Source organism: Leopardus geoffroyi, chromosome A3, assembly GCF_018350155.1.
Source record: "Leopardus geoffroyi isolate Oge1 chromosome A3, O.geoffroyi_Oge1_pat1.0, whole genome shotgun sequence".
Classification (NCBI taxonomy): domain Eukaryota; kingdom Metazoa; phylum Chordata; class Mammalia; order Carnivora; family Felidae; genus Leopardus; species Leopardus geoffroyi.
In genome coordinates this window covers 5,456,264-5,516,083 of record NC_059336.1, presented here as the reverse complement: position 1 = coordinate 5,516,083, position 59,820 = coordinate 5,456,264, and the positions used below count along the sequence as shown (strand labels likewise).

The 59,820-nt window shown below is 58.1% G+C and overlaps 3 protein-coding genes and 2 long non-coding RNA genes across 10 annotated transcripts; 1 reads left to right on the top strand and 4 right to left on the bottom strand.

Annotated features, from left to right (window-relative positions):
• Positions 1–3,901: 3,901 nt before the first annotated feature.
• PCK1 (phosphoenolpyruvate carboxykinase 1) lies at positions 3,902–9,059 on the top strand. Its single transcript, XM_045444141.1, has 10 exons — positions 3,902–4,036; positions 4,208–4,467; positions 4,952–5,133; positions 5,292–5,495; positions 5,630–5,817; positions 6,401–6,563; positions 7,018–7,242; positions 7,337–7,468; positions 7,834–7,929; positions 8,074–9,059. Exons 2-10 carry the CDS (start codon positions 4,244–4,246, stop codon positions 8,526–8,528), a joined length of 1,869 nt encoding a protein of 622 aa, XP_045300097.1. The 5' UTR covers positions 3,902–4,036; positions 4,208–4,243; the 3' UTR covers positions 8,529–9,059.
• A 7,120-nt stretch (positions 9,060–16,179) lies between these two features.
• Positions 16,180–24,558, bottom strand: LOC123579949. 2 transcript variants are annotated; one of them, XR_006703025.1, is made up of 3 exons: positions 24,454–24,558; positions 20,961–21,080; positions 16,180–16,520 (listed from the first exon to the last, which is right to left on the bottom strand). It is a non-coding gene; the product is annotated as an uncharacterized LOC123579949 (long non-coding RNA). The 2 variants fall into 2 exon arrangements; XR_006703026.1 differs by lacking the exon at positions 24,454–24,558 and adding an exon at positions 23,265–23,729.
• A 10,841-nt stretch (positions 24,559–35,399) lies between these two features.
• LOC123579614 lies at positions 35,400–37,176 on the bottom strand. Its single transcript, XR_006702848.1, has 2 exons — positions 36,579–37,176; positions 35,400–36,280 (listed from the first exon to the last, which is right to left on the bottom strand). It is a non-coding gene; the product is annotated as an uncharacterized LOC123579614 (long non-coding RNA).
• Positions 37,177–42,359: 5,183 nt separating this feature from the next.
• ZBP1 (Z-DNA binding protein 1) lies at positions 42,360–55,916 on the bottom strand. Of its 5 annotated transcripts, none has more exons than XM_045444137.1 (8): positions 55,770–55,916; positions 52,232–52,453; positions 51,635–51,700; positions 51,101–51,274; positions 49,705–49,869; positions 47,900–48,106; positions 46,683–46,913; positions 42,360–42,797 (listed from the first exon to the last, which is right to left on the bottom strand). In XM_045444137.1, the coding sequence occupies exons 1-8, from the start codon at positions 55,801–55,803 to the stop codon at positions 42,556–42,558; spliced, it is 1,341 nt and encodes a 446-aa protein (XP_045300093.1). In that variant the 5' UTR covers positions 55,804–55,916; the 3' UTR covers positions 42,360–42,555. The 5 variants fall into 5 exon arrangements, 4 of the variants coding, with proteins under 4 accessions (XP_045300093.1, XP_045300094.1, XP_045300091.1 ...); XM_045444138.1 differs by lacking the exon at positions 55,770–55,916 and adding an exon at positions 52,595–52,748; XR_006703024.1 differs by lacking the exon at positions 55,770–55,916 and adding an exon at positions 42,928–43,083 and having other exon boundaries at positions 42,681–42,797; positions 52,232–52,748.
• Positions 52,855–55,049, bottom strand: LOC123579947. Its single transcript, XM_045444140.1, has 2 exons — positions 54,547–55,049; positions 52,855–54,308 (listed from the first exon to the last, which is right to left on the bottom strand). Exons 1-2 carry the CDS (start codon positions 54,685–54,687, stop codon positions 53,514–53,516), a joined length of 936 nt encoding a protein of 311 aa, XP_045300096.1. The 5' UTR covers positions 54,688–55,049; the 3' UTR covers positions 52,855–53,513.
• Positions 55,917–59,820: the final 3,904 nt, after the last annotated feature.

Here is a 59,820-nt window from a genome sequence, read left to right as displayed (position 1 = left end):
AGCTTGAGGGAGAGAACTAAGGCGGGGCTTGTGAGATCAGGGCAGACCCTAGTTTTGTCTTATCCCGGTGAGCTGTCACTTTCCACCCAATGTAGTTGTGCACATATGCTACCTGGCCTGTGGCTTCGACTTCCCACGTGGAGACGTCCATGCCTCACGGAAACAAAGACCGCCCCGGCTTCCACCAAGAAGAGAGACTCAGCCGGCACGGTGTGGCCAGTTTTCCAAAGGAGGAGAGAGGGAGAGGTGGCAAAACCAAAGCCACCACGGACCTCAGGCTCCGTGCCAGTGAATGTGGACAGAGATACCCCAGCGGGACTTTATGGTTTGGATCCAGGGCGAGGCGTGGGATTCACACTGCTGGTTTCTCATCACCTTCTGGAAAACGGTTGTCCCTTTTCATCTTTACCGAGGAAGGGTCCTCCGAGTTCAGATTCCTGAACCGAGGGGCATTTTTGCGGTCACCCCTATCAGTGGGGGAGGGGGCGGGGTGGTGAGGGGAGGCCGCGATCGTGCCGTTAAGAGCCTCAGCTTGGGAGGATGTCCTGTTTGCAGCCTCGCAGCCTCCCCTGTTTTGCGTCGCCAAGAAAAGAGTTGCTTGTGATGGGTGGATTTTGAATGTGCTCTGGCTGAGTTTCTGGTTCAAACAAAGATCCAATCTGGACACCCAGTAGGTGCCACCAATGGAGTCAGACGGGCTGCCTGTGAGGAGGGCCTGAGCGTGGCCCACGGGGCCCTCCTCCCCTCCACTGTGAGGAGGCTCAGTGGAATCCTTCCACGTCCCTCAGAGCACAGTGTGGACATCACCCATCTAGACTCGCAGGAAATCCAAGCACCGGTGGGGACGGTCTTTGGACTCTCTGGGTTTTTCTTTTTCTTTTTTTTTATCAGCCCTCAGGTAACCAAGAAACCACCCATGCCTGTCTCCTTCAAACTGTTCCCAGCATCCTTTGTGAGATCCTACCCAAGTTCAGGGCTTCCTCTCCCACTGTTGACCCCGAAGGCGGCCATTCCCCGCCCCCACGCTCACCCGCCCACACCTTTTGAGTTCTGGCAGGCCCTGCCCCTGTCTCCGTGCCATCTTTGCCACTCTGCTCTGCTCGGGCATTCCGGAGGCCTGCGCCCTCCCTCCTCAGACCCTCAGACCCAGCCTGCCGCTTAACCGCCACCACCAAGTGGGTGTGGAACCCCACGAGGAGAAGTGGAGAAGTCACTTTGGGGTCTGAAGCTTTGTTTCCCCCAGTGCCTCCTGTTTCCTCCTCCTTCTTGCAACAAAAACCAGTTCTGTATGGGATCAACGTTTTATATGTTGTTAAAAAGAGGAGCAGTCTTGTATCTCAGGACACAGGGGGCCAAGCCACCCCCGAAAAGTCAGGGGTCCCCATGGCGTTTACTCCAGAGATGACAGATGCAATTCGCATCGTGAGCCCAGCAGAGGGCGCCGTCCACCGTCCCCGGCCACACCGGGAGCATGAAAACTCCTTGCAGGGGGTGGACCAGCCGGTGGGCTTCCTTACAACTTAGCCTACGGGGAAATGGGGGGAAATCCAGATGTCTCTGGCCCAGCCCCTTGAGATTATTGCTTAATGAGTCCCCTACGGGGCAGGCATCCTCCAGGGAGAGAGACAAGGCGGGGCCCCATCAACAGAGGGGTAAATGAAGTTTGTCCTTACTTCTGCTGTGTCCTCAACACCCCAGCTTCTGTCCCCAACACTGTCTGCTAACAAACTCAGTACTTTCAGGTAAATCCGCAACCCAGTTTGCCTTTTCACATCTTGATGACGGACGGTTGCAAAGGGATAATGCCAGCCTTCCCTGAGGCAAATGTGGGTAATTCGACAACGGGCTGGAGGGCGCTGGTGACCGCTGCTCCTACATTTTAATTGAGCTAGCTACTTCTCTCCAGGAAGACTCAGAGCATAAACACCTTGAATTTACGGGGAGCATTTAGAAATGCGGGTAAGTTCTGGTTTCTCAAGTTTGTGTTCAACCTACGTGCTCTTTGAGGGAATCAAACCTGTTAAGGTTTTATCGGCAAAACGGGAATCTCTACCCATTTGGTGAGAGGAACCGCACTGGTATAAATGTGCGTGTTGCGTGTTTATGGTTGTGCATTTGTATGGCTCATCTCACCGGTGTCACATGCTCAGAAAGTGTCCCTTGGGCGCTGAGCACTACTCGTGCTTGAATTTAGATATGACACAAACTTAGACGGCTGACCGCACCTCTAGGAATGAATTCCGGTGACCTAAACAGGAAATAATTTTAAATAAATGAAAACCTTTTTTTCCGAAACGTTTATTTATTATTAAGAGACAGGGAGAGGGGCGCCTGGGTGGCGCAGTCGGTTAAGCGTCCGACTTCAGCCAGGTCACGATCTCGCGGTCCGTGAGTTCGAGCCCCGCGTCGGGCTCTGGGCTGATGGCTCAGAGCCTGGAGCCTGTTTCCGATTCTGTGTCTCCCTCTCTCTCTGCCCCTCCCCCGTTCATGCTCTGTCTCTCTCTGTCCCAAAAATAAATAAACGTTGAAAAAAAAAAAAAATTAAAAAAAAAAAAAAAAAAAAGAGACAGGGAGAGATAGAACACGAGCGGGGGAGGGGCAGAGGGAGGGGGAGACACAGAATCCGAAGCAGGCTCCATCCAGGCTCTGAGCTGTCAGCACAGAGCCCGACGCGGGGCTCGAACCCACGAACCATGAGATCGTGACCTGAGCCGAAGTCGGACTCCCAACTGACTGAGCCACCCCGGCGGCCCATCTCAGGGTCTTGTATTTCTAAGAGTTCCTTACAGACACAGTCACGGAATTATCTCTGTACCCCCCATGGTGGAGGCAGGTAAATCCCTACCCACCCTCATCCGAGGGACAGGGCACCCCCTGACCGTGCCAGTGGGTCCCCTGTGGAGAGTCGGGGCCTGGCTGCGTGCTCCCGACTTCTCACCCAGTGATCTCGAAATGCCAGCAAGCGGCTTCAGAGTTCATTAAATTGGACCGAAGCTCCTACGGCTTGCAAAGCACATTCTTTACAGCTGTTATAAAGGTCTCATTGCTCAAGGGTAATCTAGCGAAACCACCAAGCCCCCTTCACTCCCCAGGCGCTCAGAATTGCATGTAGTCATCTCCACGAGTAACTGCATCCAGCCCGGACCTGCTTGGAGAGTACGCGGAAAGTTCCAGAAAAGGGAATGGCACCTCACAAGGGGCGGTACGGGGTGGTACTCCAGAGCCCCATGTGCTTAGGCTCCAATCTGCCCTCTCTCGCCCTACAGCCAGGAGCTGGGAACAGCCGCTGGGCCTCTCTGGGCCTCGGTCTCCTTGTCAGTTCGTACCTACAAAAATGAGCAAAAGAGGCGGAAATCCCTGCCCTCACAAGTTTATATTTGGGGCGGGGGGCCTACAGGGGACTCTCTGGAAGGTTATTTGCCCCCCGTTAGGTCTGACTTTTCCCAATGAGCCACGCGTTCGCTTATACTTGGGCGCTCTCTTTCCATAGGTTTTGACCGTGGGGTGACACCTCACCGTGGCGGCGTTCCGCCAGCCAGAGGCCATCGGTACACGGAATGTGCCGCCCGGAGCCCTGGGTGTCCGGGAGGAGCTCCCGCCAGGCCTGCAGGATCCCACCTGCCCGTCAGTGGAAGGACGGACTGTTTTACATCACCAGAGTGAACTGGGTCAAAGTTTACTCAATCACAAGTTGTGCAAGGACTTGCCGTGGCCGGTCTGCGATTCTAGGCCGCCCAGCACTCATTAACAGCTATCTGTTCAATGATTATCTCCCTTGGGGGTTGTGGTGGTAAGCCCGTCCAGAAGCACAATGGACTGGGGCCGCGATCCAAAGTCCTGCCCCTGACGTCAGAGATGAGCCTCCCCGGGGGTAGCCGAGGGGCGGGGCCCTCCTCCTCGATGGGATTTAAGGCCGGGAGGTCCGGCCTCCAAACAGCGAGCGCGGCCTTCCCATTGGGAACGTTTGTCCACCGGCCGGAAGCACCTCGTGGGAAGCCCTTGGATCTCTCATCGAGATCATCCGAGAAGGAGAAAGGTAGGTAGAGCTTTTTAGTTTGCGTGTCTAAAGGTTACGGAGCCTTCGCAAACTCGTTTCCTTTTTTCCGCAGCGCTTCGACGGTCTCGTGAGGTGCCACCAAAGAGACGCGTCGAGTTTCCCTGGGGGCGTCCGTTAGGTTGTTCAAGGGGCCTGTGTTTTCTATTTCAGGGAAGCGTCCGTGGCCCTTAGCGCAGCCCTGCAGAAATGCCTCCTCAGCTCCCCAGCAGCCTCAATTTCTCGGCCAAGGTCGTCCAGGGCACCCTAGACAGCCTGCCCCAGGCGGTGAGGGCATTTGTGGAGAGTAGCGCCAAGCTGTGCCAGCCGGACCATATCCACATCTGTGACGGCTCCGACGGCGAGAACCGGAAGCTGCTGGACCAGATGGAGGCCCAGGGGGTGATCAAGAGGCTGCGGAAATACCACAACTGGTAAGCCGGCCCCCAGCCCCGCCGTTCCCGCCGTCCCCGCCAGCAGAGGCGGACCCGAGACCCAGCGGGGGCCGGGGTGGGCCGTCGACTCTTGAAAAACTTAGTGAAATGGCCCGAACCATAGAGACTGCAGTCTCATGACATTCACAGAGCAGCTCAAGTCGGCCGTGAGATAGCAACATAGGGACACTCCCTGCGAACTCCATCCCTGACGAGGACGACAGCCAGACCCGCCCTCTCCTGAGAGACGAGCTCAGTCTAGTAACATCTCCTCGGCTGCGCCCCGGTTGGTGCGGTTGTCCACACGTGTGGGGCACCGTCCGTGCGCCGGGCACCTGTGAGGTGCGGGAAGGGCACGGTGCTGCACGGGACTGGTCCGTTCCCCCCTGACGCCTGGCGGAAGGGAATCCCGTGCGCAGAGGCAGCGGGGGAGGGCGACACTGCCCCCTTTGTTCCTAACCAATTTTTTCAAAATTTTTTGCAGCTGGCTGGCTCTCACTGACCCCAGGGATGTGGCCAGAATTGAAAGCAAGACGGTCATCATTACCCAAGAGCAAAGAGATACCGTGCCCATCCCCAAAACCGGCCCTAGCCAACTAGGTCGCTGGATGTCCGAGGAGGACTTCGAGAAAGCATTCAATGCCCGATTCCCAGGGTGCATGAAAGGTGAAGGAGACAGTTGCTTGACTGGGAAAAATCAAACAGAAGCAGAGGGCCGGTGCCGGTAGGAAGGGCGATGTCGTCGTGTTGTCGTCTGCGATGCCGGGCTCATTTCTCACCCCTTCTTCCCCCCCCCCCCCCCCGCCCCCGACCGGCCCCTCCAGGTCGCACCATGTACATCATCCCATTCAGCATGGGGCCGCTGGGCTCCCCTCTGTCGAAGATCGGGATCGAGCTGACAGACTCCCCCTACGTGGTGGCCAGCATGCGCATCATGACGAGGATGGGCACCCCGGTCCTGGAAGCACTGGGCGACGGGGACTTCGTCAAGTGCCTCCATTCCGTGGGATGCCCTCTGCCTTTAAAAAGTAAGTGTACCCTTTCCGGGCCCAAAGTTGCAACGGCAAATCAGCCTCGTCTCGAGCCCTGGGCCTTTGCCCCGGGGACCCCCCCCCCGGGTGGGGAGGCAGCACGCTCACCCGGGCTGTGTCCTCCTGCGCAGAGCCCCTGGTGAACAACTGGCCTTGCAACCCAGAGATGACCCTCATCGCCCACCTGCCCGACCGCAGGGAAATCGTCTCCTTCGGGAGTGGGTACGGCGGGAACTCGCTCCTCGGGAAGAAGTGTTTCGCCCTCAGGATAGCCAGCCGGCTGGCTAAGGAAGAGGGGTGGCTGGCAGAACACATGCTGGTAAGTTGCAGGAAGTCGTGCACCCGCACGGCGGGGACCTGGGGGCGGGGGCGCGTGCGGAGGTCCAAATGCCCACGCATGTGCAGTTCCCATCAGGCAAGGCCAGTGTGCCCCGAGGACAGGTTTAGAAACCCCACCGAGGATTGTTAATGCCTCTTTTGAATCACTTCAAACCGGAGCTCCCTTAGACTTTCTTATTTATTTATTTATTTATTTATTTTTTAAACGTTTATTTATTTTTGAGACAGAGAGAGACAGAGCATGAACAGGGGAGGGGCAGAGAGAGAGGGAGACACAGAACCTGAAACAGGCTCCAGGCTCTGAGCGGTCAGCACAGAGCCCGACGCAGGGCTCGAACTCACGGACCGTGAGATCGTGACCTGAGCTGAAGTCGGACGCTTAACCAACCGAGCCACCCAGGCGCCCCTAGACTTTCTTATTTAAAGTGTTCGCTTTGACAGCTGAAGACATAGGTCTTGGGAACCTACCCTTTTGGGGCTTCTGGGCACTCTCCCATACTGAACCACTGGCCACCGGGAGGGACCGGAGGAAGCAGATTAAGGAGGAATCTTGTCCCCAACAGATCCTGGGCATCACCAACCCCAAGGGCCAGAAAAAGTATTTTGCAGCAGCCTTTCCCAGCGCCTGTGGGAAGACCAACCTGGCCATGATGAACCCCAGCCTCCCAGGGTGGAAGATAGAGTGTGTGGGAGATGACATTGCCTGGATGAAATTTGACCAAGAAGGTGACTCTCTTAGACCTAACCGTTGACGATGATTGCACTTAGGTGAACTTTTGGCTTTCAAAGCGTGCCAGATTCTCCCAAGTCCACGGTATTGGGCTTTTTGAGTCTGTTCTTTCGGATCTTGCAAAGCCCTAGGAATATGTTTTCTGCGAGCATTCTTTAATTTAACATAGGATCTGGATTGAAATGGGGCCCCATATGCTGCTGCTTGTTTATACAATAAATGTGTTAAAACACTCTTGGTGGAAAACCGACGAGGAAGGAAGGGTTGTAAAAGTGTCAAAGCGGAAAATCATGCTCGGATGAGAAAAGAGGAATCTCTTCTAGGGAGGAAGAAAAAAAAAAAAAAAAAGATTTGAGAATTCGGTGCAAAGATTAGCCTGGTCAGAGCTAAGAATATCCGTTACGTTTTGTTTGGCATTCATGTCTACCTTTCTGGTTGACAACTTTCCAGGTAACCTAAGGGCTATCAACCCAGAAAATGGCTTTTTCGGGGTGGCTCCTGGAACCTCTGTGAAGACCAACCCCAACGCCATCAAGACCATCCAGAAGAACACCATATTCACTAACGTGGGCGAGACCAGCGATGGGGGCTTTTATTGGGAAGGTATCGACCAGCCGCTGGCCCCGGGCATCAGGCTCACATCGTGGAAGAACAGCGAATGGTCCCCCCAGGACGGTGAGCCCCCTCCTGGAGACCCCAGGGCCCCAGCCTCTAAGCACTACTGGTTTGGGCGAGATGCTAAGGGGTGCCTCCTCTCTTGCTGTTGCAGGGGAACCTTGTGCCCATCCCAACTCACGCTTCTGCACCCCTGCCAGCCAGTGTCCCATCATCGACCCTGCCTGGGAGTCTCCGGAGGGGGTGCCCATCGAGGGCATCATCTTCGGAGGCCGCCGACCTGCCGGTGAGTCTCTGCTTCGTTCGGGCTGGGAGCATGGGTGTGTTGGCTTCCAGAAAGCGTCCATGGAATCTCTCCTTTTTCGTGACCTCGCCAGAGGGCACCAAAGATCTCCAGCTTCCAAAAATCCAGGATAATTGGCAAGGCTGGATCCTTGACGGGCTGTGGCTCTATCTAATTAAACTTCCAGCTGCGTGGCCTCGGTGGTGTAACTTTGACAGCGGTTTTGTGCGCGTTGGCTTTGGGAGGACAAAAGCAGCTCACGTAGAAAGATACCGTTCCTCTGTGTCTTTCCATTTCGGGAGATGCCATCGCCAGCCCAGGGGTCTGTGTCAAAGCCTTTACGGGGTGTTCCTTTTCTCCTGCTACAGGGGTCCCTCTGGTCTACGAAGCTCTCACCTGGCAGCATGGAGTGTTTGTGGGGGCGGCGATGCGATCAGAGGCCACAGCAGCTGCGGAACACAAAGGTAAATCTGAGTGAACAACTCAAACCGCAGACCAGAGGGACTGGTGTGCTCCCTGTCTCCGCGTGCTCGTGCCAACGATAAATGGCGCCAGTATTGTCCCATAAGAGCATGATTTACCAGCGGGATCCCCCTCTCTGTTCATAGGCAAGGTCATCATGCACGACCCCTTTGCCATGCGGCCTTTCTTTGGCTACAACTTTGGCAAATACCTGGCCCACTGGCTCAGCATGGCCCAGCGCCCAGCAGCCAAGCTGCCCAAGATCTTCCACGTCAACTGGTTCCGGAAAGACGACGAAGGCAAATTTCTCTGGCCGGGCTTCGGGGAGAACTCCAGGGTGCTGGAATGGATGTTCAACCGGATCAACGGGGAAGCGGGTGCCAAGCTCACACCCATAGGCTACATCCCTGAGGAGGGCGCCCTGAACCTGAAAGGCCTGGGGGACGTCAACGTGAAGGAGCTCTTCGACATCCCCAAGGGGTTCTGGGAGAAGGAGGTGAAGGACATCCAGAAGTACTTGGAGGAGCAAGTTAACACCGACCTGCCCTACGAGATCGAGAGAGAGGTCCTTGCCCTGAAGCAAAGGATCAGCCAGATGTAATCAGACCCGAGAGCTTTCCTTTTAAGAGCAGCCCCCTTTCCAGTGCAACCGGGAGCAAGAGAGAGGGGGATTTTCTCTGTGGACACCACCCATACCACTGCCATGACCACACCGATGGGCCGATTCGAAAGACACGGTGTAATTTTTCAGATAAGACCACAAAGTACGGGCTGGTAACTATGGGATGAGTGCACGTTGGTTCAACCCTAAGGACACCAGGCATTCAGTCTTTCCTGTTTTTATCTCTTTAGCTGTGTCAGTTAGCTGGAATGCACGGAGAAAACTACTTGAACTGTGTGTGTGTGTGTGTGTGTGTGTGTGTATTTCTTGTTATCTGAGATGTATATAATACCTTTGGAAAAATCGTGGGCAAGATTACCTACTAGTTGTGGCTAGAAAGAAACGCTGCTTTATTATTAATATGCACGTTTAAATTATTTTTATATACCCCTGGTTACGTACCTTCACGCGATTTCCATGTTTTCCCCTAACACTTCTTGGAAAAATCACAAAATAAACTTTTATAGAAAATATGGATTCATTCACTTGGTGTTTCTGATCTGAACGGGCAAAAAGCGAGGACTCTCTGATGAAACACGTCGGGGTCCGAATCCCCTCCAAAGGAGGTGGGGACGTCAGGATCATCCCTGGGGAGGGAGGGAGCTGGGGGCGGGGGGAGGGAGGGCACAGAAAGGAACCAGTTAGGAGAGATGAGCAAAGATGTCACGCTTGGGGCTTTCTGAATTAACCCCCAGATAGTGTCTAGAAGCCACTGACCCGTGGGTTTCAACACTGCAAACCTTGAAGTGAATGGTAGGCCTTGTGTAACTGAGTGGGAGAGTTTAAAACGTGCTTCCTGGCAAAACTTTGGTCTGGGGGTTCAGCCTTCCCTGTTACATCGAGGGCAATTTCACGCACTTTTGTCGCTACACTCCTGTCGACCAACACTTTTCTCAACTGACATCCACGAGGGAGGAGAGTAGAGAGAAAGCCGAGGGGAGCTCTGTGGCACAAGCATTAATTGAGCACCTTCTGTATACTGAGCAGCGTGCCCATAGCGGGCCACCCTGAGGAGAGCGGGTGGTGTGGTTTGGCCTTAAGCCCCTCCCTGCCCCCTCTCCTCACCCCCCCCCCCCGCCCCAGACTCGGGGTTGGCGGCATTTACTGGGGGGTCAGGAACGATGCAGACCCAAAGCTGGATTTCCACCTGCACAGCACACGTGCGCTGTGCAGGCAAACACAGCACCCTGCACCTGCCGTCCCCCCCCCAGGGCGCAGCTGGTTAGAGTGACTTCACCCCTCTGAGCGTCCGTCGGAGCTGGGAGATCGCAACCCGAGTTTTCTTTCCCTTTAAAGAGCTGAGAGCTGGCCCGGCCCTCCCGACAAAGTGTCATGTTCCAATACCAAAGCCACTGATGGGGGAAAAAAAAAACCACTTCATGGAATTAAGTGTCATCTGCTGTATTAATTTAAATCGGTGGCTTTCAAACTTGTTTTTTCTTTTCGTTACAGAACCCTTGCTTGACGCGTGCTCTGACTCAGACACCGAACGCCGGAGGGAGACAAAGCAAGGGAGCGTCCACCCCCGGGTTGGGGGTGGGGGGGGGAAGCTGGGACCCAGGTTCCCGGCTTCTGTTTCCCTGCCCGCCTGGTGGCCTCTGAGGCAGTTCCCTGGACCCCCGAGAAGGGCTGACAGGTACAGCGGGGGCGTCTTTGTGAAGATGTGTGTCCTGGGCCCCAGGGTCCTGTCCTAGGCCCCCAGCAGGACTCTGGTTTTGTGGCCAAGCTGGCCCTCCTGGAAGTTTTTACGCTCCTGCACGGCATCACCCACGTGCCCCGGGGACTGGCATGTGAACCTGTTCCCGCCAGGCCCTGGAAGCCTGGGGATCAGCCTAGAGGAAACGCCTTAAAGAGAATAGAGGTTTTCAGGGGACCACAAGAACTCCACAGTTGCCATTGGCCCTTGACTTGTTTTCCCCAAACGGCCAAGCAAGTGCTCCGTCCACCTCCAGGTCCTGGTTTCTATGCCGGGAGCTTTGGCTGTCGTGGTCAGGATGCTGTGACCTTATTTGCCAATGTCATCTTGCGGTGCCCCAGTCCCTGCGGGGCGGAAAGACAGGCAGACCGGGCCAAGTCGGTTTCCAGGTGCTGATTCCTGCTCAGCCCCCCCCCCCCCCCCCCCCCCCCCCCCGCACGCAGTAGCCCAGACCACCGCTGGGGCCGATGTCTTCCACCGGAATCTACCACAGGGGCTGTCTCCCGACTGGCACGCGTCTCGGGCGCTGTGCTGGAGTCTGGGTTAAAGACTAGAACACGGGGGGCGCCTGGGTGGCGCAGTCGGTTGAGCGTCCGACTTCAGCCAGGTCACGATCTCGCGGTCCGTGAGTTCGAGCCCCGCGTCGGGCTCTGGGCTGATGGCTCAGAGCCTGGAGCCTGTTTCCGATTCTGTGTCTCCCTCTCTCTCTGCCCCTCCCCCGTTCATGCTCTGTCTCTCCCTGTCCCAAAAATAAATAAACGTTGAAAAAAAAAACTTTAAAAAAAAAAGACTAGAACACGGTAGGTACACAGCAAACACTGAGGTGGGACAACAGACCTGCCTTTGAGCTCCCTGGAGGCACCCAAGGACCACGTGGCAGGTGGGCGGGGGCCGGGGTGCTAGGCAGGGGCACATTTGGGGGTCGGCGGGTACAGGTCTCGTTCTTCTTGCTTTCTCTCCTCAGGCCCACCCTAACCCGGAGCCCCCGGGGTGCCACACGGCCTGTCCCTTCCAGAGCTTTAAGACCACCAGGCACAGGCCCCAGAGGGCTCCCTTGACCCGCTCCCCTGCCGAGGGCACCGGATCAGCGACCTTGGCCGTCACGGTCAGCAGTTGCAGTAAATAGGGCACCAGGTTCCCTCATCCATGGGAAAGGGCCTGCCTCCGCCACGGCCACCCCCACCCTGCCACCTTCCCGCCCGGGGGTAGTAAACACTGATGACCTTGGACCCGTCCCAGCTCCGCCTCTGGCCAGCAGTGTCACCCAAAGTGACCCTCACCTGTGTCAGGGGACAATAACACCCCCTCTGGGGGCCGATGAGGATAAGACAAAATAGCCCAGCTCTGGACTCGGGGTTCCAGAGAGTCTGGATGTGAGTCCCTACTCTACCCCTTCCTAGCAGCGTACCCTCAAGTGATTGCACGAAACTCTGAGCCTCAGTTTCCCCAGCTGTTAAATGGGCATAATAACCATAACTTCTCAGGGGGTTGGGAAGGTCAGACGGGATGCTGTGAGCAAGGCATCTGGCACCCAGCGGGGACACGTTTGCTCTGTCCCGGGCCTTCCGTGCGGCTGTGTTGGCACAACAGGTGGGCGGGGAGCTCACTGCCCCCCCACGGCAGCTGGCCCCTGATGCCCAGCCCTGGGCTGGCTCCGGGGAGAGCTATCTCTGGGAGGAACACAGGGCAGCTGGGGGGCAGGATGGGGGAGTGCACAGTGACCCAAGCAACCCTCACACAAGGTCAAGGACACGCAGTCACCCAGACCAAGGTGGAGAGAGGATTAGCCCTACACTGCCCTCAGGGCTGACCTTCAACACAGCCGGGCTGGAGCCTAGAAGCTGAAATCACCCCACCCGGCCCCTTGACTGCCTCCGGCTCACCCATCCTGGGATGGTGCGACCCCCAGACCTTCCCACCCCGCCGAGGGGCTCCCAGACCTGGGTCTGGATTTCTCTCTGGTCATTGCCCCCGCCGGTGGGACCCGTCCTCCCCCAGTGCTGACGCCCTGATGCTACACAAACTCTCCCCCAGAGCTCTGCTGCTGGCCGGGAGCTGGGCAGGGGCAGAGGATCCCCTCGAGCTGAGAAAACCCTGAGTCAGCTGACCCCATCCCAGTGAACTACCGGAAAGCTTCCTCCTCCGGGTGAAAAGGGAATTTGAGATGGAGACGAAGTCCAGAGGGAGTAAAATAAAGAACGTGACTTTTTTCTGCTTTTTCTCAAGTTTCGCCTCATGTTTTCCCACCCGGACTCGGACAGCAAGCTGAGCACAGGGGGCCCCTTGAGACAGGTGCCACACACGGGTTCTTTCAGGGACCACCTCCCAGGACGGCTCTGCGGATGACAGGGCGTGACGGGTGCACCATGGACGTGGCTCTGATTCTTACAGGGCTGGCCCCGCACGATGTTCTCTCTGCCATCGGTGCCGCCCCCCCCCCCAGCAGTGGGGCAGTGGGACAGAGCCCTGAGGTTTCTCTGGTGCCACAGAGCCGGGATTTGGGGCTGCCGCAGATCACCAACGGACGTCACCGGTCCGCACAGTAGCACCGTGGCGGGGCCAAGAACACATTTGCTTTGCTGACACCTGTCACCGTGTCTGCACGGACGCTCGTTCCTGGGGGCTTGTTTGTCTGCCACCTGCTCGGTGCCGTGCGGCCCCCGGGTAATGGGGCACGTAAATGTGTGAATGCATGCCGGGCTCGTCAGCCCGCTCGGCAGAACCTTTCTCCAGGCGAAGCAATTTGCAGCGAAATATGCTGTAAATATTTGTTCAGCCCAGGAAAATGACTTTAATTGCATAATGAAACTCGTGGTAGGTGCTTCTTCCGGACAAAACGACTGGGGAGAAGCCGAGACCACAGCTGTCCCTCTGAGTGCGTTGAAGACAGGGACTAAACGTCGGTTTGCAAAGATTCGGCTCTGCGTGCACCACCCCCCCCCCCCCACCCCGCTCCTTCATGCGATGGGGGTTTTGAGAACAGTCAGGGTGGATGAAGGAAGGGGCTTGGAGGCTGTTGGAGAGAGGAGGGAGACGAAAAGTTCCCCAAATCAGAGAACCAACAGCGAAGGTACCCCCAGGCCCCCCGGACGAAGGGCACTGTGTTTTCCAAAAGTTCTAGTGAGCATCCCGCCTCCCACGGAAAGCTGGTAACTCGAGCCAATGATCGATTAATTGGAAAAAAAATAAGCAGACTGAAAGAAGTTTGTTCTAGAAGAAAATAGTGCCTCCCAACCACTGATTAAAACCCAGCATTCTTTGCTAAAGTAACCACATCAATTCAACGCTAAGTGAAAGATGCCCGCCACGAAAGACACGGCCACTGATTGATTCCGTTTATAGTAAATGTCCAGCACAGGCGAATCCACAGGGATAGAAATTAGATTTGTGTTTGCCTGGGGCCAGGCAGGGGGAGGCATCGAGGAACGAGGAGGGATTGCTAACAGGTACGGGCTTTGTTTTCGGGGTGCCGAAGATTCTCAAATGAGATTTCCACGAAGGTTGCAGACCCTGTGACTATATTAAAAACCGTGGAATTGTGCGTTTCGAGTGGATGCATTTTCTGGTACGTGAGCTACAGCTCAAAAAGTGGTTTTTTTTAAAAAAAAGAATACGCTCAACGAAAACAGAGGTGTCTCTTAACTCACCTTAGAAACGTGTTGTCTGCCAGAGGCTCTGAGTCGGAGGCCCACGCTCACCTTGTCAAAAGGGGACACGAACGAGGAAGAGGGAGGCAGGGTGGCAGGAGCAGCCCGGGCGGATTCCGAGAAATTGGAAAGAAAAGGACAGACTGTTTTTATTATGGGGTTCAATGTCATTTAATGCCAGGCCCGTGAACCTCTCCCAGTTATCACGAGCACCATAAGAATCATTTCTTTCACCGACTTCCAGGAGACACGGGCCAGAGGACCAAAGCCTGACAAAGCCATGAGGCCAGCAGGTGGCAGTGCTGGGACCACCAGGAGCCTCGGATTCCAGGCCGGCTTGCGTCGGCATGGAGCCCAAGGCCGTAACCGCAAACTTCGGCACAGAGAAGAACCCCGGAGTCAGGAGACCCGAGACCATCCCAGCTCTGAGAGCGGATCAGGAAACTCGCCCAAACTGGCTTGGCAATGGGAGGGAGGGAGGGTTTGGCTCATGTCACCACATCAGGGAGGGTCTAGACACAGGGCTCCTCTGAACACCAGCCATGCAGGAGGGTCCACTTTCCTCCCCCCTCCCCCCGCCACCCCCCCCCCCCCCCCCCCGTAGCAGAAGCGCTTGGAATGAGATCCGGGTCACGAAACCAGTATCCTCCGAAGCCACTAGAATCCTGGGACGGTCCCTTCCTCTCTGAGAGCTACCCCCCCACCCCGCACAGGAGGGCCATGCTTTGCCCCCTGGAAGTCTTTCCTCCTCCAACCTGTCACGGAGCTGGGGCCTGGTGGCTCTTCGGAGGGACCCTAAACTTGGGGTTTAGGGAGCCCGGGTCCAGGTGTGGGGAGAAGGACAAGGCGGAGAGGATGAGAGGCCCTGGGGGGCATGAAGAACACGGTCGGCCCACAGAGAGTTCACCTGAAGCCCCTGAGCTGGCCTGCGGTCCCACCCCGGGAACGCCCCCCGCTCCCTGTTCACGCTCGATCGCACCATCCGCCCCTCACGTGCTGCTCAATGCGGCCGATGCCAAGTCCCCGGGAAGGATGGAGTGACACCAGACACCCAAACTCACCGGCGCCCCCCCAGCCCCCCTCCCCGCGGGCCACCGAAGGGGGGTGGGAACTCCCAGCCTGTAGCTGGTTTTGCCTTCGAGGACACGGGCAAAAGCCCAGGCGGGGAGTTGAGAGGAGCCCTCAGCATCCCCCAGGAAGACGAAGGGGACCCACTCAGGGGCCCAGGGGCGGCTCCAGGACCACAGCAGCTACAAACCACCCAGCGGCTGGAAGCCTTGGCTGCCATCCAAGCACTGACCCCTGCAGGGTTCAAGGCTGCTCTTTGAGTCCGGGTGAACACAGCTCGCCCTACCCAGTGGGAGCCCCTGGCTCACGGTGGAGTTCTCTCTGCCAGGGGCTGAGGGGCACGCACCCCCCCGGCCGCCCAAAATGGCCCCGGGGGACGGGTCTCTCCAGGTTTGAGCCTCCAGGCTGAGCGCGGCCCCCGGGATTAACATAAACCTTCCTCCCCTCAGTGAGTAAAACTCCCTGCTGCTCCCGCGCCCCCCCCCCCCCCAGGTGAACTCCAGTCTGGCCTCGGCGGGCACAGAGGCTGCGGCGGTCTCAGGCCTCAGCGAGGGCTGCGTCACCACCAAGAGCAGAGACCAGGGGCACCAGAGGCCCCGGTGACTCATCAGGCAGCTGCTGTCCCGTTACGTAAAGCAGAGCTCAGAGCCATTAGCCGATAGGAGATGAAATTTACATTTTGAATTAACTTGGATCATCAGAACGCTTCCTCTCGACCCAGGGAAATTAAACATCAAGTCGGAGGGGCTGTGGGCTGGGGAGGTAGAGGCCCGGCCAAGCATGCCAGATTGGCTTTTGGTTTTTCTTTTCTTTTCTTTTTCTTTTTTTTTTTCCAACAGGCTGCAGGCAAAAGGGGACAGGAGGACACCACTGCAAAGTCAGCCTCGGAGGCAGAGGGAGATGGAAAGTGGAGATACTCTTTCGCTCTTTTTCCCTGGACAGAAGCACAATAGACCTGCGTGGCAGAATTAAATTCTGACCTGTCTGGTTTCCTCCCTCTCTTCCTCTTCTAATAGTGGTTACTTATTGAGCACTTATTATGTTCTGGCACTTAGCTGAACGCTTTGGAGATAAGGCAGAGTGAATCTGTCTTCCCCTTGCCCCCCCTTCCTGATTCCCTCCCGCCCCGCCCCCCCCCACCGCCGCCCACATCCCTCGTGGGGAGGCAGCTGGAGGGAAGAAGAGACAGTTTTATTAACAATCAAGGCTCCCCGAGTTATGTTAGAAAATTTGTGAGTTTTTCAGACGCACTGCTCAGGAATGAGAGGCCCCAAAGTCCCGTCTGGCAACCAAGTTGCCAGCTGCCGGAAGCCCACTGCCCTCCCCCCGGTGTGTGTGAAGGGCCCTCCCTGGGGTTTGCACCGTCCTCTCTCCCAGCTGCCCGCGAGAGTCTGCATGGCTGTCCAAGTCAGAATAGCCCTCGCAGGCTGGGGTGAAGACAGCCGGCAAGCTGGAGATGTTGGCACCTTCCCGTGGCCTCTGGGTGTGTCTGTGACGGGCATCTCGCAGGATTGGTCCTTCCTGGAAAGAGACGGTATTCGCATGGCCTTCTAGCTTCGCGCTGTCCCTCACCGCCACCCCCACCCCCCAACAGCTCCTTGGGGTAGGTCCCTGATCTATAGGGCCTTCCTGGATCCGGGGGCGGATTGATCCCCAGGACAGGCTTATCACTCAAGTTGCCTTGGGTTGACTTGCTCCAATCTGAGGTCCTTCACATCCCGAACCCAGATGGGTCAGAGGAAGTTCAGCCTCCCCTGTGCCATGGGTGCTGGTTCTCGTAGGGAGGCATGTGCCCCGGGCCCCTCTATGGCGCGGGTTCTGTCACGGCGCAAACATGGGAGCAAGACCGGAGGCCGGAGGCTGGGCTGCTCACTGCTCACCGGAGGGTCGGTTTTTCCTGCTGTCGAATATGAGAGACTGTGTTCCTGATGAGCGAAATGCCTATGCAGCTCCCAGCTGGCCAGGCCTCCCTAGAATGGCAGGCCTCCAAAATCAATCCGTCACTTTCCAATGAATAGTTATTGAACGCCCTCTGACTGCCTCACATTTAGAGCCGGCCCAAGTGCTTAGGTGAGCTGATCAGGACTGTCCTTCCTAATGAATTGGTCCCACAGGAGCCTCTGTCCTTTTCCCAGGGTCACTGAAAAACTTCAAGCCTCCAGTTATCAGGAGCGCTATTTCCTGTGACCAAGAATCCACAGGCGCGCTTTTTGCCCCGTCCAGAATTCCTGGATGGCCAGCCTCCTGGTCCACCCCCCAGACTTTGTAATTCTGCCCGGGCAGCCGGGCACGTTTGCAGTTTGCATTTGCCTCCCTTCCCCCCTCCCTCCTTTTTTCCATCCATCAACCCAGCCCCTTATCCTTCTGCTTAACTGTCTGTTCCTACACCCTCCAACCATCTAGGCCTCCACACGTCCTCATCCACCCGATGGGCCACCCCCCCTCCACTTAGGGGCTCATCTGGCCTCCGTAGGGTCCATTAGACATAAACTCTGCAGCCGCCCTCGGTCCGTCCTTCCATCTTCTCAAGGTAAGGCAGCCACCAAGCTGTGAGGGCCAGAATCTGAATGAGCTCTGCCTCATGTTTCCACTCTACCCTGTACCTCCAAGACAAAGTAACGGCTAAGCCTCACAGAGCAGAAACACTGGATGGCTCCCAGAGGTGTAGACGCATTGCCACAAAGGTTCAGAGGAAGCAGCATTTGAGCGGTGCTGACGACATGAAGTCCAATGTGGAAAGCCGGGATCTAAAGGGCAAAATAGAGGGGTTCCAGGGGGACTCGGGGGGGGGGAGGGTGTGGACAAGGATCAAGGTGGGTGGAGGGTGGAATGTCGGGGGACGGGTGCACTGCAACTAGGGAGTAGGTGCCGTCTAGACGGTCGGGGGCTGAGCGGATGGAAATGTGGCTTGGTCAGCGCAAAGCGTGTGGATGGCGGGAAGAGGGCCACCCCCAGGCTGGAGCAGATTACGGAAAGCCAGGTCGTGCACCTGAGCTGGGATTCATTTTGTTAGTGCAGGGGGGAGACGGGAAGCTGATGATAGAAAGTTTGCGGTGGGAGAAGCCACGACCCAGAGCAGACCTTGAACTTATTTGCTTTGGGGTGCTGGCTGGTGCCCTCCTCGGCCTGGGGAGATGGGCCCAGACCCATCTGCTGGCCCAGGGCTCTCCCCGTCAAGCCCACATGGCAGAACTCGGCCAACAGGGATCTTGAACGACCCGAGCCCAGAACACGGGTTGGCGTCGGGAGCGGGACTGACCGTGGGCTCGCAAAATGCCGCCGTCCGTGGTCATTCCATAATGGTCATTGCAGTCCCTGCCTACATCCACCAAGAACAAAATGGCACAGGAAATTGAACAGCTTCCCAGGGTCTTGCCTCTGGCAGGGGAGACATCTAGGTCTTTTATGGTTTCAGACATAAGTGCTGGCCTGCTGCTATGCTAAAAATTTCAGCATCCGAAAAGTTCCAAGCTAATTTTCAGGGGGGAAATTAGGGGAGGAGTGTCTTTTAAAACTCAGAGAATCTTGTGTTTAAAAACTTGGTTGCCGGGGAAACTCTTTCTCCAATACTTCCTTGCCACTATGTTATAAATGAAACCCCCTAACTGAAGGGTAATTAAGGTAATTGGTAACACTGCTTGCAGAGAGAGAATGTGGCACAGCAGCTGGGGGGGAAAGGGGCCCCCAACTTTTTAGGGCACACACACCCCTGAGCCCTGGGGAAGCTGGGCTCATTACTGCACACAGGGGGCTTGATGGCACCTTTGGAGGAGAATATAAGCCAGGGAACAGCTGCACGCTGTGTTCTGTGAAAGGCCAAGCAAGTGATTGCTGAAAGGAAATCTTAAATGTCATGCTGCTACCCCGTTGGCTTCGAATAGGTGAAAAGCTCCGTGAGTCAGCTAATGAGCAGATTGTGAAGGCCGCAGTGTTCCGGCCCCCTGTGGCCGTGTTAATGTATGTGGTACCAGGCAGGAGCTGAAGCAGTTGTTATCTGCCACCTTCGGGAGGGAGGCAATTTAGCATTGAGTTTTTGGTCCCAGCCATCCAGCAATCCATCTGTCCATTCATCTAACTCTGCATCTGTTCATTCATCCAGTTGTCTGTCGGAACGTCCATCCACCCACCATCCATCCACCCGTCAGGCCCGCCAGCCACCCATTTGTTCATTCATCTACCTGTCTGTCTGTGTATCTGTCTTCCTGTCTGTCCCACTCACCATCCACCCAGCCATGTGCACATGCACACATCCAACAGAGATGGTAGGAAGGAAGGATGGAAGGAAGGAAGGAAGGAAGGAAGGAAGGAAGGAAGGAAGGAAGGATAAATGGTTGGATGGACGGATGGACAGATGGACGGACGGATGGATGGAAGGATGGATGGAAGGGTGGATGGATGGACAGATGGGTGGGTGGGTGGATGGATGGATGGATGGACAGATGCGTGGATGGATGGACAGATGGGTGGGTGGGTGGATGGATGGATGGATGCATGGATGGGTAAATGGATGGGTGAGTGGATGGGGGATGGAGAGATGGGTAGAAGGATGGGTGGGTGCATGGGTGGGTGGGTGGATGAATGGGTAAGTGGATGGGTGGATGGGTGGGCAGGTGGGTGGGTGGATAGATGGATAAGTGGATGGATGGATGGACAGACAGATGGAAGGATGGATGGATGGGTGGATGGATGGATGGATTGATGGATGGTTAGATGGATGGATCAATGGGCAGATGGATGGCTGGACAGATGGATGGATGGGTGGATAGATGGATGGATGGTTGGATGGATGGATGGATGGATGGATGGATGGATGGATTGATGGATGGTTAGATGGATGGATCAATGGACAGATGGATGGATCAATGGGCAGATGGATGGACAGATGGATGGATGGGTGGATAGATGGATGGATGGTTGGATGGATGGATGATGGATAAATACTCATTAATGAATGACTGAATACCCACTATCCATCTATCCACCTACCTTTATTTACTTGTGTAGGTATCTGTTCATTTATACATTCATCCATCTGTCCTCCACCCACCCATCCATCCATTTACCCTTTCCTCCCTCCCTCCATCTAGTTAGTAAACATGTACTGAGCACCCATATGGCTGGTGACAACGGCTGCCACTCAATGAGTGCTTACAGTGTGACAGGCACTTTCCAGGCATGCTACGTTAGCAGCCTTGGGTGTTATTATGATCCTCATTCTATAGATGAGGCAGTAGGGGTGTTCTTAGCGCTGGCAAGGGAGGGAGCTTGGATTTTCGCCCTTGTCTCCACCCCAGGTGCAAAGCCCTAGAGGGGGGGCCATGGGTTTGGCATCATCCATACACCAGCTTTACAACCCTCAGAGCAAGAGGTGAAGGAGGGTGGGGACGGAGAGCAAGAATGGAAGACCAGGAGGGAGACCTCCGTCTGAGGTTCCAGGAGCCAGAGGCTCTCAAAGACCCGGATCCAGCTGGCTGGCTCTGACCCTCCCCTCCAGTGCGCGTGCACACATATGCACACCACCCACCCGGCCCCCTCCCCCTCCCTCAGGGTAAATACTGCCAACGTGGTCAGGGAGCTGGTGCCAAGGTGAAAAGTCCATAGATTACAAACCCTCGTGGTGGAGGCCAAGCCCCTGGGAAATGTTGTTCTCAGAAGCTGAGACCTTTTCCCCAGTCAGCTTCTGGCTAGTCCCTCCACCCCTTCCCAGGGAATGCCAAGTAGGCGAGCTGGTGCCCCCAGCCTTGGCCTCTGCCTCCCCCTTCACCGTCTTCCAAGGTACCTTTCCCCCAGAGCGGGGCTGCTTGTTGGAGGACTTCCTAAATACCAGGGGGCCTGGGGCCACGCCAGAGTGGGGAGGGTCGGTCCAGCCAGCGTTCCACTGGGAGGGGGCTCACTGTTCTCATTCTCATTCACTTCTCTGTGCCTCGGCTCCCTCTTCTGTACAAGAGGGACAAAACTTACCTCTTAGTGGGAGTTCACAGAAGGGGCGCACGTCAGGTGTTCCGAATGAGCTTGGCACACAGTAAGCGCCTAATAAATGTCAGCTCTTTACGGCGATGGCCTCCTCTGTTCACTGCAGGCCTGCGGGGGAGAGCGTGTTGGACAGAGGGGCCCAGCCGTTGAGTCCGGCTGCGGGGCTGCTGTGCACGCCGTAGGCGGCCCGGGGGCCCGCTGAGCACCGGCACCTTGCAGAGGAGAGGGTCGGCCTGCGGTCGTGTAGATCTGGGAAGGCCACCCTGAGCCGACGTGGCAAGCCACAGTCCCGGGGGACACTGCCACGCTGCAGACACTGGTGGGAGCCGGGACCCGGGGAGGGGACGCCCCTCGGCGTGTCTTTGGGAACAGGTATTAGGAGCTCTACGTGGTCTGAAGGGACTGATGAACATTTGTTGAGGGAGGGCTGACCTGAGCCAGCTCCCTGCCACCAGTGACCCGCGCGCTGCCCCGTGTCAGGCAGACATTCAGTGCCACCCGTCGTCACATCCCGTACAGCAGGCCGCCTCTCTGGGCCCCCCAGGCTCCCCTCCGCCGCAGCCGTGACATCAGTGTCCAGCTTCTGGGGCTCGGGGGGGTGGGGGACTTGCCAAGGTCCCCGGATGCCAAGAGCAGGGCCGCGTTTGAACCCCGGTGTGTCTGAGCCCAGAGGGGCTCTCTGCCTTCCAGCCGTCGGCGGACCCCGGGGAGACAGGCGTGGGTCCCCCCAGCGCTTTGCAGATGCTTCCAATGGTTGGGTGGCGGTCTGAGCGCCCAGCCACCGCTTGTTGAGTGTTAGCCCCAGGGCGGGCTCCGGGACTCCTGGGCAAGCCCGCCGTGCGGCCCTGGGCTTCGGGCAGCAGTTTCCGTCGGGGGTCCCTGCCCAGGGTTGGACTCTGAGGACGCCTTGGAACTGCTTCCCGAGCCCAGAGCTAAGCCTGGAACATTTGTCCCTTCCTGGATAAGCAAGCCTAACACCTGCCCCCTGGCGGGTGCTTGCCAGGGGCACAGCGCGGTGCTAGTTACCCTCAGCGCCCCCGTGGGTCCCCCGGAAAGTCAAATGTGCCTCCGTTCTCACGTTGTGTACGAGAGACAGAGGGGAGTTGGCCAGGAGGACCACCTTCTCCGTCCTTCCTGCATCCATCCCCAGATGATGCCACGTCCCTCCTGCCTCCGCTCCCCCCACCTCCCACCCAGGTAGGCAGGCAGACGGGGCGGGGAAACTGAGGCTCAGAGCTGGGAAGAGGCAGACCTGAGGCTCCCAAGTCTGGGTGAGTCATCCAAGGTCACCCAGAGCCTCCGCCGCAAGACGACAACAGTGTTTTGACTTCGGGTCAGGCCCTCCTTCCATCCCGCCGCGCTGCGAGGGGAGGGAGGCGTGGGGGCCGCCGGGGGCCTCTTTAATTCATGAGTTACTGGCAAAGGCACAATCTCGGGGGAAGATTGATGACTGGCTGCAGGTATTGGTGGGCGGATTCATAAAGCTGTCGGCAGCGGGCCGTAAATCAGATGAATATTCAAGATTCCGCCTCGGGAGCAATTCTCCAGCTCTGGCAATAACAAGACGGATATGCCGCAGGAAGGCGGGCGCGGTGGCCTCAGGAGCCCCCGCGCGAGGCTCTTTCCACTTGCACAGAACTTCTGCTTTGCCTGGGGAGCTTGGGCGGCTCGAGACAGAGAGGAGATCATGGGCCCCAACCCCAAAAAGCAGACCCCTTTTGACAGATACGGTTTTGGCTTTTTTTTTAATCACTAAGGTCTTTACATGCAGTGAAATACACAGGTCTTAAGGGGAAAGTGGGCTGAGTTTGGACACCTGTGTGTGACCACCACCCGGATCAAGATCTAGAACATTCCATCATCACCCCCCAGAAAGTTCCCTTGGGCCCGGCGCTATGCATCCCACCTCCCCGAGCCCCCAGGCAACCACTGATCTTCTTTCTGTCACTGGTGGAAGGTTGTGCCTTATCCAAGGCGGACAGACTTCTGGGGTCCCTGCCCAGGGGTGGGCTCATTGCCCACCTGGGTTCCTTCTCCGGGTCCAGGTTAGTGTTCTGCTCAGCCTTGTGGGGGGGGGGGGCGGAATGCATTACCGGGACCCTCTCGTGCATGGCTGCGTGGCCCCCTGGAAACCTTGGCCACGGCGGGTTGAACCGTTCGCCCAGTGTGGCTGCCTGGCCTGTTCCCAGCTCTGCCCGTGTGGGGCAAGGCAACTGGATGCCCGTACTCAGCTCTCTGGGGACCTCCTCTTGGAGGTGGTGCTGCTGGGCCCAGAGGCACATGTCTGCTGACCTGTGCAGGGAAGCGCCCCACAGATTTCCAAGTGCGTGAGATGTTGGTGCCCACCGGCCCAGACCAGCATCTCACAGGCGCTTGGCGGTCTGTTGTTGGACCCCCTCCAGCAGGTGTGTGGGGGCATCGGCACGGCACCGTCCTCCGTGTGATTCGGAGTCTCCACTGGTCCTGCGGAGGCAGGCTTTCCCCTCCCCTGACCAGCCCACGGGGGCGCAGCTCGGCTCCGGCTGAGTTCAGGGGCTCAACGCCTAGGCTCCACCTTCCACGCTGAAGCTTCTTCCCGGGGGCCGCTGAGGCCCAGCTCAGACGGGTCCTTACAAAGCTGTCCCCCGGCTGCCCTCTGCACCCAGGATATAACCCCGACTCCTCCTGTGCTTGGCCGCAAGGCCCTGGGGGATCCCACCCTGGCCACCCCTCTGCCCTCAACTCGGGCCACAGTCCCTCCTGCCAAGCTGGCTGCGGCCTTCTGGCTCGGGTCAAGTGCACTGGCTGCTCCTTCTGCCTGGAGAGTCGTAGAGGTGGGGTCTGCGTTTTCACCCCTGCCCCACTTTGGGGTCCCACAGCCTTGTTTTCAGGGAACCCCTGAGGGTGTAGAGGCTTCAGAGAGCCCTGCCGCCCTGCCATGTGTCGGTCCCGTCTGTCTGTAGACAGGGGGGGGGCGGGGATGGGGGGACCCTGGGAGGGGTCACCGTTGCCTCCTGCAGCAGTCAGCTTGCTGGCTGTGGGTTAGGTGCTGTGTGCCGTCGCTGCCCCCACCGTGATCCTCACCTGGAAACTGAGGTCACCGTAATGCCAAAGACCCCCCCTCCCCCCCGCCCTTCCCAGTCTCCAGCCTCTCTGAGGACTGGAAACCCTGAGTGGTCTGGCATCTTGCCTGGTAAGGGAGCCCTGGGCCGGCTTCGGGCAGAGGCCAGCCTCCTTGAAATGCCTCCCTCTGGGGATTCACACCCTCCCAGTAAGGCAAAAGGAAGGCTCTTGCCATTTCCTCTTCTGGAGAACATTTCCCCGCTCCCCGGCTGCCAAGATGAACTTCTCTGCTAATTCTGGGCTCTATTATTTCATTGGTATCAGCTGGCACCACAGGCAGATATGAAGTTCATACTTTGGAAGGACCCGTCGGCATCCCAGAGGCCAGAGCCCCCCCCCCCCCGCCCCCCGCCCCAGGGTGGGGAAAGCCAACACTCACTTTGTCCGCAGCAATGCCCTCCCCCTGGTGTTCTGTCCTGGGGTGGGCGTGTTGACAGAGGACCCTCTCCCCACCACCCCTGCCCCTGCAATCTCTCCCCAGGGCTGCAGGCACTAACACCCTAGTGCCTGGGGAGGGGAAATGTCCCGGGTTATCCCTCCCCGGCCCTTCCAGCAGCCCCGATTTCTATGCATGAAACCCAGTGCCACCCACCAAGCCCTCGGACCAGCTCCCCAAAAGGCAGTCACCCCAGCTTTCTCCCCACCGAGGGAAAAGTTTCTTGTCCTAGACTTTCAAAGTCCAAGAAAGAACCTTAGCAACACAGGCACGTCCACGGGCAGACATGTGCGTCATGGAAAACTTGGAGGCTGGTGATTGGGACATCTCTGCTGCAGCGAGCCAGGCCCCCGAACGCTTGAAAAACAACATAATGTATTCCTGTCTGCAGCTCTGAGCAAAAGCTCATTTCGTGTCTTGTGTTTCCATTTCCTGAGGATTAATAGGTGTGGAGGGGGACTCGGGCTTCGTGCCGAATATTTATTTAGTCAATATACACATCAATTTAGCAAATTAGAGATTGCAAGCCATTTCTAAGCAATGCTGTAAAAATAATAGCTGTACTTTAAACTTGTAATGGATTTTGGTGTGGGTGGGGGGGGTGACTACGTGCCTGGTACTTTATAAGCACAGAGTTTAGTTCTCCTTAAACTTCAGCAAATGTCTGAGTCATTGTGGGTGTTTGTTAAGAAAGCAGACATCTCAAGCCCGTCGTCTGGGGTACGCGGAAGGGGGTCTGGGGTGGGGGCTCTGAAACACACTTGGAGAAGCCAGAGTGGGCTCTGGGCGGAGGGACCCTGCGTGTAGACCCCGGCCGTGCTCCTTCTCGCCGGGGGACGGGGTTCTCGGCACTGCTGACCTTTGGGGCTGGATGGTTCTCTGTCACGGGGAGGGGGCTGTTCTGGGCCTCAGAGGATGTTTCTGGCAACATCCCTGGCCGCCCCCACCCACCAGATGCCATTAGCAGCAGCCCCAGTTGTGGTGATCACTGATGTCTCCAGAAATGGGCCCGTGTTCCCTGGGGGCGGGGGCACGATTTCCCCCCGTTGGGAATTACCGGTAAACAGCAAGGCTCTCAGACCCTCTGAGCCTCAGTTTCTTCCCAGAGGCCCCGCTTCTGCAGCGCAGTGAGAGCGTGGCTGCTGCCCACGAGGGCTCAGGGACCAGCAAGGACTCGCCCAGGGGCATTCAGCCAGCGCCCGGCTGAGCTGGGGGGGTGCAAGCCGTGTCCTGCTTCTTGGAATGCTCAAGGGCTTCTGCTCTGCCTCCGTCAGCCAGGGGGCTTTCTGCCCCTCCGTCTCCCCTGCTCTCTCTCAGCACCGCTGCTCTCTTGCCGGGACTTCACCGACTGTCTCCTGCTGGGATGGGGACCCTGTGAGTCGCCCCTCCTGGCTTCTGCCGTCCTGGCCCACGGTGTCGATGAATCAAAGAATGATAGAATGGCTCCCCTGAACGGTTGCCAAGGCAGAGCCGCTGACTGCCCCACATCATCTACTTTCCCCATCTTCTCCAGGAACGAGGACCCCGATTTTTAGCTCCTGGGCACATGGATGTGTGACTGAGTGCCGGCCAATGACATGTAAGTGGAAGTCTGGTGTGTGGCCTTCCAGGAAGTTTCCTCACAGAGAGAGAACAAGTCCTTTCTCTTTCTTGATGGCTGGAATGAGGATGTGAGGGCTGGAGCACAAGCAGCCACCTTGGTCTGTGAAGTAGAAGCTCTGTGTTGAGGATGGAGGGACAACGAAGTCGAAGGGACCTGGGCGCTGGTGACTTCTGGTTTGATTTCTCTGTTCCACATATCACACTGAATCCTAACCTACGTTCTAGGCTTCGGGGAGTGGCCAGGACGGAGGAGGGAGCAAATGTTGTTTCTTTCTGTTCGGGCTGCTCCCACATCAATGGGTGGCATGGGGTCTGGCAGTCAGAAAGAGTTCCCACCTACACTGTCAAGTCAGGTCCCCCCCGAGCTCCCAAGGTCAGAGGGGAATCTGAGGTCCTGGGAAAGAGGCAAAGTGCTGAGGAGCAGAGGCAGGACACAGGAGTGAGAAATGGGCCGGGCTTCCAGCCTTGAGATGCCCACTCGAGAGCCAATGTTTCTTACTTGTCATTACTGCTTCTCTGACTTCCACTCAAGTACTCCATTCATTCACTCGTGCATTCATGCAATGAATGCCACGCTAAGCCTGCCGGAGGCCGGGGCCTGGAGCCTGGATGCTAAGGATTACAGCTTCTGGAATCCTGGAGCGAAGCCAGCTAGTCGGGGGAGACAGAACACGAAGCAGCGAACGGGGAAGGGGACCGGGGGTTAGAGTGGGCTGCTTGGCTGGAAATGAGGGGAGGCGCAGTTGAGGGTGTCTGAGCGGGGGCAGCTGTGGGTGGGAGAGACAGGAAACACGCCGTGGGAGGTGACAGGTGTGGAAGGAGGGCCGCAGGGAGCCGCCATGGCGTCGGCAGAGGGACCAACCTGTGCAAAGGCTCGTGAATGGGGAGTGTTGCAGGGGGGGATGATAGGCGGCCAGAAGGCTGGAATGGGGGGGGGCAGCCTTGAAAGCGATTCAGTTAGGGCCTCAGGTCAAGGGGACCCCCGTCAGGGAATTATCCAGGAGGGCTGGAACCACATAAGCGCCCGCCTGGGGCTTTGCACGCTGTGGCTGGTTTTCTCCGCAGCCCCTTGGGTGCCCTGGGCACCTGCCCGTGACTCTGGGAGCTGGAGGCTTTCTCAGACCACTCGAGCAACTCCTCCCACATGTGGGGCAGGCCGTCCACACACCCCCACGCCCCCACTGGGCGCAGCTCTCAACCCATTTTATTGGGCCCATTTTACCAGGAGGAAAATCGAACTGAAGCCCAGGGAAGCTAAGTCATTTGATCAACGACACACAGGATGTGGCAGCCAGGACTTGGATCCGGAGAGGCTGTGTGTTGACAACCTGCCCTGTGGCATAGGTCCTACTTGGTTCTGATTTTGACTTGAAGGCCCCGCCAAGCTCAGGGTAGACCCCGTCCTTCAGCTGTGGCAAGCACTTGGGGACTTTGTCACGAGGGCTGGGTTTGGGTAAGAGAGAGGAGAGGAGGCGTCAGATTCCGGCCAACAGACCTGGAAACGCAGATAGTATGTCGGCAAGGCGGAGAAGCAGCAAAGACAGCCCCTAGATTCTTGGCTTCGAACAGCAGGCAGGGCCAGGTGGGGCCGGACCACCCCGAGGCCCCTTCTTTGTTCCGACATCCTGCTCACGGAGGAAAATCACGAGACGTGTTCCACAGTCGCGCCCAACGCTTTAACCCAATGGCTGCTCCCCCGGGAGTGGGCTTTCCGAGGATGGCCACCTCCTAGCAGCACCAAGGGGGCTCGGCTGTGACACGGGCGGGCTCACCGCGGGTGCCCACGTGGGAACACAGAGCCACCCTAACATCGGAAGCTGACTTTTACAGGGATGCCCGTGTGGGGGCGCCTGGGGGGCTCAGTCGGTCGGTTAAGCGTCCGGCTTCGGCTCAGGTCACGATCTCGCGGTTCGTGGGTTCGAGCCCCGTGTAGGGCTCGGTGCTGACGGCTCGGAGCCCGGAGCCTGCTTCGGATTCCGTGTCCCCCTCTCTCTCTGCCCCTCCCCCATTCATGCTCCGTCTCTCTCTGTCTCAAAAATAAATAAATGTTAAAAAAAAAAATGGGTGACCGTTTTTTAAAAGCATTTTAAAGTAATTCCATTGCGTGCATGCAGTTTTTGGCTGCTCAGGAAAGCGATCCTCAACATGGTTCAAGGGTATTTGTGCAGGGGGGAGTGGGGAGAAACGGGGATGTTTAGGACTTGCGGAAATTGGGAACGAAGCGGGGGCTGTGAGAAAGGGAAGAGTTTGGAGAGACAGCACGCCAGGCAGGGGACCGACGGAGACAAAGGACAGGAGGCAGAAAAACGACTGACCGTGTTTGGCCCTGGCCGGTAGGGTGGCCCTCTGAGCCCTTCTAGAAGATGCCGGGGCATGGGCCAGGCTGGAGGCTGATCAGGCTGGGAAAGGAGTTACGGGTTCACCGAACGTAGCAGTGTGACCCCTCAGGGATGACAGGTGGGGCGTGAAAACTGATGCTTCTCTCTCAGAGGGGCTTTGGTTTTATTTAATCTGATCCAACACGTTGTCACTGAGGACCCGCCATGTACAAAAACTTCATGAAGACACGATGGGGAGCCAGACAGACGTGGCCCCTGCCCAGGGGGCACCCGCTCTAGTGGGGCAGCTAAGAGCCCAGTGTGAGGTCACCCTTGGGCAGGCCCCTCTAGGGAGCAGGCTGAAACCTGGGGAGCGAACTGCCCTCAATCCCGTGGGTTGTTCTGGAAGGCAGACAGACACATTCTTGCTGCCTTGAGGAACCTGCTTGACTACCATCTTTCTCCATCCAGAAAGGGGTTCCTCAGTTTGGGACTGACTCAGACAGAGGACAGAGGGCCCCCGGGCAGCTTGGGTGTCCCTCTGCATGTGTCCCGTGAGCAGAAGGCAGCCGTCAGGATTTCACTTCTTCTTTGTCCTGAGCCATTCGGCTCCAGCTGAGCACGCTCAGTTGAACCCGAGTCCTTTGGAGCAAGGCTGCACCTCCTTGGAAGGCCCAAAGGGGGCGCCCCCATCACGCAAGCACATCTGTGCCCAAGACGTCTCCTCCCCACCGAGCAGGTGGTTTGTCCTGAGATTTCTTACGATTACAGACACACTGGACCTGTGAGGAGCTCTAATAAATATGAATTTCTCCAATTTGTCACATTTCCACGGATGTTCTAGCACTTGAGCAGCTGGGGCTCAGGGATGCGAGACCCACTCCTTAATTGGTCCCTAACTTAATTCTTGACCCTTCAGCGCTTTCTTGCTCGGTGTTTTTCCTTCAGGCTGTGCACATGGGCATACAGACAAAGCCAGGGACTTCTACAGTTTGGGACCGGAAGGGACCTTTAAAGAATAACCAGCCCCTGTCGGGCTCTGTGAGCCAGACGTTGTTCTAAATGTTTGACCGGCGCTCACCCTCTTGTCAAACTGTCCACCCTCCCGCCCAGGGCAAGCGACCGCAGGACCCACAGAGGAGGGGACGCGCCTTCCTGCTTGATTTCTTCCAGGGATGGGGAGCTCACTCCCCGTTCCTCACGCGGCAGCAGAACACCTCTGTACCCAACAGTGATGAGCCCCTCTCTGAGTCCTCAAGGGCTCCAAGTTTGTCTCAGAAAACACTCGAAGTCACCCTCGTTGTGATAAAGACAGCCCTTCGTGGGTCCAGACACTCCTCCCTCGATCCCGCTGTGCTGCTGTGGGTGACTCCACTCTTGGTCACCCGACCCAGTGCCTGAAACAGACCTCGGGGAGGAAGGCATCCTCTGGGGTTTACAGAATTCCGGACCTCGTTCGATATTAAGCAAGGAGGAAAAAGAAGCAGGGAGAAGCATTCCTCTCTCGAAGGGCGCTCACTCCAACGGGCCCGGACCCTTGAGCTGGCTCTGCGGATGCCAGTGTGTCCCGAAGAGGCTGGGGGGCGGGGGGGAGTTCTGCCTGCTTGGGAGTGGTGACAAAGTGGCCCACACATGGCACTCGCCGTGGGCCACGTGTGTCTGAGCCTCCCAGAAACTGCCCAGGGAGGTGTGGACCGGCTGCCCCACACGTGCACCTGACCCGTGGGGATATGGGGAGGACTGAATGAGAAAACACACACAAAGAGCTTGGAACGAGGCCTGGCAAACACCTGAGAAATGCAGCCCGTGAACAGTCCCGTTTAACAGATGGGGAAATCGAGGCCAGGGAGGCTAAGCAATCAAGCCAGGAATACGATGGGGCCTCCTGAGCCCCGGTCCGCATCCTGGATGTTAAAACCCTGGACGCTAGCCCAGACCCCTCGGGGAATCAGGTGCATGATACAGATGATAAAAATGAGATGCTTCTGGAGGCCGCTCCGGAGAGACGCTTTCTGAGTGCCGTCCGTTAATGAGCGGCTATCATTGTTCTCTCTGGGGACACTATGACCGGGGACACTAGACCTGGCCTGAGGCCAAACGGGGAGGCAGGACTCGAACTCAGGTCTCTCAAACAACCACACAGTACTGTCCTTACTGCTACTTCCTCGTGGGCAGAACAGGCAGGCTCTACCCTAAGGCAGCACCCTTTGCGGTGACACCCCATGGCATGCCCAGAGGTGGCTGTAGCTCATGCGGCATCACCAGGAAGGGCAGGGCTACCTTTGGTGGCCAAAGGGAGTCACAGGGAAATACGTGGGCTCAAACCCTGCAGTGAGGCCCTCAGCTGAGCACCTGCGACCAGTTGCCTCCCTGCCCTGAGCTCAGCTTCCCGAATTGGATTATTGTGCCTGTTTCGCCGAGAACACCGTGGCACAGGTGGGAATGAACCCAGCCGGTGAGGCTCCCGGTCGGTCGCGGGTCCTCCCCGCCGCCACGGCCGCCGGAAGATGCACCAGCTGTGTTCCGACCGGGGCCTGGACCCGGGTGAGAGCTTCCGTGCAGAGGAGGCCTGTCTAGGGCAGGGGTCCACGCTGGGGCCATTGCCCTAAGCGAGTTTCTGGCCCACTGGGCTCCCAGGCTTTGAGGGAGCAGCTCTGTCCCCAGGAAAGCCTCCAGGTTCAAACTAGCCGAGGGGCAAAGCCAAGCCACCGATGCAGCCGAAGAGCATTGCCCCACCCTTGGCCTTGGGGAGTTTTGGGGAGTTTTGGGGAGTTTTGCTGTCCTGGCAGGTGGCGATGAGGTCCACCCAGTTTTCCCCTCGCTGCCTCCCTCCCTGCTTAGACAGGGCTTTGTGAGGCCTTGTTTTTTTTTTTTTTTTTTTTTTTTTTTTTTTTTTTTTTTTTTTTCACCCAAGTCCCGAGCAGTGTGGGCAGAGCTTGGACAGGGTGCGGGTGCTGTCCCCAGCTAACCCAAAGCCAGTGTCTCTGACAGCTTGGAAGTTTCTAGCAAGAGATCCAGCCTGAGCTGGTTCCATTAATCATTCCCTGTAGACTTGACCTGGTGAATTCTCCAGGCCACAGGAGAGCCCAGGCCCTAGCTGTGAGCATTACAGTGGGGGCGTTTTGGTGACGGCTCCAAGGGAGGAGGGGGTTCGAGGTCAGTGGGGAAGGAGTGAGCTCCCTCCCGTGCCGGGGGTCACACCCCCTGCCTCACATGGCCGAGAGCCACGATGGGGTGGGTTGAGACCAGACAAGAAATGGGCAGGTGCATCCAAGCTGGGCAGGGGTCCCCGCGGAGACCGGGATGCCTCTGTTTATTAACCCAACACTCCCCGAGTGCCCGGTGGGAAGGGATGTGCTGGCTGCAGACATGATGAAGAAAGAAAACCATGGTCAAGGCCGGTAAGATAAAGAAAGAAAGGCTGTGTTCACGGAGCACTTACCACCCCTCAGGCCCCGTCCCGCGTGCCCCAGAAGTGGGCGGAGCGGTCCCTGCCTCCACTCTGTGGCTCAGCAAGGTTGGCCCCACGGCCAGGGTTCCCACGCTGACAAATGGCGGAGCAAGTTTGAACCGGGCGTCCAGCTCCAGGGCCTGAACCCTGAGCCCCTGAGCCACTTCTGAGCCGCCGTGGGAACAGTCCTGGGAGGGAGATCGAGAACAACCCCAGTCCGATGACCAGTTTCCCATGACGTGGTGCATGGGACGGCTGGGGACTCCTGGGGACGTGCAGGTCCTGGAGACCACTGGTGGCCAGGACCCAGACCCATTAATAGCAGCTGGGGGGCAGGCGAGGGGGCTTCCCTGGGAGGCAACTGGGCAGAGGATGGGGTATGAGGCCCGGGTGGGGAGCTGGACCCGCCCACCACACCGCCTTGTCACCCCAGACCCACGACGACGACGGCCCAACAAGGCTGTCTCCGACGGGGACCGACCAGCAGGTGAATGCCAATTCCAAAGCCACAGGCAGCACCAACATGGTCCCTCCGTGGGGGTGAGGGACACGAGCCTCCCGCCTGGAGGAGGGACACCTGAGTCGAGTCCTGGTGCCACCTGAAGAAGCAGGAAGGGCGTCCCGTGAGGCGGAAGGTCGTGTAGAGTTGCTGAGGCAAGTGCAAGGTCAAAGCGTGCCCCGCATGGAGGCAGCCGCGGGGTCTGGCGTGCAGAGCTGGGGGCAGGGAGCAGGGAGGTGAGGGAAAGGGTGGAGGCCCACGTCTGGCTGATCCCGGGGTCCATGGTGAGCCACTGAGGGATGTGGCAGGGAATGCCAGCAGCCGCATTTCCCCCAGTCCCTTGGATGCTGGGTGGAGAACAGATCGAGGGGCAACAAGAAAGTCAGGGGGAAGGCTGCTGGAGGGGCATGGCCGGGCCAGGGCTGGCTTTGGAAGTGAGGGAACGGGCAGCTTCGAAGGCTCTAGCAAGTGAATGTTGTCAGGACCTTCCCCAGGAGACTTCTCTAGAGAGATCTACGTGGGTCCTGGGGAGGGCGGGATGAGCAGGGGTTGGGGACACGGAGAACCACCAGGCCAGGCCCGCCCTGCTCCTGGGGCACCGGGAGGGGGCCAAGACCCCAGACCTGGTTCTGAGGAACCCCTCTCACCCAGGAGCGGGGAGTCTGCCTCAGGGCGGCCAGAAGGGCCAGCTGGAGGGGGGCCGGGCGGGCTCAGCGTGGGGGGCACGCTTGGGGTGTGCAGGCAGGCGGGGCTGGGATCGGGGCCTGGGGGCCGAGGGCAGAGAGGACGTTCGGGCTGGGCCTGGAGTGTCAGCAAGGGAGAGGGCGGGGCAGGGGCAGGGGCAGGGGCCAGCCCCCAGCTCAGGCAGGAAAATCTCCGGGCCTGGCCCGAAGCCAGAATCAGCCAGAAAAATCAATGCTTAACCTGGTGACTCCCACAGGGACATTGGCCACCACGTCAGCATGTGGACTGAGACCTGGGTCTTTGTAAATACCCCAGCAGGGAGTGAAGTCCCCGCCCAAAGCCGCCTGCCCGTCCACAGGCAAGTTCATGTGCTTGTCTCCACGCGAGGGGCGCTTGGCAGTGAGGCCAAGGGAAGTAGTCAAAGACCATGAGACATTCACAGCGCACCCCCATCTTTTGGGGGCCCGAGTGCAGTCTTTGGGGGGTCGAAGAAGCAGCCTGGCTGTGAGGGCCTCACCAGGGGGATCGCAGTCCCCTCTCACAGGAGGAAGGGGACAGGACCATCGGGATGGGCACAGGGACTGGGGGTTCGGGGGGCAGGGAGGGTGAGGGACCAGCCGCTGTCACAGTTCGGAGGAAGGAGCAAGCCGTGAGCCAAGCCCCACTTCTGCCCAGGCGTGAGGCCAGGTGGGCTAGGACCCCCTGTCACGGACCAGGAACCCCGAGCTCAGGGGGTCCCTCGCCCCCCCGCCGGCTCTCTGGATGCCGCACACGGGGCTGGGGAAGCGACGCGTCTCTCAGGAGCTCGCCCTCTGCTTTTCCTTCTCTGCCAAACAAACAACTCTCACCTGTCCGTCAGCCTATCCAAGAACGTCAGCTGTGGGTGCCCTGACCCCCCACGGCCACCCGCGAGGCTGGGGCAGGTGGGAAACCGGGCACAGAGAAGGTGCACACTCGCCCACAGCCGCCCAGCCTGGGGGAGGGTCTGAACCACCGAGGCCGCTCTGGGGCAAAGCCTCTGCCGGCAGGACAAGTGGACCAGGAGGCCTCGATTTACCCTGCGGCACTGGGCCAGGAGCTGCTCCTTCTGGTTTCTGGGCCCCCGGGCTTCGTGCGACGCGAGTCACAGAGTCCACCAACTATAGCGGGCATCAGCCCTCGGGGAAGGGGCCTCAGAACGCTGATTCCCAGGCCACCCCCTGTCTTATCTGCACGGCACCTCTGGGCCCGGGGCCCCGGAGCCGGCATTTCTAGGAGTCCACTCTGGCATCGGGGGATGGGCAGTACGGGCTGGGCCCCAGCACGGCCCGACTTGAGGAGACAGCCAGTGCCTTGGGCTGAAGGCAGAGGGCCCCCCAAACTGTGGCATGGAATTCATAGGACAGAGAAGTCAATGTGGACTCAGGGAAGGGACCGTGACCAGGAAGCCTCCGTGGTGAAGGTGGAGGTTGGGTGGGGCCTGAACGGTGAGGGTTGAAAGGAGGGAGCATCTGCGTGGAGGCCAAGCTAAGGCCCAGAGGCTGGAAAGGGATGTTTCTGGGCTGGTCAGGTCTGGGGAGCGAATGGGGGGCGAGGTGTAAGGCAGTGAGGACGAGTGGTGAAGCCAGATCTTGAAAGGGTCTGAATGGTAGGCTAATCGTCCAGGTTTCCAGCCCCCAGTGGACATCAGTCCCCTGTGGGAGGTCGTTCGTTCATTCATTCATTCGTTCATTCATACCTGTGAAATGAGACCCTGGAAACGAGCCAGCCAGAAAAGACAGGGAAAGGAAGCCGCAGGGAGAGCATGTGCAAAGGTCCTGGGCCAGGACAGATAGACCCCAGTGACCCCCGCAGGGACTGGACAAAAAGGCACCCAAAGGTCACTTCGAGGACACACACTTCCGGGCAGGGGGCAACAGATGAACAGAGTGGTCACCCCCGCTCGGCAGAGGAACGGCCACACGGTCCACAGAGACAGGGTAGGGACGGGGGGGCGGGGGGAGGGTCTTAAAATGCAGAGTTCCGGCCCTGGAAAGGACCTCCAGCGCCAGCCCCCGCCCCAGGGGTCCTGGGCTGAACTGAGGCAGAGAAGTGGAACCCCGTGACCCCTTGTCCCACTGCCCCGTTAGTTCCCAGCTGGGGCTCCGTTTGCAAAAGTAGATCTGGAGCGCCACCTGGTGGCCAGGGGCAGGGCCACGGCCCAGGTCACGGCCCACAGTGTCCAGGCCACGGTCGGGGGGGAGGCCCGTCCCCGTGGATCATCTCCATTCTTGTAGGTGTTTGTAGCTACCCAGTTAGCACACGTGCCCCACAGATAAAGTCAAAGATCCAGAAAAAGCCGAAAGAAACTGACCGCCTGGGACCTCACAGCCCCACACCTGCAGGGACACGTTCTTTCATCGGAAAAGTGAATCACGCCCCACGGGGAGCTCTGTGGCCCCCCGGGCTCGTTCCCCACGCGCCGCTGGGTGTGGATCTCGTTCTGCGTCAGGGAACATTCTCGAACCACGTGATCGGAGCAGCAGCGCATACTTTTGGAAGTGGTCCGGGGCTGACTCGGGCCTGCTGGGCGGTTGGAGTGAGTTTCCCAGAATTTCTTGGTTTTGCTTTTGCTTCCCTTGAGGAAGATCGAAACTTCAGAGTCTTTGGTGCCGTGGCGCAAAGGGGGGTCTTGAGAAACCCACCTTGGGGGCCAAACATCCTGGCACTGGGGACCGGGCCCACCCCGGCCTCCCAATGTCTGCTCGATAGCCATTCCGTGACCTGCCCCGGGATCCTTTTGGAGTCAGAGGGTCCTGGGTGCCCGGAAGGGACACTCAGGGAGCGGACGCACAGAGGGGACCAGTCAGATCTGCCTTTAATCTTGGGCGGTGAGCTTGCTCCTCTGAGCCTCAGTTTGCTCATCTGTAAAATGGGCAAAATCCCAGTTTGTCCACTTCATGGGGTCATCGTCAGGGTTAAACATGTGACCTCTTAAAGCACTGCCTTACAGGCCCAGGGCGGGAGGCTTGCTGTCCTCCAGGCCTGGACAGGCATCGCCAGGGGCAGGCAGATCCCGATTCCGACCTGGCCCAGCCGACTGTCAGGTTAAACTAGGGGCGATGCTGGGAGTCAGAGAAGGAAGAAGCTGCCTAGGAGGGCAAGGTGGGGAGGGAGCTCCGAGGTGTGGGTGGCTCAGAAATGTGCAGTGAGCAACACTGACGCGGGGTCTCCTGTGAGCCAGATGTTGATATCATCCTGAAAATGAATTTGAAAGGGAGGAACGAGGATCCCCTTTTACACACTGACATGTGGGGCTGAACTTTGACCCCAGGGTGGCCCCGAGCTTGTTCACTTGAGCCCCGCCCTGTACATAGACCCGGTGGCGTTGCGGGGGGGGGGGGTCCACCTGCGTGGTGGGCAAACGTGAGGACCTGTGAGCTGTGTGTTCCGAGGGGTTGTCACCCACAGCCCCACCTCCCCACCTCCCAAGCGTCCTGTGGCCCTCCATGTACAAAGGATTCCTTCCGCCCCCATCTGGGCTGTCCTCACTCACTTTGCCTCCTAGGTTTAAAATCCCAGCAGGCTCTTCTCGGGCTGTGTGACCTTGGGTGAGTAGCTTGACCTCTCTGTGCCTCAGTGTTTTTACCACGTGAAGGGGGTAAGAATCGCCTTCGTCATGGACGACATGGAAGGACGGAGTGAGTCCGTACGAGCGGGAATCTGGAAAAGGCAGCTGTTGTAGGGACTCGGGGCTGCAAGGCCACAGGCGTGGTCTCAGGTGAGATCCCTGGGGCCCCTGAAGAAGCTGGGCTGGGGATTTCCAGGGGTCCCAGCTTGCAGGAACGTTCCCCACGAGAGACCATCAGCCCTTGCCCGACACTGGGGTTTTGACTTTGAGGCTCTAAGTGGGAAGGGAGACCCTGATGAGAGGGCAGAGCAGAAATTGAACCGGGGACCTGTAGAGGGGCTCAGGGCACCGTGAGCCCCCCCAGAGTCGCAGGCAGAACGTTGTGTGTCTGGCCACTTTTGCGGGAGGGAATGGGGCCGCATAACCACCCCTGGCCTGGTCCCCAGCTGGGACCCTGGCAACCCGAGCCCTGCCCGTGCTGCAGCCAGCTCGCGGCCACCAGAGGGCGCTCGGCCCAAGGCTGTGAAAAGCGGGGCACCAGCTTTGCTGCGCTGGCCGGCTGGGCCCTCTGGGGTCCGGCTCCTGTCCTCCCAGATGCCCTCTTGTCACAGAGACCGGACAGAGCGTGATGCTGGGTGAGGGGGCTGCCGGGGTCACAACTACGGCCGTGACCCATTGGTATCTTGGGTGTGCCCACCTGGGGTCAGCCCTGGACAGCTCAGCGTCGGGGGGAGGGGAGGGCTCCGTGGGACCACGGGACAAGCTTTTAACAATACGCCTGCCCACCCCCCACCCCTGCCCCAGACACTGGGTCGGTCTGGGGTGAGCCCGGACACCAGCATTTGTTAGATGCGCCGTGAACTGAGTCGCAGTGTAAGACCTCGGCATAAACTCTGTGGATAAGGGGCTGTCCTTATTTCTGCCCATTTTACAGAGGAGAAAACCGAGGCCAGGAGCTGCCGGGGTTTACCTGAGGTTACACTGAGGTTACTCCTAGCACCGCAATGCCACACCCCACTCATGGTTCGCTCTTCGTGATGTTAATGATGGAAACAACAATGTCACCTATAGCAGGCTTTCTTGGTGTGGCTCCGCATGCATTTGGGGCTTGGTGGCTCTTTGTTGTGGGGGGAAGGGCTGCATGATGCCCCCCAGTGATGTCCCTGCCCTAATCCCCAGAAGCTGCGACCCCGTGAAGCAGACTTCGTGCAGATGGGGGGGGGGGGTCCCGGCTTGTCAGGTGGGGCCCGTGGCATCCCAAGGGTCCTTAGAGGAGGACGGAGGGTGAGAAAGAGAGGGAGAGCGGAAGGTGCGATGATGCTTGAGTCGGGGGTGGAGGACGGGCCACGCAGGGAACACAAGTGGCCTCGGGAAGCCGGAAAGGCTGGGAGACGGATTCTCCCTGGAGCCTCCAGAGGGAGCCGCCCTGGGACACCCTGACCTGTCAGCGGGGGCCCGTGCGGGACTTCTGGCCCTCCGCCCTGTCGGATAGGAAGCCTGGGTTCTTTTGAACCCCTTCATGGTGATTTGTTACAGCAGTAACAGGAAACCACCCCACCCTCTGTCTCTGGGACAACCAAACATGTCTGCAGACTTTTGCCACGTGTCCCTGGCAGAGGGGAGATGTGGGTGACACGGGCCCTGAGGGGGAACCATCCGTGCTGAGTTTCGTGCGCGTGTGGCCCGGCTGGCTGTGACTCAGCACCATCTCGTCTGACCCTCTAGCAAACGTGCCTCGATTGCCCCCCCGGCTCATTCTGCAGAGGAGAAGGCTGAGGCTCCGGGCCGTTACAGGGGCACCTGAGGGCGAGGTCGCACAGACAGGGAGGGCCTCCGTTCCAGATTGTGTCTGTGCACCCCAGCACCTCCCACCGGGAGACGGGCCTGGCTGTACTGCCCCCAGATGATGCCGGGCCTTCTGGGGGCTTCAAGGCCCAAATGGGTGGCAGCCAGACCTCCGTCCCCCCTCCTAGCCGGCCGCTCCTCCAGCCGCTCGTGGAGAGCCCACTGAGGGCAACAAAAGCCATAGGGTCCCAGGTGGGGGTGGGGAAGAGAGGGAGGGAATCCCGTGTCACAAAAAGTGAAGCCAGGCGGTGAGAGCCAGGCGGTGGCTGTGGCCCAAACTGCTTCTCCAGGAGCAGGTGTCAGAGCACTGGCTTAGGAGCCCAGGGGCCTGGGGTCAAATCCCGTCTCTACCTCTTGGGCAATTGTCTAACCTTCCTAACCTTGGGCAATTGGCTAACCTCCTGACTCAGAATCTGGAAGGCTCCGCCCCGGGGCGTGGGCTCCACTTAACAAGCCCCCCCAGGCCCGTTACCGGTGCTTGACCAATCCAAACCCTCTCCGGGACATCCTACCCGCAGTATCTGGCTTGAAGAATCCCTTTTCTGCTGGAGTTGCCAAACTCGCAGGCCCTAAGCCTTGAGCAGCGGGCAGACACATGAAGAGAGTCTCTCCGAGAGACAGGGAGAGAGAGAGAGGCCTGAGTGTAATGCTTGAGTCCCTGGATCTAGCCATTCCTGAAGCTAGCTATCTCTTGATTTCCCAGCGGCACAAGCAAACAGATTCTTTGGTAAGTCTAGGTGAGCCACGTTTCTGTCACAGCCAAGATGCTCCCGAACGACTCCCTAGACTGCTGGCTGCTCAGAGTCCCCCACCTTGGCTGTTGGCTAACGCCCCCCAGGTGAGGGGTCCCACCTGGGCTCATCCCGAGACAAGTAGGGAAGCTGGACGAGAAAACAGAATTGCATTTGTGAGCAGTTTGCGGTGGTTCGGGAAGACCACCTCTGACTCACGCAGCAGACGGCCCCCCATTCAAGTCCGGCGACTGCAAACTGTCTGCCCAGCTCAGGGAGGAAGGGAGGCTGCGTGGGTGGAGAGCTGGTGAGAACAAAAGGTGGGGGGCCGCGCGGACTTCATCATTCCCGGCTAGCTAATGGTAGCTAGTTAATTTCTCTCCTGAAGAGCCCAGCGTTGACCTTCACCTCCAGCCCCCATTAACCGCTGGCAGCGCTTTGTCAGCGTGTTTGCGGCGAATTAATTATACAGAGAGGGGAAATCTCGCAGGAACCGGAGCGCTCCGGCCGGGGGGCTGGCGGTGAGGACTGAGGATCCTGGATCCTCCGCTGACTGGGGCTGGTTAACCACAGACCTGGGGCAAACTTGGAGGCGAGCCGTTTTCAGCTCGCCACAGACGAAAGACGATGCCAGAAGCAGCGAGCCAAAGCCCATCTCCAGCCCCTTAGACCCGGTGGCATGTGGGCCAAGCGGATATCCCGGGGGCGGGGGGGAATGATCTGGGGGCCCCAGGTCAACACGGTGGCAGAGAGAACTGTCCCCCAGCAGGCCGGGCAATTCCAGCCCGTGGGGCGCCAGGTCGTCCCTGGGAGACAGGTAGGGCGGGGCTTGTACAGCGCTCAGGGTGGAGCCCAAAGTCCCAGGCACACGCGGTCGGGCCCCTGGTCCCCTCCAGCCAACCTCCCGCACGTTTTCTTTGCACCGTGGTTTCCAGCACCCAACCCACGGTGGAGCTCTGCACGAGGTCCCTTGTTCCGGTCCCGGGCGTCTGCCCCGCCCGTGGTCCCACCTAGAACGTCGTTCCCACCCCACCCGACCTCGCTCCGCCAGGGGTGGGAGAATGGGCTCACGGGTTTCTCCTCCCCCAGGAGCCTCGGGGACCTTCCAGACAGTGTGTTGGGGGGTTCCGCCCTCCTCCACCCCCCTGTGCTTAGTCGTGCTCGGGACCCATGGCGATGCCCGCCTCTCCCGCCGACTGCGAAGTGCTCACCGCGGTCAGGGCTGGGTCGCCCTCCGCCGGCAGCCCCAGGGCCGGGCCGCGTGGCGCACAGGGAAGGGGGTCTGTCCAGCAATCCCCGGGGGTGCAGAGGGGAGAGACCAGGCCCCGTGCCCAGGGAATTCACCGGCCGATGCCGGGGGAGATGCGGCGGACTTCTGAGCTCTGCGTCTGTCCCTTTTCTGTGACTTTAGAGCACTGGCCACGCCCTCAAGCCAGGTGACTTGGGGGTGGCTGACTGACCCCCATCCCGGTGCCAGGGATAGATCGTGTGACACCAGTCGGCCAATCACAGCATCCCGTTGCTCGGGCTCATGACCTCAGCTGGGAGGTGGTCACATGACCAAAGCCATCCACCTTGGCCTTGGCTATTGGAAAGCGGTGCTCAGGGCGGGGGCCAGGAGCTGCCAGGGGCCATCTTTGCCAAGCCAGAGGAGTGCAGAGCAGAGAGACGGAAAGAGGGAGACTGCGTCCCGAGACATTGTCTGCCTTCTGGGATGGAGACGTTCCTGAAGCAAGATTCATGCTTGGCCTTGTCTGCATGAGAAGAGTCAGCACATCCCCTTTTGTGGGAAGTGGGTCCCAGCTTTCTGTCTACAACAGAAAGTCTACACTTTGTCTACAACAAAGTGAGTTTTGAGAGACAGACGAGTAACAAGGCAATGGCACGGGTTTGACAGGGAAGCACAGGAGGCCTCAGGGGCAGCGAAGAGACACAGGCTGGAATGAGAGCTTGGGAAGCTTTCCTGGACGAGGTCGCGTCTCAGCCGAGACCTCCTGGCTGAGTAGCGTAGAGCTAAGGAAAGGCGGCGGCAGAGGTGAGAGGGACATACCACACTGGGAAACTGAAATCCACCTGGAATGGACTTCCACACGAAGGAGACAGACACATGGGCTCATCTAATGGACAGGAGCAAAGACAGAGCCTGCTTCAGGAATGGCTGGATCCAGGGGCTCAAACAATGCCTTAGGACGCATCCCCTTTAGGGGACATACCAGAAGTGCTATATATTGGTCCGGGCACTGATCAACGTGTTGAGGAACTCAAGATCTTTCCAACCAAGTTGAAAAGGCATAAAGGTTTGTTCCGTGACATTAAAAATATATATATATATATATATATATATTTATTTTGAGAGAGAAGGAGACAGAGAAAGAGAGAGCGTGTGGGGGAGGGGCAGAGAGAGAGAGGGAGAGAGAGAATCCGAAGCAGCCTCCAGGCCGTCAGCGCAGAGCCCGACGCAAGGCTCAAATCCACAAACCCTGAGGTCATGCCCTGAGCCGAAATCGAGTTGGACGCTTCACCGACGAGCCACCCAGGCACCCCTGGTCAGTGACCTCCTTGACTGAGTCTCTGTGATGAGCCAGCCCTTCCTCCACCAAGGCGGATGCCAGCCCCAGGGGACGTGGCTCCTGGGTGTTGGACAGTCATGGTCCAGTAGAGTTAACACAAAAGAGAGTGACATGCGGGCGTGGCATTGGGAGGGGCAGTGCACGTGTAGCTGTGTGTGTCGTGGGCGTAACAAGTGGAACACACGAGTCCACAATGGCCCTGCCCGGCTGACCACCACCTTCTTCTATCCTTCTCTGTCTTCCTCCCATCATCCCTCCGCGAGTGTCCTCTGAACCAACCCCACTCCGTTCCTTTGTTCTGGAAATGCCACTGCGCCCACAACCCTTCCAAGGGAACCCCGTCCACCCGCGAGCACCATGCTGGCGTAAGACAAACATTCCTTGATGATTGGCCAGCAGCGGTCCCCTGGCCCGTGGGCTGGCCAGTGACTCCCACTGGGGCCCGGACGGGAGGGATCTGTTTTCTGGAAGTTCAGCTAAGAAGGGCCGAGAGATCAAAGTCAAGGTAGGGAAGTTCTAGAAAGGTCGAGTTGGAAAGAGGTCAGGCAGCCATAACAGGCCTTGAGGAAGTCAGGTCTTGAGTGAGAGGAGAGTGGGTAGCCACGATGGAAGGCAGGCTAAGGTGGTGGTAGGGACACAGGTGACCCAGCCCCAGGCCAGGCCCAGCCCAAACGCTGACCCTTGCCGCTCGCGTGTCAGGAGGCAAGAAGGCGGAAAAGGACATTTACGGAGCCCAGAAAGCATAGTACCGAAGGTTCACTGGTGTTCGCCTGCTCTTTCCGAGAGAGGCTGGCTGTCTGTTCTGGGCTCGACCTCCCCCTGGGACGCCACGTCTGGGGTTCTGTCCACCCAGCCGCCGTCTTCGGCGTTGTGGGGATCCCTGCTTTCAAGAGTCACGGCTTCTAGGTGGGAGAAGAGCTTCGAGACGTTGGTGCTGAGGGAGGAAGCCGGGTCTGGAGGGAACTCCCTTCTGGGCTCCGCACCTTCGGAGAGGGGTCCTGGGGAAGACAGAAACTGTTGCCAAAGGGACACCCGGGCCCCCTCACCTCAAATAACCGGAGCGATCTGGCTCGCTGGGGACCAGGGCACTGCCCGCCCCTCCCCGGGTTTCACTGTTGGTTTGCTCACAGTGCCACAGCCTTTCTTGCTTTGTGAGCTGTCTCCGGTCCTTCCTGGACTATTTATCTGGTTTGCTCATGGCTGGAAGTCCAGGTGAGCGAGCGTTTCAGAGCGGGGACGGGGGCAGAACTGCTGAATGAGGGAGTGAGTTGCTTCTTCCTAACACTGGAAAGACGGAAGAAGCTTTCAGGCGGCTGCAGCATCATTTCTTGGAAAGACCCAGTGGTCTGAGCGACCGAGGAGTACCGCACAGAGGAGGGGTCGTCTTCCAGAAGGCTCCGAGGAGGGCCAGCTTCACAGCCACGTGGCCTGGGCCTGCATTCAGAGGGACCCTGTGCTCACTCAGTTTAAAGCTCCATTGTGTCTTGGGGCACCCGGGTGGCTCCGTCGGTGGAGCGTCCGACTTCGGCTCAGGTCATGATCTCGCGGTCTGTGGGTTCGAGCCCCGCGTCGGGCTCTGTGCTGATGCTTTGGAGCCTGGAGCCTGCTTCCGATTCTGTGTCTCCCTCTCTGCCCCTCCCCCGTTCGTGCTCTGTCTCTCTCAAAATAAATAAAGATTAAAAAAAATTTAAAAAAAAGCTCCATTGTGTCTTGAGATTCGGACGTTGAACAAGGAGCTCCACTTTTCCACGTCGCACCGGGGCCCCCAGATCATGTCACCCATCCGGGCGTCACAGCAACGAGCAGGGCAGGCGGGCAGCCGAGAGCCCCCCATGCCCCTGCTGACGGCCCATGCAGGCGCCTCAGCTCACAGACACCCCAAAGAGGGCGCCACAGTCCACGGCACTGATGGTCTGTGATTAACCATCCCCCCCCCCCCCCGAAAAGGAAAACCTGCCAGACGTTACACTTCTCAGGTTCTCAGGACGGGATCCTGCCCGTCACCTGACAAGTTAGACCTTCTTCAGGCCAGCGAGGAGGGTGGGTAGGGGTGCAGAGTGAATAAGGCCTCATCAGCGCCACTGCTTAGCCCTTGGGGAGGGACAAAAGTTTTCAAACACGGAGGGCTGAATTTCCTTCCATCGAGAGGGTCTTGGCCAGTCCTAAGACCACGTGGGGGTGGTCCACGACCCCTGGGGCTCCTGTGTGCCTCTGTGGAGGTTTCCGGGAAGTGAGGAAGAGGGTGCCCCTCTCCCTACTGACTTCCCTCCCTGTTGGGAGCTCAAGGTCCCGGCCATCAGGATGGCAGGACCCTCTCGCATCCAGCACAGATGCCCCCCGGGCAGGTGGATGCCGGCTAGGGCACCAGTCACCAGCCAGTCTAGGCTTTCCGACCACGACAGGGACAGTATGACTCCTTCGTCCCAATCCCAGAGAGTCAGGAGCTGCAATCTCCCCCGATCCTTCCTTCACACTGAAGACAGAACTCCTACCGTACCCTCTCCTGCTCACAGCTCCTTCGTGGCTCCCCGTGGCCCTGAAGAAACGCCACCGTCTCCATGGGGCCTGGAGCTGTGCTCTGGCCTCTGCCCCCCACGAAGCGTGCACGGGTCACACTGACGCTTCGGTTCACCCGCCATCCTGTTCTCACCTGTTGCCCACGCTCGTCCCCAGACTGGGACACCCTCCCCCTGCCGCCACCCCCTTGCTCCTGCCCGTGCAGCAGAGTTGAAGTCACCTGGCCCCGCAACCGGAGCTGTGGCAGCCCTGTCGTCCTGTTGGCCGTGGAGCCCCCTCCTCTGAGTCTCAGCGGGGCGCAGGTGACCTCTCCCAGCCCCTCGTGAGGCCAAGGGCAGGCCGTCGGACTGAGACCAGGAGCGGGGGTGTGCTTGGTCGCAGGGGAATGGCTGGCCCTCTGTAGCCCCTCTGCCCACAGACAAGGACAGCCCCGAGGTGGAAGAAACCAGGGTCTGTCTGTGCCTCCCGCCAGCCGGGATGCCCCCCCCCGCCCCCCCCGCCACCTTGCACGTGTGCTGAGCCTCCAGCAGGTGGCGGCCACCCTGCAGGGAGAGGTTAACCTCTCTCTGAGACAGAGCTTCACTCACTGTGGCGCCTCAGTGCTTCCCATGAGGCCTAAAGTAACACCAATGGTAATGATATTGGACGCTGCCTGAAGGCACGCGCAGGGCCAGGCACAGGGCTGAGGCTTTGCCTACAGAGCTCACCCAGTGCTCGCCACAACCAGAAGCCACAGGCAATTACCATCCTCATGTCGCAGATGGGAAACAGGCTCAGAGCTAAGTGCTGGGCTAGGTCGCTTGGCTAAAAAGATTTCACTCCATACACTGATTCCAGAGCTGCTCTCTGCTATGACCTCTACTGCCTTCCAGACATCAGGAAATGGGAGACTTGAGAATGACTGTGGATGGATGGACGGATGAGATGGATGGGTGTGTGGGTGGATAGGTGGATGATGGATGGATGGATGGATGGATGGACAGATGAGTGGATGGATGCATGGATGCATGAGATGGATGGGTGTGTGGGTGGATGAATGAGGGATGGATGGGTAGATGGATGGGTGGGTGGATGGATAGGCGGATGATGGATGGATGGATGGATGATGGATGGATGGATGGGTGGGTGGATGGATGGACAGATGGGTGGATGGATGGACAGGTGGGTGGGTGGGTGGGTGGATAGATGGATGGGTAGGTGGGTGGGTGGGTGGGTGGACGGATGATGGATGGATGGATGATGGGTGGATGCATGGGTGACTGGATGGATGGATGGGTGGATGGATGGATGGATGGACAGATGAGTGGATGGATGGATGGATGGATGATGGATGGATGATGGATGGATGGATGGGTGGATGGATGGACAGGTGGGTGGGTGGGTGGGTGGGTGGCTGGATGGATGGACAGATGGGTGGATGGATGGACAGGTGGGTGGGTGGCTGGCTGGCTGGCTAGCTGGCTGGATGATGGATGAATGGCTGGATGGGTGGGTGGGTGGATGGATGGGTGGGTGGATGGATGGATAGATGGATGGATGGATGGATGGATGGATGGACGGACAGGAGGGTGGGTGGGTGGGTGGGTGGATAGATGGATGGGTAGGTGGGTGGGTGGATGGGTGGATGTACAGGTAGGTGGATGGACAGATGGGTGGGTGGATGGATGGATGGATGATGGATGGATGATGGATGGATGGATGGGTGGGTGGATGGATGGACAGGTGGGTGGGTGGGTGGGTGGGTGGATAGATGGATGGGTGGGTGGGTGGGTGGGTGGACGGATGATGGATGGATGGATGATGGGTAGATGCATGGGTGACTGGATGGATGGATGGGTGGATGGATGGATGGATGGACAGATGAGTGGATGGATGGATGGATGGATGATGGATGGATGATGGATGGATGGATGGATGGGTGGATGGGTGGATGGATGGATGGATGGACGGACAGGAGGGTGGGTGGGTGGGTAGGTGGATAGATGGATGGGTAGGTGGGTGGGTGGATGGGTGGATGTACAGGTAGGTGGATGGACAAATGGGTGGGTGGATGGATGGATGGATGAGATGGATGGGTGGACAGATAGGTGGGTGGGTGGATGGGTGGGTGGGTGGGTGGATGGATGGATAGATAGGTGGATGATGGACGGATGGGTGGACAGATGGGTGGGTGGATGGATGGATGGATGGGTAAATGGATGGGTGAGTGGACGGGGGGATGGAGAGATGGGTAGAGGACGGGTGGGTATGTGGGTGGGTGGGTGGGTGGATGGATGGATGGATAGGTGGGTGGGTGGATGGGTGGATGGATGGATGAGAGAAAGAGAGAGAGAGAGAACACAGGGCCCACCTTGTCCCAGGCTCACCTGCATCCTTGTCCAGCTCCTCAGGGCCCCTTCTGCTATCCTCAGGCTCTGCAACTCCTGGACCAGCTGTCCCTGAGATGACAGTCATTCTGTTGCCGTTGCCAATGGCAGTGTCCTCAAGGAAGCATGAACTGATGTGGACTCTCTGGATCCCATCCGCCTTGCAGTCAGGTCCTGGTTTGGACCCTGGAATTTTGAACGAAGCTCCTGAGCCAATAGTGGTGGCAGAGACTGTGGGTCAGTCAGAGACAGAGATGTCAGGAGGGCTGCACAAGCAGCTGGATGGTGGCCCCCGAACCCTGATTCCCCAGCCTGGCTTTCAAGTCCTCCCTGGCCCGCTCGCCTCCCTGAAGGTCCCCCCGGTGGGCCAGACCAGGCTTGGTCCACAGCAGAGACCCTGCCCCCCTCGGTGCCTCTGCACACAGCCTGGACTGCTGGCGGTCACTGCCCCCCAGGTGCCACCTGCACCCTTCCCCTGGGACTCGGCCACCGCCCCCTCCTGCCGCCTGCTCCCGTCTCTGCTGCTGGCTTCCCCACAGCTCCGGAATGCCGCCTCCACCTTTGGTTAAAACCTTCATGCAAACATAGCCTGTCCCCAGCCTCCCCCAGCCCCCACCTGGCCCCTTTCCTATCCAAACTTTGGACAAGACTTGCTCACAGTCTCCCCTCCTTCTACTCCCACCTCCTCTGTGTCCTCAGGTCACCACCGACCGCTGCTGCTGGTCCCCACGGAGCTCCCCGACCTCATCGGCCTGCCCACCTCTGGAAACTCTCCTCCTGGTGTTCCCTGGCCTCTTTGCTGTCTTTCATCCCTGGCCTGTCTCTGGACTACCAGGGCTGGGGATGACTTAGCCTGGGCTCTCTGGTCACCATCGACGGTGCTTAGTAGGGCATCTGGTACTCAGATGACTCCTGTCTACCCTCCTTAGATGCCATTCCAGTTTGGCCATCTCCCCTGACCCTGCCTCAGCTGGTCTGGCCTCTGCTGCCCTGTGTCTGTTGTACACATGAAGAAACTTAGGTTTCCTGAGCGGGGGTGGTGGTGGGGAATGGGAGCCTGAGTGCGAGCTCTAAAAACCCCACCTGCTCTACTCTGTGGGACAGCCTCCTGGTGGAAGGAAAGGAGTTTCCCATCATGCCTCTCTCCCCGCAAAGACTGGCTCATGTTCCGTGCAGCGAGGGGCTGAATGGGGTGGGGTGGGGGCGGGATGGGTTACCTGGGGGGCTGCCAGAGGGGCTGCAGGCAGCCGGGCCTTCGGCCGGGGCACTGGTAAGGCTCATTTCATTGCCATGTCCCAGCAGCACCCGTCTGAGCACAGACTTCTCCAAGCGGATGTCCTGGGGCGCCCAGGCTGCAGCCGGGGAACTCTGCGTCGGGGGATCGGCTGGTGCCATTGGAGGGAGGTGGAGGGGAGCCACGGAACCTAGCAGGGGACACAGCAACGTGACCTCTGACGCCCACCCTCTGCCCACACCTCCCTAACACACATACATACAAAATCCTGGCTGGATGGAGAAGACAGGCCTCTGAATTCTTTGTGGCCGCTGCCAGACTGGGAATGAGCATTTCAGGCTATTGATGGAGAGTAGGGGGGCCCAGCAGAGCAGTCAGTGTGGGGGTCCCCGGGTTTTTATGCTGGCGCCTGGCGTCACCCGGGCACTCGAAAACCCAGTCAGTGAGCACAGCCTCTGCCCCCTAGTGCCCTCCACCCTCTGACCCCACTGGGGCAGGTGTCCTCAGGTGCTGGCATATCTTTAACGCCCCCTCAACACTGAGCATTTAGAGCCCTGACATTGCTTTATTTTCTCGTATTTATTTTCATGGTAAACCACCTGGTTTTTAACTTCAGGTAGTGCTATAAAAGTTCATTTTAGAATAAATTCGAGTGGGGCGCCTGGGTGGCTCAGTCGGTTGAGCATCCGACTTCGGCTCAGGTCCCGATCTCATGGCTCTTGAGTTCGAGCCCCGCTTTGGGTTCTCTGCTGTCAGCACAGAGCCCACTTTGGATCCTTTGTTTGTCTGTCTCTCTCTCTCTCTCTCAAAAGTAAACATTTTTTAAAAGATTTAAGATAAAATCATAAAATAAATTTGAGTAGATAAAAAGGGAAACCATTTAACAACATGAAGAAAATAATCCGACACGGGCATGGCCCAAACTGGGAGGACTAAGGTTGGGGAACCATTGATCCAGATTCTAAAACAAAGTTCCTCATTTCACAGTTGGGGAAACCAAGGCCCAGAGTGGGGAAGGGCTGTCTTGAGGTCACAGGGAGTATTCCAGCTTTCGGGCTGATGCTGTCCCTCGTGTTCCACGGCCGGTCCAAGAGGTGGCCCTGTCCGCTCTCACCCCAGGGCCTGGCATGGAATAAACACTCTTCTGCGGGATTGTATTTTATCAAAACTAGGACGCCACTGGCCAGGTGCATTCCAGTTTCTAAGCCGTTATAATGTGGGGGGAAAGTGTGTCTTAGAACAAACAAAATACTACAATGACCCCTTGTGACATTCTACTGGAGGAGAGTGAACCAAGCTATGTCTCGTGGAAAAATATCAGATCCCATTGAAACGGAGGCAAAAGGTTATCAGGATGAAGGGAGAGCAGGAGAGGTTTGATCCAGGTGTGCAGGAAGACTTCCTCATGCTCAGGAAGGCCGTAAGGGATGACCTTGGAGATGTGAAAGCTGCCCTTTCTCCTCAAAGGTTGAATGTCCCCTGGGACGCCTGGGTGGCTCAGTCAGTGAAGCGTCCGACTTCAGCTCAGGTCATGATCTCGTGGTTTGGGGGTTCGAGCCCCACGTCGGGCTCTGTGCTGCCGGCTCAGAGCCTGGAGCCTGCTTCGGATTCTGTGTCTCCCTCTCTCTCTGCCCCTCCCCCGCTCACGCTCTCTCTGTCTCTCAATAATAAATAAACATTAAAAAAAATTAAAAAATAAAAAAGGCTGAATGTCCCCCTCTCGGCCCCCACCCAGAGGGAGTAGGTGCCCCTACGGGTCCCTCTGAGGGTGCCTCTGAGAGGACTCACCATTCTCCCCAGAGGCGGTTGGCCTCACTATGATGTTCCCGTGTCCAATCTGGATGTCTTTCGAGTTCTCAATGGAAATATAGCTATTTGGTCCATTCTGACAGATCATGTTGATTGGATTTTGCTGGTAAATAATCGCGGGGGACTCGCTTCTTCCTCCACAATCTGCAAAATAATATTCCACCCAAGCCCTCTGCACCTCTCCGGGGGTTCCAAATACCGATGGCCGCGACAAAATCCGCTGTGGGGCTTGTTAAAACACAGGTTCCCCCACGTCCCCCCCCCCCCGCCCGGGGTCCCGAGTCAGTAGGTCCAAGGTGGGACCCAGGAGCCATCGTGTTTAACAAGCCCCGCAGGGGTCTCAGATGAGCCTTGCTTGGACGTCACCACAGCGGGTCACCCTATCTGTGCGTCTTCTGCCGACCTCAGGAGGCTCCTGGGAGCCTCACTGCTCACCTCCTCCTCTGCGGGCGTCCCCTGAGCCCCAGGACCCCCCTCCCTTTAGAGAAGGCCACAAGGTGGCCATCCACGGGCTGTTTCTGGCCACTGGATAAGCTTTGTTTGGCTCACCGGACATTTTTAAGAATTCAGAGTTTTCACCAGTGTTTAAGATCTGGCCCTGTCACATGTGACCGTGCCAGGGACGCTGAGACCCCCTTTGGGGGCCGTGAGCTGGGTGTCAGTCCCATGGGGGCCAGGTGGGCACCAGCCGGGGCCTCCGCCGCCTCCGCACACAGGGTCACGTCCCACCTTTGTGGCCCCTCAGCTCTTGTGTCTCCGTGGGTCCCTTTCTCCATAAAAAATATTCAAAATTACATTTCACGACTGTGTTGGGATGAGAGACAAATCTAATCTAAGCTGGGGTCGTGATTAACCGTTTATTATTGTTACAATATTCATCTTTTCTCCTGATGGCAAGAGAAATTAGAACATCCTCGTGGACCCCAAATGCGGGGCTCCGTGCCCGCCGCGCCTGGTGGAGGGGTCACCCAGGACCCCACCCTGTGGGTGTCTGAGGCCAGCCTTCCCTTCCAGGAGCTTCGAAACTGCACGTTGGGCAAAGTGCTGAGAGAAAACTGTTAGCAAACTCAGGGTGAGCCCCACATCCCGGGGCCGAGACAGTTAGGAGCGGGCCACCTCCTTTCCTGGCCCCTTGCTTTCTGCAGCTGCAACCTCGGGCCACTCCTCCAGGAAGCCCTCCTTGGTCACTCCCACCAGCACACCCACCCTCCTGGCGCCCCCTCCTAGTGATCCATCCGCAAGACCCCTGCAAGCCTCTGTGAAGGCAAGGAAAGTGGGGCTGGCAGGGCGCCCAGGCAAGGACCAAGCGTCGGATGTTACGCTGTCTCTCCACCACCCTGACCCACCTACCTGGGGGCAGGAGGTAAGGACCTACCTGGTCGATAAATCGACCATAGACTTGATTTCTCATCAAGACTCACAAGGTGCCTCTTTCTCATATCATACAAGTGTGGGTTGACTTCTCTTGCTGTCTTCATTCCCAGGGCCCGGGCGATGATCAGGGCCTTACAGGGCCCAGTGCCTTCCAGAAACCTATAGATGGCTTTCTCTGCGAGGCAGGGCGGTGGGTGGTTAAGGGGGACCCCGGAGCTTGAATCTATCTGCTCCACTGTCTGCTGGCTGTGCAGACGTGGGGGAGCCCCGGACTCCCTGTGCCCAGTTTCCCCGTCTGCAGGACGGAGGTTGTTCTGTGGCTCGGGGGCCGACGGGCAGTGGATGTCGACCACTGATTGGAGAGATGGCGCCTTGGCCACGCGCGTCCTCCGCTGTGCGGGCTGAACCTCCCCCCGCCGATACCGTGTGGGGACCCCTCGGTGGGTGGGGCACGAGTACCATCTCGAGGGGCCCAGGAGGGTTTGGGGTCAGGGGCCCCGGGGCCCGGCAGCTGAAAGGAAACGGGGGTGCTTACGCTGTTCGCTGAGCTGAGGGTCAGGTTCCTCTGGAACCGCGGCTGCGTCCTGCTGGGGCCTCGCCGCTGGAGAAAGAAAGGTGGGTGGGGGGTGGAGGGGCAGGAGAGGGGACAGGGACTCCACGGGACCAAGGCGGCCTCCGCGTCCAGGGCCGAACAAGTCTGCCTCCAGACCCGCCCTGCCTCTCCTCGGCCGACCCACCTCTCTGGGCGGAGAGCAGGCGTGCCCTCCACCCGTCTCCACCGTCAGCCGCTGTGGGCGCCTGACGAAAGCCGGCCCTGTTGGTCTCTGCCCTGCAGAACTACGGAGGAGCTAAGTCTGTTCTATTCTTATCGTCGTCGTGCCCATATTGTCACTATTCAGGCTCTGCTGAGTGCCTGCCGTGCGCGGTCACGAGGCTGGGCCCTTTCTGCCTCGCCCCCTGGCAACCCCAGGCCTGCTGTCACGTCCGGTGGTCCGAAAAGGAAATCAAGGCACGGCCAGGGGATGCCACGCACCTTCATATTTGAACCCAGGCCCGGACCTCGCTCCTCCACTGCCGGGACTGCTCGCGCTGGGCCCACCCCGACCCCAGGCTACCCCAGGGGGCAGGTTACCCTGGCTGAGCTGGGCCGGCTCTGTGGGGACCACTTCTCCGGTTCCTCCCTTGCCCAGGCGCCACATCGCCAGGCCCGCCAAGGAGACTTTCGACTCCTTCTCCATCCGGTAGAGGACTTGGTTGAGCTTCTTCTTGGGCACCTGGCATTCCTTTGCCAGCTGGACGGACTTCACAGGGGAGCCAGCGTCCCTCAGCATCCGCAGGATCCTCTGCTCGAGGTCTGGGAGAAGGAGAGGGGGGCAGAGAGAGAACGGAGCCTCCCTTGGATCAAGCCGGGGCCGGAAGCTCGGGGCGGGGGGGTCCCCGTGCGAGGGGTCCAGGGCAGAGGCAGGGGTGGAGACCCGAGCAGACATTCACTAACAACGCCTCTGTTCGGTGACGGGCAGATGGGCTGCTCAGAAATGACCTTGGCCAGGGGCACTTGAGTGGCTCAGTCAGGTAAGCGTCCGACTTCAGCTCAGGTCATGATCTCACAGTCCGTGAGTTCGAGCCCCGCGTCGGGCTCTGTGCTGATGGCCCAGGCCCCGGAGTCTGCTTCGGATTCTGTGTCTCCCTCTCTCTCTGCCCCTCCCCTGCTCGTGTGTTCCCTCTCTCTCTCTCTCTCTCTCTCTCTCTCAAAAATAAACATTAAAAAATAATAAAAAAAAAAGAAAGAAAGAAAGAAATGACCTTGGCCAGACAGGCTGATGGCCAGAGGAGGCACCCCAGCCTTCTGAACATGCTCTGCCTGGTGCGGGCGCTTGAGGGCAAGGGGCGGGGTGTGGGGGGAGGGGAGCACTCAGCCCTCAGACATCCTCAGAGCACAGGGGAGCGGAAGGTGGCAGGGTGGGGTAGATTGAGGGCAGAGGAGCAGGAAGAAGCGGGGAGGGAGGCAAAGTCCCTCCTGGGAGGCCTGTTGTCGCCGCCCCCGCGCCCTCTGTCCGTCCTCGGGGGCTCCCTTTCCACGTCAGTGGTGGTGGTCACCCAAGCCAGAAAGCTAAAGACACTCGGAAACGGATCTTTCTCCCCAAAGCCCAGGTCCAGAGAGGCCTAGAAACACTGTTCCCCGCTCCCTCGAATCCCTTGTCTCCCTCTGTGCCCCCCCACCCCCTGCCCATCCCTCACCTCCGTCTCCCGGAGGACGGCAATTCCACCACCGGCAGCCGGACCCTTCCCTCGACAGCCCTCGTGCTCTTTCCAGCCTACTCACCCCCGGGCCTTTGCACGTAATGCCCCCTCTGCCAGAAACACCCTCCCGCCTCTCTATGCCCCCCAACATCCACTCAGCCTCCGGGTCTCGCTCAAACACCATCTCTTGTGGGGAGCCGTCCTGGGTGCCCGGGGGAGTGGGGTGCTGTGTATGCGGGGTGGGGCCCTTGCAGAACGGCTCCGGGGACCCCTTGCTGTGATGGCTGGTCCACTGTAGCACCTCTGGTGTCCAGCACAGCACCGGGCACACGGCAGGTGCTTGGGAAACAGCATTTGAATAAACGAGTGACCCAGTGGCTCCCCCCACCGCTGGGACAAGTGTCCGCCCAGAGGACCCAGGGCAGGGCACGGGCAGATCCCTCCTGGGTCTCTGTTTCCCCTCCTGAGCTTAACGACCCTAAGCAGAACCCCAGGGGCTCTGAACGGCCCCTGTTGCTTTCAGACAGGCTCCCACAAACCCAGGCCGGTAGCTCTGTGGGCAGAGGAAAGCAGGGCACACGCGAGCTGGAGGGAGCCCTGTGGGCAGCAGCCTCAGCTTTTGCCAGGAAACATCTGTCCCCCAAGTGCCCAAGAGAAATGCAAAGCAAGACCCTCCCAGGGAAGACCCGGGGCCCTTTGCAACAGCCCCATCCGCCTCTGGGGTTTTCTCGGGTTCCTTGGTGGCAACACTGGTCGGGGAAGGGGTGATGCGTTTGCTGCCTCCGCAGCTGGGCCGTGAGGCTTGCCCTGTGATCAGACATGTCCGTCCTTGCCGGCCGCAGGTGAAATGCAGTCGGGACACCTGGGGACACCCCCCCCCCCCCTTCACCTGCCAAGTTCTGCCTCCAGCGGCCGGAGAGCCCCAGCCAGTCAACAGCAAGCCTGACTCTGCCTTGTCTTGAAAAGAGTTCTGAGGGGCGCCTGGGTGGCGCAGTCGGTTAAGCGTCCGACTTCAGCCAGGTCACGATCTCGCGGTCCGTGAGTTCGAGCCCCGCGTCGGGCTCTGGGCTGATGGCTCAGAGCCTGGAGCCTGTTTCCGATTCTGTGTCTCCCTCTCTCTCTGCCCCTCCCCCGTTCATGCTCTGTCTCTCTCGGTCCCAAAAATAAATAAACGTTGGAAAAAAAAAAAAAAAAAAAAGAAAAGAGTTCTGATTCTTGAAAAGCCTGCCCCTGGGTAGGCCTCCTCGCCTCCCTCCACGTCCACCCCAAGCAGGTCAAAGTGAAGGCCAAGTCCGTAGGGCTGGCTGGCCTCTTGTGCTGGGCCTTCTGGCTGGTGAATCTGTACATGGTAAGTTGTACAACGGATGAGGTGTAAGTGACAAGTTGGTAAGGAAAGAAAAACCTGGAAGGGAGAAGTTAAGTGCAGCTACTGAGTGGTGAGTACGTGCGTGTCCCCGGGGGGGACATACAACAGAAACCTGGAAACCAGCCCCGGCCCTGGGCTGCACCGTGGTGGCACCCCTCCCCAGCACACTGCTTTTCCTCTTTTTGGTGCCCTGATGGCTGGTTTCCTGGGTTTGAGCCGCAGCTCTGCGATCCGCTGGCTATGTGGCCTCTCTGTGCCTCACTTTTTCCATCTGTAAAGTGGGCATAACAGCAGCTACCCCAGGGGTGCCTGGGTGGCTCAGTCGGTGAAGCGTCCGACTTCGGCTCAGGTCTCACGGCTCGCGGGTTCAAGCCCGCCTTGGGCTCTGTGCGGACGGCTCGGAGCCCGGAGCCGGCTTCGGATTCTGTGTCTCCTTCTCTCCCTGCCCCTCCCCTGCTCGTGCTCTGTCTCTCTCTGTCTCTCAAAAATAAATAAATGTAAAAAAAAAAAAAAAAGTTTTTAAATTAAAAAAAAAAAAAAGGGCAGCTACCTCCAAGATTGTAGTGAGGAGTAAATGAGCTAATGATAACAAAACGAAAAAACCGCCCACAGCCCACAGCCCACAAGCCCTTTAGCACACAGCACTTGGTCAGCATGCGGTTCCTCTGTCTGTTCTCCCAGGAGTGAAGGGGTATCTGAGGAAGAAGGGGACCACAGGTGTCCCCGGACGCCTCTTCTCAAAGCAACTCGTTATTTCTTAAAATGAACACGAGTTCAGAGCCCAGTGTCGGCTGTGGTGGCCGGACGCAGTGATCTCCTGTATGAAATGCAAACTTCACAGCGCTGGCCCCTGAGGGCTCCTGAGATGCATGCAGACAGTACTGACCGGGGCAGAGCAGGTCCTCCCCGACCCGTCCCTGGGCCCGCCTCTTCTCTCCTGACCCCTGCGCTCAGGGATGTGTGGTCGGCTACCGTCGCTGTGATCCGGCCAAGGAGAGGAGCCAGAAAGAGAAGTAAAAGTCCCACCGGGAACCCCCACTATGCCTTAGAAGGAAGAAAGTACCTGTTTCGCCAGGGTCCTCGGGGGCCTGGGCCATGCTGGTGGCCGCCGCGAGACGCCCGGAGACCCGGGGACAGCGCGGGAGGCCCCCGCACGGGGGCTCGGAGAGGAGGGGCCGGGTCGAGGCGAGGGGTGCTTGCGTGGCTGAACTCGGTGCGTCCGCAGCTGCGAAGGGATGACGCGTCAGCTGGCCGGGTGTTTGCTGTCCACGCTCCAGAAACAGGCCTAGTCACCCCGATCGGCTTTCTGGTGAAAAAGAAAACGAAACTCCTGTGTGTGGCTTTAGGAAGAAACAAAATTGAAAGCAGAATTGATGAGCAAGGCCTCCGGCTACATGCTGGAAGGAAGGAGCTGAGATTGGCAAGCCCGGAGCATTCTCTGGAAACACGGGGCTTTCCGGACCTTCTGGGCGCCCACCGCGGCCCACCCTGGTGCCCACACATGGGCCGAGGCACCTGGAACCATTCGTGTGTGTATCACAATGACAGCTCTTTTTAATGAGCATCTACCATATGCTTTCCAATCTCGTATGCCCCTCTCACTGCCCCAGGGGACGGGCCAATCCTGATCTCTTTTCTCAGAGGGGAGACTGAGGCTTAGGTCAGAGGGGGTCACTTGTCCAAGGCTGGGTTCTAATCCAGCCCCACGATTTACTGGCTGTGCGACTTTGGACAAGTTACTGAACCTAGTTGTGCCTCGGTTGCCTCATCTGTAAAATGGGGCTAAATGAAAACGTAGCTGCATCAGGAAGTCCTAGCGAGGACTAAAGGGGATGAGCCCGTTGAACAGTTTGGCCAGATGCCCGGGTGGCATCTCCGTGCATGAGCCCCGCTAGGCACCCACACACCCGGGAAAGGGAGCCATCACTTTCCTTTATTTCAAAGGGGCCACTGACTCCCAGGTAGTTCCGAGCCACTGTTCTTCACCAGGTAGTAGAAGGGGAAACCGGGGCCTGCAGTCGCCAGGCAGCCAGGAGGGGCAAGAACTCAGCCCTGGAAGTCTCTGGGCTCTGGGTCCCAGCGGCAGAGGCCTGGGGAGGGTCTAGCCCTGCCCTCGGGGGACTTTGCCCCGGCCCGTCTGGGCAGGGAGGGGCTGGCTCACCTGGAGCGGTGTCTGCAGAGCAAGCTGGGGACAGTCCCGACGCCCACAGGGCACCCAGATCACTCACAGCCTTGCGCTGGGGGCGGGGCGTGCGTCCCAGGGGAGGCTGCGCCCTGCCCCTGCCTCGTGGGACGCTCAGTAGCAACAGGAAATTACAATGGTGCTTTGTTCCTCTTTGGGGTAAAACCGAAAACTTGTTTCTGCCTAGGAATCGGCAATATTGACTTTAAATGCGGGGTAACGGGGGTGTGGAGGGTGATTGCGGAGGCGCCCTCAGGGAGGAGGCTCTGGGGAAGCCCCCATTGGGAGGTTTGGGGGGGCGCCGTGCCGCGACGGGCCACCAGGTGGCGCTCGATCACCAACCTGGACCCCGGGGCCGCTCGTGGTCTCACTGATGTAGGGGGACCTCCCACCCGTCACCATCTCCCAGGGAAACCCCGACTCCGTCTGGTCCCACTCTGGTCCCACTCCGGGCTTCCCGCCCATCCTCCCTGGCCTCTCTTACCCGGACTCTTTGGCTCCTTCCCTGCATGCTGCTGACCTCTTAGGGTAGAGGCCTGAGACCCCAGCCTCGAGCCGGGCGCCTATGTAGGGTTGCAGGTCAGGCTGAATCCTGAGGGTCAGATTCGCTTCTGGAAGGTCGAGCTGTGCTTCAGTGGTGGAGGCTGGCACCCTCATGGCCTGTGTCTGTCTGGACAGTGTTGGGATGGCCCCTTTCTTTCTTTCTTTCTTTTTTTTTTTTTTTTTTAATTTTTTAAAATGTTTTTTATTTATTTTTGAGACAGAGAGAGACAGAGCATGAGCAGGGGTGGGGCAGAGGGAGGGAGACACAAAATCCCAAGCAGGCTCCAGGCTCCGAGCGGTCAGCACAGAGCCCGACGCGGGACTCGAACCCACGGACCGCGAGATCATGACCTGAGCTGAAGTCGGATGCTTCACCGACTGAGCCACCCAGGTGCCCCTGGATGGCCCCTTTCTGTCCCTTCATGCCCCTGTCTCCCTGTGTCCCCATCCCTCCCTGCCCCATCCTGAAGCCACGTGGGGCTTGCACACTGGCTCTGGAGCAGCAGGAACCAGTAGGAAAGCCAAGCACTCCTGGGAGGGGCATCTAGACAAGGATTGTGCCTTCTTCTCCGGGGCGGGTCCCAGCTACAGCCCTGTCCTTCCCTAGCTCTGGGTCCTTGCCTCACTGGGCCTCGGTTTCTTTAATGATAAAACAGAGATAATAAATAAGATAAAGCACATCCCATCTAACACTTAATCGGTGCTCTCAAGGGCGGCCAAAGTTGGAAAATGGGACGTGATGCATCTTTGCAATATAACTTTAGGCACCAGAAACAAACAAACAAACAAACAAAAACAAAAACCCAAGGCATTCCCTAGCATTCCATCACATGTCTGGAATTTGGGAGTGTCTCAGTGCGTGGGGTGGGGTTCTCACTTAAAAGATCTGGATTGTCTTGAACTGCATTTCTCAGTTTAAGAGGTTTTCAAGGTAATTTTGCTGTTGTTGTTATTGTTGTTTTTTAATTTAACTTTATTTTTTATTTTTTAAAATTTACATCCAAATTAGTTAGTATACAGTGAAGCAATGATTTCAGTAGATTCCTTAATGCCCCTGACCCATTTAGCCCATCCCCCTCCCACAACCCCTCCAGCAGCCCTCAGTTTGTTCTCCATATTTGTGAGTCTCTTATGTTTTGTCCCCCTCCCTGTTTTTATATGATTTTTGTTTCCCTTCCCTTATGTTCCTGTTTTGTTTCTTAAAGTCCTCATATGAGTGAAGTGCTAGGATTTTTGTCTTTCTCTGACTCATTTCACTTAGCATAATACCCTCCAGTTCCATCCACGAAGTTGCCGATGGCAAGATTTCATTCTTTCTGATGGCCGAGTAATACTCCATTGTATATATATCCCACATCGTCTTTCTCCATTCATCCATCGATGGACATTTGGGCTCTTTCCATACTTTGGCTACTGTTGATCGTGCTGCTATAAACATGGGGGTGCATGTGTCCCTTCGAAACAGCACACCTGTATCCCTTGGATAAATGCCTAGTAGTGCAATTGCTGGGTCAAGGTAATTTTAACTCTAAAGATTGCCTTTGACCCAAATATCAGTGGCTTACACAACGCGTATGCTTCTTTCTTTCTCCCATAACAGTAGGGTAGGCGGTCCCGGTTTGGCGTGGCACACCATGGTGTTGGGTCTATCTTGTTGTTCTGCTCTCTGTGGCCTCCATGCCCAGGTTGGCCTCATGATCTAGGATGGCTGCTGAAGCTCCAGCCATCACATTTGCATTCCTTCCAGCAGGAAAGAAGAAAAAGAAGAAGGATAAGTATCTTAAGTTGCACACACGTGAAACTGACATCCCATTAGTACCATGGCCCAGCACGGAAGGCAAGGAGAGATGGTGCTTTTTCTGGGTCACAATGCACTGAGCTAAAATTGGGGGGGGGGTTATGATTTCAAAATAGGAGACAACAGGTATTGGAGGAAAGCAAGCTGTCCCTGCCATTTCGAGGCTCTGTTGGTCCCCCAAGGAAGGAGCTTGGATACTCCCTCTGCGCCTGTAGGTATGGCCACTCACAAAAGCCTATCTACTGAGCAGGCTCGAGGCTGAGTTCAAGGGCAGTCTGCACATTTTCAGAGCCTCCTGCGCAGTGCGGAAGGCAAACCAGGAGAGGAAGGGAATAGGTGCCTCCCTCCTCTGCGTGGGAAGGGCCCCGGAGGCCACAGGAGTTCCAAGATGGGGCCACTGCATGCCGGAGCCCAAATCTCTTTTTGCCTTGGAAAGCACATTCCTTTTTCATGGTTTGTGTTTTTCTGGAAACTATTAGAACTCTCCGCCCAAACCAGATGATAATTACATGTTACTGATCTCCAGTCTTTAAATTTCTCTCTCTCTCTCTTTTAAGAGATATTTTTACTGCACATTGTGTTGGCAAAACC

Coding starts and splice junctions, on each gene's coding strand:
- PCK1 (XM_045444141.1), top strand. CDS start 4,244: ATGCCTCCTCAGCTCCCCAGCAGCCTCAATTTCTCGGCCAAGGTCGTC. Junction 4,468..4,951: donor CTGCGGAAATACCACAACTG/GTAAGCCGGCCC, acceptor AATTTTTTGCAG/CTGGCTGGCTCTCACTGACC. Junction 7,243..7,336: donor CGAATGGTCCCCCCAGGACG/GTGAGCCCCCTC, acceptor TTGCTGTTGCAG/GGGAACCTTGTGCCCATCCC.
- ZBP1 (XM_045444135.1), bottom strand. CDS start 52,586: ATGTCTGCTCGGGTCTCCACCCCTGCCTCTGCCCTGGACCCCTCGCAC. Junction 51,275..51,634: donor CCCTCAGCTCAGCGAACAGC/GTAAGCACCCCC, acceptor CCTGCCTCGCAG/AGAAAGCCATCTATAGGTTT. Junction 48,107..49,704: donor AACCGCCTCTGGGGAGAATG/GTGAGTCCTCTC, acceptor GTCCCCTGCTAG/GTTCCGTGGCTCCCCTCCAC.
- LOC123579947 (XM_045444140.1), bottom strand. CDS start 54,687: ATGTACAGATTCACCAGCCAGAAGGCCCAGCACAAGAGGCCAGCCAGC. Junction 54,309..54,546: donor AGGCTTTTCAAGAATCAGAA/CTCTTTTCTTTT, acceptor CGCCCCTCAGAA/CTCTTTTCAAGACAAGGCAG.